Here is a 60,948-nt window from a genome sequence, read left to right on the forward strand (position 1 = left end):
GTCTCCGGTTCAGTTCCTTGACCCTGTCGCAGTAGAACCAGCTGTCTCGCTAGCACCTCGTCAAGTGCTGCCGCAGCGGCATAGCAAGAGAAGCAGCTTGTGCCAAAATACTTGCTACCTGATATGCTCTGCTTTCGAGGTCTGAGGCAGGAGGGGATGTCTCAAAGGCCGCCGTGAGAGCACGGGCAAAGGCCGTCCAGTCCACCCTGCATAGGTCCCACCGTGGTGGAGGAGGTGGGGGTGGCGGGAGGGGAGTGAGAGGCAGGTCAGCAATAAGGGCAAAGTGATCACTTGCAAGGTGGGGGTGGAGTGACCACGATGCCAAGCCTGCTAGTGGTGCTGACACTAGGGAGAGATCAAGGCGACCTCCCGCAATATAGGTGGCCTCTGCCACATCATTTAACAGGGAAACACCACCCATCTTCTCCAGAAGTAAGGAAATGTGCCGTCCTGCTTCATTGGACTGAAGAGGCGATGATAGAAGGGCGTGGTGGGTGTTAAAGTCACCCCCTATATACACGGCTCCCCTGGCAGCCTGGGAGAACAGATCACCCAACTCCAAGGTGCCTCTCTGGCTCCGGTATACATTATATACTGTCAGGGGTGACGTTGCCAGGTGTAGAACCATGCCCTGGACCTCCACATCAGATCCACAGAAAGGAGGAGGGTCATAATCTGTGCATGCGATGTGGTCCTGTATCAGAACGGCACACCCTCGTGTGACACCACGAACATACGGGAGGAGATGGGTGGTGTAACCCGGAAGACAAAAGGTGGAATTATCCGGGAGCAAGGCCTCCTGCAGAAGAATGATGTGAGGACGGTCCCTGGTGGCCGCCTCCTGCTAAAGCGGAAGCTTTTGTCTCGCTCCCAGACAATTCCACTGAAGGAGTCTGAGGGAGTTCTCTACTGGCTGTCCTCTGACAATTGCAGATGGTCGTCCTCCTGCAGCATTGGAGAGGCCGTGTCCATTGTAGTGGGCACAGATGGTGTTGGCGCTTGCTCCAGATGGGGGCTTTGACGTGGCAGGTGCTTGGTGTAAGGCTGGGTTTTCATGCATGTGGGCCTGGTCAGGTTGGATGGGCGAGTTGCTCTGCGGGAACTGGGACGAGTTCTCCCTGCAGAGCGAGCCGGGCGGCGAGGAGAAAGAGGGACACAGAGGCTCACCTTCTTTCTCTCGATGACCTTGTTGACAAAGATATCGGCTGCCTCGGTGAGGGGCTCTATTGGGAGAGGGATGTCTAGGCTCTTCACTATTGCTTGAGCAATAGTTACTGCCAGCTCTGTTGCCAGGGTCCTGAACTCCTCCGTCGTGAAAGTCATCACGGTAGGAGTAGGAGCGGGTGGTTGGCTGGGCGCTGGGATGGGTGGTGATGGCAGGACAGACGTTGGCTGTGGATGTATTTCTGCTATGGTCTTGCCCGCAGCAAGAGCAGGAGACAATGGTGGGAAGTCCGTCTCGAGAGCTGGAGGACTTGGTACTTCTGAGCGGCGCTGCTGTCCTCAGACAAAGGTGCCTGGGGGAGCTGGAGTGGCACTGACGGTCTGTCTCTCGCACACCCAAGTAACCTGCTGCTCCCGACCCTGGTTCACTCGTTGAACCCTCACAGGACAGCTGGGGTGCCAGGCATGGTGTCGCCCCGAGCAGTTGGGGCACTATCAATTGTCGGCTCCTTTACCTTCAGCCGCTTCAGGCACTGCTCGGTGTCGTGCACTCCGCTGCAGACTCCGCAGATGATGGGGCGGTTGCAGTTGGCGCGATGGTGTCCGAAACAGTGACACCTGTAGCAGCGCAGCGGCTCGGGCGTGAAGGCGCGGAGGTAAAACATTCCCCCATTGCCCAGATGGATGGACTCTATGAGTGGTCCTCGCAGAGTCACACAAACCTTCAGCGTCTCCTGCCGTGTTCGTCAGTTCTCGCACCTCACTGCCTCTTCTATGAGGTCGTGTTGTAGAAGGATATCCACTGGCATACGTTGGGGATATCCCATCACAACCGCCTTTGTAGTCTGGGTGCCCTGAGGTAGCTCCACAATCCTGACAATTGGGGCCTCCTCCTCCGCAATCTCCTTCAGGCGTAGATACAATCCCTCTTCGGTGGGGATCAGCACACAGCTTTCGTCGCGGCCAAACCGATTCATGGCTGCGGGCCTGGGCAGGTGTTGTTCCAGAGCCACTGCCGCGTCGTAGCTGGTGCCGTATCCTTCCTGAAGAGGGACGTGAAAAGCCGGAAAAGTAGACCGTGGAGGCGGAGGAGCCGCGACAGAGACCGCGGGGCAAGCAGCAGGAGGTGGCCGTCGGGACCCTGGAGGCTTCAATGCTGGGGTAATGGCGTTTCCCTGTGACGCTCGCTGTGTTTTCCTCATCACTGTAATGAAGCCGTCATCATCATGAGCAGGAGTAGGAGCAGCAGAAGAGGGAGCTGCAACAGGAGGATGCATGTCCAGGAGAGGCTCAGTGGTGCATACACTGTTGCTGGCATTTGTAGTGGCAGGAGAAGTTGTAGCAGGTTTGGTTGCCAGGCGCCGAGGGTCCCTGGAGGGAAAGGCAGCCTTGGGTGCAGCAGCAGAGGAGGCCTTGCTGCTGGAGGTGTTAGGAGGAGAAGGAACCGAAACTCCCTCCTCCATTGCCTCATGAACACGTGCAACCTTGATTGCACGTGCTAAGGTGCAAGGGGGAGATGAGGCAGCAGCTCCTCTTGCACGAGGAATGGTTCCCGTGGGTCTGCGAGAGGGAGATGAGGAAGAGGCCTCGCCAGATGTCGACGAGCTGGAGCTAGCATCTGAAAGGTGCCGCTCCCACTTCGCACCTGGCACAGTAGAAGGGCCCGGAGGCCTCTGCTTAGGAGGCTTGGGAGACAGGGGTGGACAAGAGGCCTGGCCTGACGTCGTCGAGCGAGAGCTTCTGTCAGACAGACGATGCTCTTGCTTCGCGCCTGGCATGGGAGCAGGGCGGGAAGGCCTTTGCTTCGCAGGCAGGGAGCTAGCTGGCCCTGTAGGCCTAGGGGACTGGGTCCCCTTCATGGTCTTAGACAGACAGACACACAAACACCCACTGACACCACTCACACAGTCACACAGCCAGATACACTCACACTCACCCTGGAAAAAAAAAAAAAAAAAAAGGCAGGTCCCTACAGTGACGGGCTACCTATGCTCCCCGCCCTCTAAAGGGCGATAGGAGGCCCCGCCACTGCCCCTTTTGGGTCTTCCCTAATCTAACAGAGCCGCTCTCTGTGCTTCCTATAACCAGCCCCTAATGGGCCCCCTTCATGGAAATGCCCTAACGGCACCCCTTTAGGGTTCAGCTTCGTACCACACAGAGACACACTAACGGCGGCCAGAAAAACACACACACACACACACACACACACACACACACACACACACACTACACAAACACTCTCACAGTCAGGCAGTGGCTGTCTGTCGGGGACAGAGTCAGAACCAAAGCACAGAAAGAGAAAGAAATTCACTCTCTGTCCTGGAGACTAAGTCCAAAAAGAGCCGAAAACAAGGTAAAACTGGCAAAATTCTACATCAGTAAATGAGACTAAGTCCAGTCCAAGAGAGAGATTGGCCAGAGCTCCGAACCAGACAGAGTCTGAGCAAGGAGTGAGAAACACATGAAGATACAGTACGAAAAGGAACAAACAATCAATAGCATGCATAATGAAATGGGTCATACAGTTATTCACTATACTATGAGACGAAATACTGTATATATCTGTTAAGCGCTGAACAAGAAACGATAAATTCAGAATCGACGGTTCCGATACCCAGTACCAATGGATTCGCTGGAGTGGATTCCAGAATCGATTCCTCAAAGTAAGCAAATGCTGTCGGTCATACGAGGCAGAGTAACTCGATGAACGCAATTTCTGATAGCACTGTGGGAGACTGAAAACACGAGTAATTAATTAATGCTGTGCCTTACGTACTTCTTGCCTATTAAAAAATAACTATTATAAACTGGTATTTAAAAAAAAACCTGTTTACAGAAATATAATAATTATCTATAATGGTATTTTTCTTAAACAAATATACATTCCTTATATAATTCTCAGTTAACTATGTCCCGTTTACAGCTGAGAGATAAATAACGCGAGACAGAACGTTTATGATTCTGGAATCGATTCTTACATTACGGCCGATGCAAGGCAGGGACACTTCCGCTGAGGCCAACTCCCATCTGCTGGACTTGTCTACACCGGACTGAGTTGTCACAGCCCACCACTGGCCTCGACTTTACTTACTCTCCGAATCCAGCAACAAGTGACATGAGTCAGAGGCAATGTCCGAAAACTCTCACTTTCAAGCTACTGGCCGAATCGCCAGAGGGGAATCGGTTCTCATGTTTTAGAGTCGATTCTGTGAAATCTATCTCTCCAGAATCACCGGCATTGATTCAGGAATCTGTTCCTGTTCATCCTTAATATCTGTATAGAATTCATCACCAACTGCTTTGTGTCGGTTAAAGAGCTTCATCACAGACAAACTGACCTCTGTCATTCATATATTTTCAAATAATATAATCCTTCCTTTTGCATAACCAAACACATTAATCTCAATTTTTGCTGTTTCATATTCATTCATATTCCCTTAGCAGATACCAGATCTAATCTCACCGTTTCCACGATGCAGTCTATTTGAAGAAGCTGGAATGTGGAAGAAAGCAGACACGCGAATTGTGGTGGTAGGTGACAGGAAAGACATGGAGTTGGTTCTTCTCCACCCACTCCTGCGCAACAGTCTTCATGCTGTGTACTTCGCCATTGCACCGCTGATTTCCAACTTTAAATTCCCTGGGCTCAACGTCGTCAGAAAAAGTTAGGTACAGGGCCTTATGGATGTAGGTTTTGAAGGACCTGAAGCACCACTGCATTTTATTTTGCACGTATAACAAACCATCAGAAGAGGATAAGGTATTTTTCCCGGATATTCTTGCTATTAACAGACGATTTTATTCAGCATAAGAGAACATCTCATGGTAAACAGTTACTAAAGGTTGTATTTTTCTTCATTTTAAAATTGTCGGCCAAAAATCGTCCGGGGATAGCATGAGTAAAGTGAAATAATACATTTAATGGCAGGTGTTGACACCTTCTTTGTTGAAATCCTCATACCCTCTTGCACCATACTTTTCATAACGGCCCAAGTGTCACAGCTTATACTGTCGTAAAATCTGCAGAGAATTACTGGTAAGGAAGAGGACCTAAAGAAAGACATAAGCTGTTGAGAATACTTTTGCAAGAAGAGTAGTAAAGTTCACATTTCTCATTTCGACAATTTTCGGATCCAATTGGGCGTCCATAATGAACTTTACTGAAAGGCAGTATCTCTGGGTATATTTATTTTTGGTCCATATGATAAAAAATCCATTGGAATTGTCGGCAACATTTCATTTTGTTGGTTTTCGTGAAATGTGGTCAAGTTCGTTAGGTCGCAAATAAAATTCGGCTGTTGCATTACAGAATTTGCAAGTCCGAATTTTCTTATAACAGTATTCAGTTGCCTTGCATGTGTCAGTAATATACCATGTATAATAGTGGTCCCGTAAAAATCAAGCGAATCGCTGTGAATGAAAATGCCTCTCATAATCTCAGACGAATCTCTTTGCTACAACTGCTGGAATTGGGTGGTGCAATAAACGTGGTCCGTTATTTTGGTGTGGAGCTGGACTGCATATCCTCACGATATTAAATTATTAGCAAGGACAGGATATATGATATATATATATATATATATATATATATATATATATATATATATATATATATAAATATATATATATTGTTACGGAACAGAGAGAGATAATGAACACTTCAAGTGAGAATACTAAAATCACTACTGTCCCTCAAAGTTCCAGGTTCAAAACAAAAGAATTAGGTAAAATTACAAGTTAAAGTTTAATGCTCAAACTAACAACTAAACATTCAGGACTCATAAGGATAAGGTAATGGCAAAAAACAGGTTAAATATATGGTTAACTGCAATAGCCTCTATTAACACGAAATTAGCAAGAGTAAATTTATCTAAGTCAGCCCTGATAAAATGAGAAAACCGGATAATGCTCAGTTAATGCAAGATATATTATTACAGATACAAATATTATTAACAATGGCTGACATCAAACATTCCACATGAATCACAAAAACCTCACCAGGCCTACGAATTAACACCTTATGCTATACAGTACAAGAAAATAAAATGTAATAAAACTTATACTCAAATTACACAGCAGCTAGATGGTTGGAGACTTCCTGAGCACTCACAAAAATAATTGTACAGGAGAGGACAGAGATGTGAACAAAGTGAGTAGATCTAAGTGGCAATTAATGCAGAGACTGAGCTCATTATATAGGGGCCGGCAGAGCTTGATACAACTTGTAAGAAGGACGCGCAAATGAAGCCATAGGGGACAAAAAGTTGACACTCCTGCTCTGAACAACAGAAAGAACGACTTACTCTACTATAAGGGAGGAGAAGGGGGAAGTGAGGTAGAACACGGAAGCTTGGTCACTATGGAAGCCACGAGGCGAATCATGTTCAAACATGCAGCATACTGTACGTTAGAATTATACAAAGGATGATGAAATCATAGGCTATGTAACACCTCCCCACAAAAAAGAAAAGAAATTTACAAAGGAAATTTCTTATTACTCTAAAACAATCTGTCTAAAGTCTAGATAAGCAATGCAATAACATTTTCTTTCTCCTTGACATGTTGTATGTCTAATGAATACTCCTGAAGAAGTAGACTCCATCTTGTCAATCTCTGATTTTTATCTTTAAACTTACTAAGGAATTTCGGGGGGTTATGATCTGTATAAATGACTATGGGGTCAAAACCAGAACACAAATAAAATCAAAAATGCTGTAAACCCAAAATCAAGGCCAAAAGCTCTTTCTCAATAGTTGAGTAGTTCTTTTGAGGTGGAGTGAACTTCTTACTGTAATAAGATACAGGGTGTTCAATACCCTGATCATCCTCTTGCAGCAAAACAGCCCCAGATCCTGTATCACTTGCGTCAACAGCCATCTTAAAAGACTTAGCAAAATTTGGAGTAGCGAGCACTGGCTGACTTAATAGGATAGCTTTAAGTTTGCTGAAGGAGGACTCACAGTTATCGGTCCAGACAAATTTAACTCCCTTTTTCAGTAGGTCTGTAAGTGGTGATACAAGAACTGAAAAGTTAAGAACAAATTTCCTGTAATAACCTACCTTTCCCAAAAATCTTTGTAGCTCTTTCCTACTTTTAGGTCTGGGAAGATCACTTATGAACCTTCCCTCCTGGTGGTGCAACGTGTCCATCACCAATTACGTACCCAAGGTACTGAACTTTAGCTTGACCAAACTCACACTTTGACAAATTAGCTACAAGATTAGCCTGAACCAAACGCTCAAGAAATTTACTGACATGGCATAGGTGATCTTTCCAGTTGTCACTGAAGATTAATACATCATCAATATAAACAACACACCCTGCCAAACCCTCTGTTACAACATTCATGAGCTTCTGAAAAGTGGCTGGTGTATTCTTCATACCATACGGCTTTACAGAACATGCAAAAGTCTTTCCTAGTGTTACAAAACATGAGATCTCCCTAGTACGTTCAGCCATAGGTACTTGCCAGTATCCCTTTAACAAATCAAACTTACTTATGTACCTAGCCTTTCCGATCTTGTCTATGCAATCTTCCACGCGAGGGAGAGGGTAAGTGTCTGTTTTGGTTATCTGATTAACACGTCTGTAGTCGATGCAAAGCCGCTGTGACCCACCTGGCTTAGGGACTAGAGTGACAGGAGAACTCCACTCGCTCTGACAGGGCTCAATCATCTTGTGGTCCAACAGGTAGCCAAGCTCCTTCTGGATGAGAGGAACTTTCACTGGGTTCACACGGTAAGGAGACAGTTTAATTGGCTTTACGTCTCCAACATCGACATCATGCATCAACACGGTGGTTCTTCCTGGAGTGGCATGGAACACTTGCGGGTACTCCTAGAGTAATGCCGAAAACTCCTGCCTTTCCTCGGGAGCTAGATGAGAAAGCTTAGTCTGGAGATCATTCATGATATCAGGATTCTTCCCCAAACTATCACTCAGGCTCATGCTGCATGGGAGAACTTCACTTGTAGACTAGGTTGGAACAGCTACAGTGCAGACTGGGTTATTTTCGTCCCGCCTGTGATATAACTTTAGCATGTTGATGTGACAAAGTTGCTTGTTCTTTCTACGATCTGGTGTGGCGATGACATAGTTGACATCACTGAGTTTCTTCTCCACGAAATAAGGACCACTAAACTTGGCTGGAAGAGGTTGCCCATGCACCGGTAGCAGAATCAAAACCTGATCTCCTGGCTGAAAGTGGCCTAACCTGGACTTCTTATCATACCAAGTCTTCATCTTCTCCTGACCAGCTCCTAAATTCTCTCTCGCCAGCTGTAAAGCAGTGGACAGCCGTTCTTTGAACTTCATCACATACTCCAGCAGGTTGACGTCATTTTCCTCCGACAGCCAGCATTCCTTGAGTAGCTTAAGGGGTCCTCTTACTTCATGGCCAAACAGTAGTTCAAAGGGTGAGAAGCCCAGTGATTCATTTGGAGATTCTCTTGCGGCAAATACAACGAATGGAAGACCTTTATCCCAGTCTTTTTGATGTTCCAAACAGTATTTCTTGAGCATCGATTTGAGTGTTTGATGATATCTCTCCAATGCTCCTTGGGTCTGGGGATGGTAAGCTGAAGACGTGATCTGGGTGATGCCCAACTCTTTCAGAGACTGCTTGAAAACATTTGACATGAAATTACTTCCCCGGTCTTACTGTACCTCCTTGGGCAGACCAAACTTTGTGAAGAACCATAGCATTTCCTTAACCACGTTCTTTGCTGAGATATTTCTAAGTGGAATGGCTTCAGGATAACGAGTAGCAATATCAATCAGGGTCAACACATAAGAAAATCCTGAAGAAGTCTTAGGAAGAGGGCCCACAATATCCACCAACACACGGGTGAATGGCGTCTCAAAAGGAGGAATGGGAACTAGAGGTGCATCCTTTTCAGTCTGATTATACTTCCCCACAACTTGACAGGTGTGACAAGACTTACAATACCAGGAAACATCTCTGAAGATACCTGGCCAGTAGAAGTGTTTCAAAATGCGTGCCACAGTCTTCCTCACTCCAAGGTGTTCTGCCAAACTGGAATCATGAGCCACTCTAATGATATCCTGCCTACAAACACGAGGGATGACAACTTGATGTACAACCTCCCATTCACAGTCGGCTGATGCTGTTGGGGGTCTCCACTTCCTCATAAGTACTCCTGACTTTATATAATAACAAGTAGAAGCACCAGCTGACTCTTCCTCACTGCAAGCAGAGTTAGCTAGACCTTTCAACTCAGGGTCAACAACCTGCAATTCAACCAACTCTTGACGAGACAAATTATCAACACTACAGGGTACTGCCTCAACTGGTGAGTGGTCCAAATTAGCAAGAAAAGTGTCAGCTAGGATAACATCATCACCATCATTATCCTCTAAGTCATCAGTAACTTTAGACTTAGCCTTAGTGACAGCACATGCAGAGAACACGTCAGGGATATCACAATCCTGGGTCGCAGTCACCGGTTCACTAGACAACTGAGGAGCTGGACACACTTGACTTCCACCAATATTATTTCCAAGTAAGAAAGTTACACCTGACATAGGAAGTGTCTCAACTAACCCAACCATAACGGAACCATTAACAAAACCAGACTCTAAATTCACTCTGCACAGAGGGACAGAAAAGTAATTATGCCCTACACCTTGTAAGATTACAGTTTCATCAGAGGAATTAACATTAGAGCCTAGAACAGTGGTCAGCATAAGGACTTGGCAAGCACCTGTATCACGATATATTTTAACTGATTTCCTGTCATTACTGTCCAGAGGACTGACAAAACCATCAGACAGGAAATTAGCACAGAGAGTGTCACCCATGTTACTGCTCAAAAGAGGAGCTTCATCATGAGAATTTAATTTACCCCTCAAAGCAGGTTCAGTTAACTCGGTTAAAGAATTCTGGGAACTCTCAAGGGTGGACACTAGACCAATTGACTAATATTTAAAGACTCCTTTTTCTTCACATCACTGTCTCCTGAAACATTTCTCCGTAGTATGACCAAGCTTACTACAATATGTACATTTACTTTTCCGAAATTTAGAGGTGAAGCTGGTATTTACTTCCTGAGAAACATCATCTTTATTCTCTTTCCTGTTACCTGTACTCTGAGTTGAGGCAACGTACTTACTCTCAGCTTTCCTTTTTTCTTTAGAATATCTCTTGTGAGTGAGAAAATATTCATCAGCTAAAACTGCAGCAACAGACAAATTATCTATTCTTTTCTCATCAAGATATAGACTTACATCTTTATTAACCCGTACAGCGTCGGCCGATTTGGCTTATATGTACAAGCCCAGCGTCGGGACTATGGAAAAAAATTTCATTGGCTAGATGGGTCAGAAATGCTGAAAAAACGTGAGTTTCATTCATGAAAACGTTCGTTTTCAACTCGAAGATTGTTTTTTCTTCCCATGTCGGGCATTGCCGAAAATTACGTTTTCCCCCCCATAGAGTTTTACAGCCCTTACGTAATTCGGTCGCAGCTAGTCAACAACGATTTTCGTAAGCCTTATCCATTTACTACACATGTCTAAGATACCAAAATACTTACAATAGACTAAACTATTCACAAAATATACATATCTTGATATATTATATATTGTAGGCAGAAAAATGTAACATAAAATGCAGATGAAAGGTATAGAAATTAGAGAAAAGTTACTGTAACAGAAAAGTAAGGTATTTGGAAAAAAGGAATACTAATAAATAGGTAAAAAAAAAAAAAAAACATGAGTTTCACAGATCAAGTCACTCAAATCAACAAGGAAATACTTTTTTTTTTTCGTTTATAAGAATGCTTACTTTTCATTCCCATCCCGTAGACTTCAGAGATTTTACGTATATTTGGTGGGGGAAAATAAAAATGCAGTTATGACAATTCTAGGCTTACGTTTTCGTATTCAATGCTTACATAAACAACCCCTGTTACTGTTGGTAAAGTTATTTCACCTTTCATCAGTTCTACTCGTTTGCCAGTACCACTAGATTCTGATGTTTCACTTTCGTTATTAGGAGGTAAATACTCATCCTCACTATCACTATCCACTAATGATGCATTGCTATCAGTATATACCACACTTTCACTCATCCTAGACTATACAGTATCGTCTAGAGCTTTGTCTTTTTCTTCTTGGGAGAGACCGGAACGACGAGCTTGAGACATCTTGACAGCGTAAAAGCTCAGTTCAGAGTGATGGCCTAGGTAGGCCAAGGAGGGGGTAAGGGAGGCCTGGAGGGGTCAGGTTGTACAGTGAGACAGTGGAATGAAACAATGGTGTTCATAGAAGGTCGCGTTCACATTGTCACAACATATAAAGACTTACTACAAGTGCGCGAATATGAGGTGGTATATATACCACCGCGACGCTCTAGTCACTGGGAGCTCAGGTGGTATATATACCACCGCGACGCTGTACGGGTTAATACACCTTTTGAAGTCCTCCAGCAAAATCATCTGCTTAAATTTACCAAAATCAGAATCTTCATTCTTAGAATTTATCCACTGCTCTAACAGATCTTCTTTGATTTTTGCATACTCAACATGGGATTGCTTATCTTGCTTATAAGTTGTCCTAAATTTTACTCTATAGGCTTCAGGAACAAGCTCTTAGGCCTTAAGAATCAAGCTCTTAACTACATCATAATTATCAGATTGATCCTGAGGCAAAGATGCATAAGTTACTTGAGCTTTACCGGTGAGAACAGTTTGAAGGAGTACTGGCCAATACTTTTTGGGCCAATTAAAACCTGTAGCTACCCTCTCAAACAACTGAAAATACTTTGTTAAATCAGATTCATTTAAAGGAGGGACAAGTTTAACATTCTTAGCCACATCAAAATCATCAGAGCTAGATGATCCAGTTCCACCTTGATTCATGCGATACTCATGGTCTGCCTGAATCCTAGCAAGTTCAATTTGTGCCTGAGCCTGTGCCTGTGCCTCCTGAATACGAGCCTGAGACTCAGCCTCCTTAGCGTTTGCCTGAAACTCAGCCTCCTTAACATGAGCCCGAAACTCGGCCTCCTTAGCACGGGCCTGAAACTCAGCCTTCTTAGCACGAGCCTCCTGCAGGGCTAACTGTAACTTAGCTATTTCAATCTGCCTTTGCTTATCTGGAGGAGTTACATTAAACAAGCTTTCATTAATCATGTCAACAATTTGATCTTTAGAATGATGAGAGCGAACAGCAATTCCCAATTATTGAGGAACAAGCTTAAGTTCATTCTTTGTTCTGTTTTCTACATCACACACTGTTTGCACATTTGACCAAAAATCTTTGGCTTCATCAAGAGTAGTAATAGTAGACATCATGAATAAATCACAGTCACAGAATATCAAACAATATCCTTATGATAATATCCTGAATATCCTGGCGAGGTCGCCAAATTTATGTTACGGAACAGAGAGAGATAATGAACGCTTCGAGTGAGAATACTAAAATCACTACTGTCCCTCAAAGTTCCAGGTTCAAAACAAAAGAGTTACGTAAAATTACAAGTTAAAGTTTAATGCTCAAACTAACAACTAAACATTCAGGACTCATAAGCATAATGTAATGGCAAAAAACAGGTTAAATATATGGTTAACTGCAATAGCCTCTATTAACACGAAATTAGCAAGAGTAAATTTACCTAAGTCAGCTCTGATAAAATGGGAAAACCGGATAATGCTCAGTTAATGCAAGATATATTATTACAGATACAAATATTATTAACAATGGCTGACATCAAACACTCCACATGAATCACAAAAATCTCACCAGGCCTACGAATTGACACCTTATGCTATACAGTACAAGAAAAAAAATGTAATAACACATATACTCAAATTACACAGCAGCTAGATGGTTGAGACTTCCTGAGCACTCACAAAAATAATTGTACAGGGGAGGACACAGATGTGAACAAAATGAGGAGTAGATCTTAGTGGCAATTAATGCAGAGACTGAGCTCATTATATAGGGGCCAGCAGAGCTTGATACAACTTGTAAGAAGGATGCGCAAATGAAGCCATAGGGGACAAAGAGTTGACACTCCTGCTCTGAACAACAGAAAGAACGACTTACTCTACTATAAGGGAGGAGAAGGGGGAATTGAGGTAGAACACGGAAGCTTGGTCACTATGAAAGCCACGAGGCAAATTGTGATCAAACATGCAGCATACTGTATGTTAGAATTATACAAAGGATGATGAAATCATAGGCTATATAACAATATATATATATATATATATATATATATATATATATATATATATATAATGTGTGTATATATATATATATATATATATATATATATATATATATATATATATATATATATATATATATATATATATATATATATATATATATATATATATATATATATATATATATATATATGTATATATATATATATATATATATATATATATATATATATATATATATATATATATATATATATATATATATATATCTTTATATATATATATATATATATATATATCTATATATCTATATCTATATATATATCTATATATATATATATATATATATATATATATATATATATATATATATATATATACTTCACTGAACTCTGGTTTTCAGTGTCATATACAGAGATGTGAAAAAAGGAAACTTAAACGACTCTTGCAGAAACTCAGTGAGCCTGCGATAACAGCTGTCGATCATTTCCAGTATTTTTTTATGGTCGTGTAGTCTTTATGAACAGGGCAGCTGTTCTTTATAAATGTTCTTTAATAAAATTTCTCTTCTTTGTCTTTCCATACACTATCAAATTATTTACCTTAGTCAGAGTAACTGCATTGACAACTACATCTTATAGACCATTCCTCTTAATAATGTTAATCCCCCTAGATGTCAGTCGTAGGTGAATTCAAAATCCTGGAGTGGTTTTCTGATAATATATTGAGTACTGCCTTATAATCTCCACACACCCGTATGAACACCACCCTTTTCCGTCCCAAGGCCGTTGCTAACAGCTTGATTCTCACCAGCTAGGGCTGTGGTGCAGCTTTAAACTTAGGGTTTAGCATAATTTGAATCTGGCCAAACCTTAGCAAGTGATCAATGGTGCCCTACTTAGATCACACTTACACTACACTTACATGCTATACATACATATTACATATTAATACAGATGGTTACAACAATTTTCCTCCGCATTAAAAAGCATGTCTCCTGACACAGCGGTGGAGGCATTAAGTCATAATGTGGCAAGAAAGTAATTGGATAAGTTATACAGTTGACTGGGGACTACAGGGGAGTATAATAATAAAAAGAATCTTATAGTATAATATACGAAGTTGAATACAACAAAGAAGAAATATATTTACAGTACATGGTCACGTTGGAAAGGCAAGGAAGGTGATAATTATTAATAAACGCAAAAGCAGAATGCAAATAATATACTATCGTGGTTAGTGGTGGTGAATGTGTAGTAGAAGGTAAGGAAAAAGGCTGTGGAGAAAGCTGAGTGACTTCAAGAGAATCGATTGGGAAGATGACAGAGTATCCGGTGTCGATATATCTGGATTTAGAGTACGAGTAGTAGGGTCAATATGGGTGTTAGTGGTTGTGGTAGGAGTAATAGGAGTAGTTGTAGTAGGAGCAGGTAGAGAATTTACGGTTTGTTTATAAGTTCTGCCTCTACAAAGATACGTTACACTATCATCACACACAGTATCATCGGTTTCACTATCAGATTCAATAGGGGAAAGATCTATCCTTATAAAATGGGACATTAATAGAATAGGAAGCAAATAAATGAAAATAAATGAACAAATGGATGAATAAAAGAAAGAATGAATAAATGAAAATATTTCTAATATATGAAGAAATTATTTACATACAGTGACTATGAGTGAATATGAATGCATTATTTACAGCTGAGTATGAATATAACTGGGAGAAAAAAGAATGACGCAGGAGTGAGTGAACGAGAAATTCTGAATGAATGAAAAATGAGGGGCGAAAAATGCAATGAACGGATAGGAGTAAATGATTAAATTATCACAATCTATAGAGACAGCTCGCCGTCTCTGTAGAAAGGAATCGATTAATGTGATGGGATAAAAAAAAAATGTATGAAAATGCGGATAGAAAAATACTTGTAGTAAGATGTGTTCCCTGCGTTAGGTTAGGTAGCAGTTAGCAGCGGCCTGGGGACAGATAAGGGTGGTGTTCATACGGCTGTGTGGAGAATATAAGGTGGTACTCAATATATTACCAGAAAACCACTACAGGATTTTGAATTCACCTACGACTGATGTCAAGGGGGATTAACATTATTAACATTTGGTGGAAAACGAGTGGGATAATAGTGATTTCACGTCTTCTGTGGGCAATCTCGGCTGTATTGTCCACTTTCCCACGCTGCAGTTTTTCCCACGACGACACACAGTCTATCTCTGCTCCAGCCTCCAGCCCTTTTTGCAGTCTTGGTGTGGTTCTTCCCTGGTTACAGGATCATCCTTGCAGATTTGGTGTGGTTTTGGGACTTTCCTCCACACCAACACCACACATACCATCACACCACAACAGCCACGCAAGCCCTCACTATACTCTGTCCAAGTGTCATAAAAAGACTTTGTAGTTACTTGTAGAGAAGTTATATATATTAGACTTGTGGACGAGCGGTTGTTATACTTGAGTTGTTTGTACATTGATAATCTTGGTTCCAATTTGTCATGCAATGACAGGAGAAATAAAGATGAGTATGGGACTATTTTTCTTTGTCTTAGAAATATTAACAAGTCTCTCGCACACGAGTGAGTGTTAGTAGAGTCCCTGTCTCTCTCTCTCTCTCTCTCTCTCTCTCTCTCTCTCTCTTCCAAGTTGCTAAGCCTTTCTCCCCACTACCTGCCGATTATATGGCCTCTCTTCTTCTGAGCTCTCTTTCCTAAATTCTGGTGAAACAGGGGTCGTGTCACGTGTGTTCACTGTGGTTGGACAGTTCTAGAAGCCTGTGTGTGAGTATGTGTGTATGTGTGTGTATGGTCACTAGGCTTTGTTCTCCTGGTGTTTCGCTGACAACTAACTGCATCATCTCCTGACTTGCTACTTTCTAATCTGTCATCAGCTTTTCCTCAGTGTAACTTGCAAGATCATTTCCCATTCCCAGGCTCGCACAGAGCTGTCTATCTGTCTATTTATCTGTCTATCTATTATGATTTGTAAATATAATATGGACTCATAACATTGCTCGGTCCACGCAGCTGAAGGTCCTCCGACAGCAATTATCATTGACACATGCTAATCTATTAGTACATAATATTGATTATAATATTGTATACATATAATATTCATAGTAAAGAGTAATTATCTAGTAATATTACATTTTAAACAAGTTGTATACATATTTGAATAAATGCATTAAAAGTAAACTATTTAACTGTAATACAGTATGTACTTGGGTTATTGTAGTGAAATGCATACATACAAGAAAAAAAAAAAAGTTTAAAATTAAGATTATGGTAAGAGTTATTGATATTTCATTTAATGATAATGGTACTGGTATGCCATACATGGGTCATTCTTCTTTGTATTATATATATATATATATATATATATATATATATTATATATATATATATATATATATATATATATATATATATATATATATATATATATATATATATATGTACACTTCATTCAGGGGGGTTAACATGGATATTAACTCTCCCCCCCACTAAATACTGACTCCAAATTAGCAATTCTTGCATGCATTCTGTGCATTGCGAACAGCAGTACTGCAAATACAATGCAGAAGATTATAAAGACAGTAGGTGCTGGGCTATACACATAATATGGGTTGAACATACTCAAACTCAAATCTTCCCAGGGCTTCATTGTTTCATTGATCAGTTGCATAGTTTCAAACTTAGGTGAAGTCAGCTTAATACTTGTGCTCATGTTTAAGTCCATATCAGGCAGTGGGTGGAAATGTTTGTGTGTATGATTGAGAATGGCGTAGTGATTGATGGTGGATAAAGTAGACACAGGCTGGTATAAATACCGCACGGTAGTCTGGTGCTATGTATAATCCTGAGGCTGAAGTATAAGATGGCGGTATATCTGGACAGACTATGTAAACTGATGTGTTATGAGTGAAATAAAAAAACTGTGAGTGTCTAATGCGTTGATGGTGTACAAGTTTATCTGGAGCAAAAGTGAAGTTGCAATGATTATGAATATTGTCATTTCTGATGATAGCCATTTCACAAGGGACTGTATCAGTAGGCTGAAACGTAAAAATGTATGCAGGACAAAGATGAACAACATGTAAGGATGTGCGGCACTTTCGTTCACTCGTTGATTCACTTGCGAAAGTGACAGTGTCCCGTCTCTTGGAGACCATGATGAGTTCGGTGTCTGTGTTGATGTTGATGATGACCAAAGTGTTGTTATTTTTATAGGGGAAGGGATGTATTTGGTATACTGTGAACAGGTCTTCAGTTATGAATGGTACATGAACTACTACTGATGTTGGTGTTAGTGTTGCTTCTAAATATGGATAATATTGCATGAATTCTCTACTGCGGAACAACGGCTTCAATTTATGTTTATGTATGCCTTGACTAATTATCTGACGTAGCTCATGAACTGGGAGTAAGTCAATTGTGATCTTGCCATCACCAGCATTCGAAATTCCTTGCATAAGTGCCCTGAAACGATCTCTAGTGTTCTCTAATTGTAGTAGAATCGTGTCAATATGTTCTTTGATGATGGAGAAGTGTTGGAAAAGTGTAATGTTTCCTTCCATTTCATTTATTTTATCTACACTCGAGAGCTATGTTTTCTACCTTTTTCAGATTTTTCACAATTGTCTTCATTGCTGAGTTCTGTCCTGTGATGAATTTATCTTGGTATGTTAGTACCTGAGCTATCTTATTAAATTTGTTGTTTATTTCTTTAAGGTCATCCTCTGTAGCCAATCCAAAGATGTTCCCAAAAACTGCGCCACCCAGGTCGAACAAACCGCACTTTTGGCGAGTACGTGTGATATTGTTCCTGTCGCTCAGTACCTCCGTTCCATAAGACGAGAGATCTTGGATCATGATGAGCATAGTTGACTTTGCCTGTTCTAGTTTCCATTTCGCTAACTTTACCATTTCATTCACTTCCTTTGTGTTATGTGCTTGTGAAACATAATTTCCTATCATGAAGTCCAGAGTTTGCATCGGCGTCGCAAGTCTGTCTAGATAAGTAGGTAATTCATACAAGTAATCTAGACTTATTTCAGTTCTCATGACGTCCTTAACGATTGTAGTCGTGGCCGTTGGAGCTATGAGGCATCCTTGTCGTACTATCTGTTGGGGGTCTAAGTGCGCATATCCTCTTGCTATGTATAGGAGAATCCATAGCATAAGTTCCTTCATCGTAACCTACCGAAAAAAAAATCTATTAATTTCCTAATATGGTCATGCTGTGGTCGATGATAGTGATGATGTGTGTTACGGTTTATTGTTATTTCATTTATAAAAGGAGTTTAAATCGATATTTAATTCTCGTAAATGATGTACTGTAGATTTGATTGGAACAGTTGCACCTATGTTCGATTGTTTGGTATATGACCTTAAATTCTTTTTGTAATCATTGTTGTTTTCTTGCTTGGTTTCTTGAGGTACGTTCGCCTGTTCGGTTGTATCCGAGGCTGAATATTTATTGGATAATTCCCTTGAAACTCGTTTTAAATGGTCAATATGAACTTGTTTCTCCTCGCCACTTGAAAGTGACTTAATTAAAACTTTGTTTGCTTTTATGTTAATTACTCTTTATGGGCCCTCAAATTTTGGGGATAATTTATTGTCTCTCGTATGAATGATACCGTAAACAATGTTTCCTAAGCTGATAGGTGAATCTCTTGCCTTCTTGTTAAATGCCTCCGTCATTTCTTCCTTGGACTTCGTTAATTGTTTTTTGACTCTTTTGTGAATGTCCTGGAATTCACGTAAACGGAGTTTAGAGTAATCATCGTAATTGCATATGGGATTACTGTCACCTTCTAGGAGCTCATATGGTAATTTTTTATTTGTTCCATATATAATGAAATGTGGTGTGTCACCTATGGATTTATTTATAGATCCATTAATTGAGGCTTCTACTCTGGGAATCCAATCATCCCAGCTTGCATAATTTTCACTGAGAATGTGTCGTAGCACATCTAATACTTTTTTATTTTGTCTGTCTACCAACCCATTCGATGCTGGATGATAGGCTAAAACGTTAACCTTTTTGATGTTGTATTGTTTACACATTTCTTGTAAGATCTCAGAATTAAATTCTCCTCCATTATCACTTATTAGTACCTTTGGGGTAGTAAAGCGACTTATTACATTATCTGTTTTTGCCTTTGCTACTGTCTCATCTTTAATTGGAGCTAAAATGACATAACGGGAAAAATGATCCGTTGCTATGAATAAGTATAGGTTATTATTGTATGATAATGGCATCTTGAGTAAATCAACAGCGACAACGTCCCATGGCTGATGTGGTACAGGGTAATTACCCATCGGTGCAGGTGTGATTGGGTATCCTTTGTGTTTCGCACATGATTCGCATTTGTCTATATGATTGTTTATATCTTTTCGTAATCAAGGCCAGTAATATAACAGCTTGGCTTGGTTGAATGTCTTATCCTTTCCAGGATGTCCTGCATGTGGGCTGTCGTGTATCGTTCGTAATACTTGGGGTATCATGTCATCAGGTACTACCAACTGATTAGTATTTCTTTGGCGTTTTGGTTGTTTAGAGTTAATCTTGTATAATGTATTATTGACCATTGTGAATTGTTCGAGTGGGACATGCAGTTTGGGTAATTGTATGTCATCTCCACTTTCTAACTTGTATATAACTTTAGACCATATTGGGTCAAGTCTTTGTGCCTTTGCGATATCCTCGTGGTTTGGGATATTTCCTTTGAGATCTAACGCCGCGACCTGAATTGTGTTCGGGTTCCTAGATAATGTGTCAGCTACTATGTTCATTTTACCTTGTATATAATGAACTTGTACATTGTAGTTTTTAAGTGTACATTTCCATCTTGCTCTCCTCCCAGAAAGGAGTTTTTCTTTAAACATACCCACCAGTGGTTTATGGTCGGTGAATAAGTGAATTTCGTAACCATATACCAAATCTCGAAACTTTTGTAATGCAAAAACCACTGCAACTGCCTCTAAGTCTGTAGTGCAATAATTTCTCCCTGCACCTCTTGTTTGTCTGCTGGCAAATGCAATTGGTTGATTTTTTCCTCTTTTATCTTCCTGCATCAGTACAGCCCCTAATCCTTTAACTGATGTGTCTGTACACATAAGAAATGATTTTGTGTAATCTGGATATGCTAAACAAGGTGCATTTGTTAGTTTAATTTTTAGGTTGTTAAATGCCCTTTTTTGTTCTTCTTCCCATTGGAATACAGCATCCTTTTTGAGTAGTTGGAATAGAGGAAAGGCTATATGAGAGAACTGTGGTACGAATGACCTATAGTACCCAGCCAGACCTAAAACTTGTCTACCAACCCATTCGATGTCGTCAGTCGTAGTGGGTTCAGGAAAATCTCTCACTGCCTGTATTTTGTCATCAGTGGTGTGAATACCATCAGAACTTAATTTGTGGCCTAAGAAATTTATTTCCTTAAAGCAAAATTTGCATTTGAAAAGTTTAATTTTTAAACCAGCGTCACTAAGCTTTTGTAAGAGCAAGTTTAATTTCCTGAGATGATCCTTAATATTCTTCGTTGCGATTATAATATCGTCAAGATAAACAAATATTCCTTGTCCTAAAATTCCGGACAATACGTAATTCATAAGACACTGGAATGTGCCTGGAGCTGTCCTCAGTCCCATCGGCATTCTTGTATATTGATAATGGCCTCTGTTTGTTGAAAAGGCAGTGTATTTACGTGACTCCTTCAATACCGGAATCTGATAATGGCCGTTTAGGAGATCGATGGTCGAGAATTTATTATTCCCAGGACCAATATTCTGTAGAACGTTGCTTAGCAATGGCATGGGAAATCTGTCTGGGATTGTGTGATTATTTAGTTTACGGTAATCTACTACCGCACGCATTTCTCCATTTCGTTTGGGCACGAAGAATAATGGGGCATTCCACGGGGAGACTGAAGGCTCAATAATTCCAAGTTTTAACATTTCATGGACATACTGATTTGCAAGTGTACGTTGGGAGTGTGGTATGCGGTAAGCTGGTACGAAAATTGGTGGTGTTTCTGGGTGCACATTAATCATGTGATTAATCAAGTTAGTACACCCTAACTGTTCTCCGGGCAATGCTACGGTGTCCCTGTGTGTTTCCAGCAAGGTTAACAAATCATTTTCTTCATCAAATTCACCTGAGTGAATTAAATTCTCTTTTATTCTTTCTCTATCCGTAGATTTTATCTCACTTGTCATTCCAGCTATAACTATTTCCTTCACAGGGGCAGGACATTTTTCAATATTAACTATGCAAGTCCCCTTTTTCAACTGAACTTCCCCATTCATGTGATTAATTATGAATATCTGAGTTTGCCCTTCGTCGTTCGTATGACATAATGCGTTTTCTACTGACAATCCCTTTACTTTACATAATTTTTCTAAGACAAGAACAGTACTATTCCGTAATTTGCTCTTTATGGTAACTTTCATGTAGGAATTAGGTGGTATAACTAAATCATTAGTGAGATGGGCTGGAGAAATTGATAAATCATTACTGTTATCTGGGTCACTAATTCTGGAGGATGGGGTTGGTGGTGGGAGTGGATCTATACACTCATCTGTTTGTGTATGTTTGTTTAAGCCTTTAATATTACCAATTCTTTTTGGCTCTCTTTTACCAATCGGTGAGGTCTCTGAAGGTATTTCCTCTATAAATTCATTGTCAAAGTCTATTCCATTCATTTGTGGGAGTATGGTTATGTTCTCAGCTCTCATGGATCTTAAGCCCAGTAACATATGAGCTTTAATTGCTAAGTTTTCAACGATATAGAAAAATGCAGAGAATGGTCTTGTAGTCTCTGTGAAACTGATATTTAATCTTAACATACCTTTCACTGTAATTTGTTGTCCATCTACCGTGTATAAATCTAAATCAGCTTCATCCAGAAAAGTTACTTTCTTTTTATTTTTAGGAATTCTATTTATTTCTTCATGTGTTATTAAGTTCACTGGAGAGCCTGTATCTAAAAATAAGGAAACGTTTTGATCCTCACATACAGCTGGTATCAAGATACACTCATTTCCCAACATGCCTCCTATGTGAATTTTAGACTTGTTTTTCTTTACGTTTGTTCGTTTTTTGTCATGACTTGGTCTTCCCCCGATTTGAACATAGAAACAATTTTTTCTACTGTTTTGCAATCACTGGTCCAGTGCCCTTGGTATCTATGATGCCTACAGTAAGGACCAAATCCTTGTGTCTTTTGTTTGTCCTCTTTTGCTTTGATAAAGCATTCATACCTTGTGTGTCCTGGTTTTGCACAATAATGACATAGAATGGACCAATCCCTTGACTGTGACCTACGATGTGATTTCCCATAAGTAGTGTTATTTATGGCGCGAGACCTGCTCGGGCTGCGCGAAAACTTATGAAACTGCCTGTAGCACGGCGTCTGTGATTGAGGCCTTGTCATGTTTGGTTGTTTGGTCTGCCTGCTTTCGGGTCGCGATCGATTTTGTCCTCTGTTTGGGGTCGGTGTAGATGTTTTCACAGCTGATACTGTCTCAGGTACCCTCATTCTACCAGAATGTGCATGTGTGTCGACCATACCTGCTTTACTACACTGCATCTCTACCTCGTTCATTAAGTCTAGCAAGCACATTCCTGGGGTGTACGCGATCGTCTTGGCGATGTTAAGGGTCCTGTCAGGTAATTTACACAAGGCAGCTACGTAACCAATGATGTCCACGACGAGGTCTGGGGACATCTTTCCATCATCTGTTATCCAATTTCAGTTTTCCAAAGTAACTAACAATGTTCTTTTGATTGTGGAGACATCAGCTGTTATTTCACTGAGCACATGGTTTGTAGTGTGCTCCCTTACAAGATCTACAATTTTATGTAATTCTGGAATTATACCTGGCAAGAAGTTCATACCTCCAGAAAATTTCTTCAAAAATTCAGTTTTAAATTCATCATATGTCCTAGCCTTATGGAGCTTATCTGAGCACAGTAAATTGCTTGCTGAACATCTTTTCTGGCTTATGCAAGATGAAAAAATAGCAATTTTCTCTTGTTCATCTAGTATGTGGTGCTTGATGCACATTTGTTCACACTGACTGACTAATGAAATGACATCAATGCGATCTTTGTCTGTGCCAGAGAATTTTGGGGCAGTTTTATCCTCGTGATACACAAACACTTGAGGTGTGGTTGTTAGATCAGCGGTATTTGTTTCTTGATTCATTTTCACTGTTTGCTATGTTAATTCAACTTGGACGTGTTTATCGTTGTGTGAGGGAATGGTGGAATATGTACGACCAGACCGGTGAACCCTGTTAAGTATATTGGCATACGTGTGCAAGTCAGCAACAAAGTCCGCACTTGCTACGTTAGAGGGGGTTTCCCACTCATCATCTGAACCTGCCGTATTTGTTTCTTGGTCTTTAGTTTGTGGTGAGGTTTGTACAAGGGGTGGGTTGCCTTGGTGCTCTCTTAATTGTGAGTCTGTTGTTGTGGCAAATTGTGTGTCATCTGGTGTGTTGCCTTGGTGCTCTCTTAATTGTGAGTCTGTTGTTGTGGCAAATTGTGTTTCATCTGGTATTAACGTGGGTGGTGGCGAAAATATTCCTGGCATTAAGATATGGTGTTCTGAAATACGCCTTTTGTTTATTTATGTCCTAACAAAATAGATGAGTAAATAAGTTGAAATTAATGATAGATAGTGAGTGTATAAGTGTATATATGGAAATAAGTAAAAAAAAGTTGAATATAGCTAATTTTAGCACTGAGAAGAAACGAGTAAGTATAATTTTACCCACTTGATACAGATCGTAGAGGTGTGTCGATACAAAAGTCGATCTCGGAAGAAAAATGCAGGTTTGATTGAAGATCTCTTGATAATTCTAGTGCTGCATTGATGGACGATATTACTCAGGAAATTCCATGGCCTGGTGCTTGTGGTGGTTAACAGCTGTCCCAGGCAAACCTCAGCATAGAACGTCGAATTTCCAACTCAACTGTGGAAATAAATGAGTATGAGTAGGAGCTCTGTGAATAATGAGTAATGAGTAGTGGGTGAGAAGTGCCTGGTGTCAGTCACATGTTGCCTGGCGTGGCAGACTCGCGTTGTGATGTCATCTCAGCACATGGTGACGTCGGCTTCCCACACTGGTAGCTGTGGTGAATACTGAGTAGCGATGCTTAAGCTGGGTGAAGAAAGGTGAGTAAGTCGCGTTATAAATGTGGCTCTGGTGTTTTGCTGCGTGTCTTGACCTCTGCGTCAGCGAGGGAGGTTGGGTGGAAGAGAGTGATAAGGGTTAGTTAGCTTGTTGCTTTAATATTTCCTTTTCTTTACTTGCTTTGTTTTTTTATTCTTCTTGCTGCTGCTTGAAGTTACGTGAAGATTATAGAGTTGTTTTGTAGACTTGTAGGCTATTTGCATTGTAGGCTGGATATTGTAGGAATTCACTGTAGAATTGAAGTTAATCTTGTAGAGTGTCGCCTGCTATTGTAGAAATTCACTGTTGATTCGAAGACGAGGTGCGTTCTTTTCGCTGCTGCCAAATGTCATAAAAATACTTTGTAGTTACTTGTAGAGAAGTTATATGTAATAGCCTTGTGGACGAGTGGTTGTTATACTCGAGTTGTTTGTACGTTGATAATCTTGGTTCCCATTTGTCATGCAATGACAGGAGAGATAACGAAGAGTATGGGACTATTTTTATTTGTCTTAGAAATATTAACAAGTCTCTCGCACACGAGTGAGTGTAAGAAGAGTCCCTGTCTCCCTGTCTCTCTCTCTCTCTCTCTCTTCCAAGTTGCTAAGCCTTTCTCCCCACTACCTGCCGATTCTATGGCCTCTCTTCTTCTGAGCTCTCTTTCTTAAATTCTGGTGAAACAGGGGTCGTGTCACGTGTGTTCACTGTGGTTAGAAAGTTCTAGAAGCCTGTGTGTGAGTATGTGTGTATGTGTGTGTATGGTCACTAGGCTTTGTTCTCCTGGTGTTTCGCTGACAACTAACTGCATCATCTCCTGACTTGCTACTTTCTAATCTGTCGTCAGCTTTTCCTCAGTGTAACTTGCAAGATCATTTCCCATTCCCAGGCTCGCATAGAGCTGTCTATCTGTCTATTTATCTATCTATCAATTATGATTTGCAAATATAATATGGACTCATAACACAAGTTGGTTTAAAGGTAAATCCTCCACCGCTGGGATTTGACGTCAAAATCGCTCCACCCTCAGTCCACTATGGTTGGCTGGTGGGGTGACACACACACACACACACACACACACACACACTTCAGACTGAATCAGATCGTGTCGTGCCCTGCTCAGTCATCTCACTCTCTTCTTTACACTCTGTACAATATCCACGATAAACAATATAACAATATCCACGATAAACAATATAATATTTTTTATCCTCTCTCTCTCTCGAGCGAAAAAAGGAAACATAAGAGGGGTATTGATAAAGGATTTGATGTAGAGATAAGCTTCATAATACTTAAGGAAGAGGGAACTTAAAATGAAAGGCAGCCAAGAGGCTCACACTGCTCTCACGTCCCAGGGGATATTCAAGGAGGGCTGAAGGGAATCACAGGTCGCAAGATCCATCTGTCCATACTTGCCACTCCTAAACCACTTTTTTCTTTCCGTTGCTCTCTCTCTCTCTCTCTCTCTCTCTCTCATGAGTGGAAAAAGAAACCATAAGAGGGGTATTGATAAATGATTTGATGTAGAGATAAGTTTCATGATACATAAAGATGAGGAAAGTTAAAATGAAAGGCAGCCAAGAGTGTGTGTGTCCTGAGGAGGGAGGCTAATTCTCAAGGGACAATAAACAGTATTCTGGTATGTGTGTGTGTGTGTGTGTGTGTGTGTGTGTGTGTGTGTGTGTGCGTGTGGTTGTGCGTGTGGTTTTGTGTGTGTGTGTGTGTGGTTGTGTGTGTGTTTGTGTGTGTGTGTGTGTGTGTGTGTGTGTGTGTGTGTGTGTGTGTGGTTGTGCGTGTGGTTGTGTGTGTGTGTGTGTGTGTGTGTGTGTGTGTGTGTGTGTGTATTTACCTATATTTTACCTAATTGTATCTTTACAGGAATGAGTCAAGCTCGTACTGTCCCGTGTCTTAAACCATATTTATCGTACATATCCTTAAATTTGTGAATTGTTTTGGCACACACTATTTCATTCGGTAGTGCATTCCATTGATCAATTGCTCTGTTTGGGAAACTGAATTTCCTTACGTCTTTATCACCTCTCTTCTTATGCAGTTTTTTGCAGTGTCCTCTTGCTGATGCTTCTCTATATGTTAATTAATCATTTATGTCTATTTTCTCCTTCCCTGATATGCACTTATATAGCATTATCATGTCACCTCTTTTCCTTCTCTCCTGTAGTGTTGGTAGATTCAGTTTATTTAGTCTTTCTTTGTAGCTTAGGTCCCTTAAGCTTGGTATCCATCTTGTAGTGGCCCTTTGAACTTTTTCTATCTTGTCTATGTGTTTTTTGAGATGAGGACTCCAGACTACTGATGCATATTCCAGGGTTGGTCTAGTGAATGATGTTATTATCCTTCTTAGCATGTCTTCATTTATGTATGTGAATGCTATTCTCATATTTGCAAGCAGTGTATACATGTTCTGTACCTTCTCGCTGATGTGGTCAGCCGTAGATGGTTTGTTATTGATAATCACACCTAGATCCTTCTCTCTTTCTGATGTGTGTAGGGTTTTATTTCCTAACTTATAATCCCAATCAGGTCTTCTTCCACATTTACCAAACTTGATTACATGACACTTGTCCACATTGAATTCCATTTGCCATGTACTACTCCATTCATGAAGTTTATTTAATTCTTCTTGTAGCTCTTTACAAGAGTCTGTGTTAGTAATTCTCCTTTGTATTTTTGCATCACGTGCAAACATATTCAGATAGCTCTCATTTCTAGTGTTACTGTTTATATCATTTATATACACTACAAACATGATTGGTGCCAGCACTGAACACTGTGGTACTCCACTAGTCACTTCTTTCCATGATGAGTAGTTTCCTCTTAGTACTGTTCTCATTTCTCTTTTTATGAGAAAATCTTGGATCCAACAAAACAGTTTGCCTCGAATTCCTCCTTGATGGTACAGTTTCTATAAAAGTCTTTGGTGTGGTACTGTCAAAAGCTTTATTGAAATCTAAATAGTTAGTGTCCACCCATCCTTCTCTTTCGTGTATTATGTTTGTTACTCTGTCATAGTAGCTCAACAGATTAGTAACACATGATTTTCCTTTTCTGAAACCAAACTGTCTTTATGTTATCATACTGTGTTTTTCTAGATGATTTACCCAAGCTTTTCTTATAAGCTTTTCTAATACCTTGCTTACAACACTGGTAAGTGATACTGGTCGGTAGTTGAGTGGATTTTGTCTATTTCCTTTCTTGAATAAGAGGACAATATTTGCTTTCTTCCAAATACCAGGTAGTTTACCTTGACTCAATGATTTCTTGAAAATTAAAAATAATGGTTTACTTAACTCCTTTGCACATTCTCGTAGTACCCAACATGAAATTTCATCAGGACCACTTGCTTTTCTGCTGTCTAATTTACTTAACTCCTCCTGTATTACTTTTTCTGCTATTTGTATTTCTGGTAGTATGTTTGGAGATGCATGTTCCACATAGTCCCTTTCAACATTTTATTCTTTTGTAAAAACTAATTGGAAAATCTTATTTACTACTTCACAAATATCTTTCTCTTGCGTATAAGTGATTCCCTCGTCCGTAATGGATTGTATTATATCTTTTACTTTGGTTTTGCTTCTGATGTAGCTGTAAAACAGCTTTGGTTGATCACTACTTTTATTTATTATATCCTCCTCAAACTGTTTTTGGGCTTCCCTCCTTATTCTTGTATAATCGTTTCTTGCCTGTTTTGTAATTATTATATGCCCTTTCACTATTGTGTCTTCTGTATCTATTCCACACCAAATCTCTTCTTTCTTTTGATTTTTTACATTCTGTATTAAACCATTTCTGTATTTTCTTATCTGCTTCTTTGTGCTGTGGGATGTACTTCTGGACTCCTATTTCATCAAATTCACAGAATTTTTAAATATACAGCATTTAAATCTTGTCCTTTAAGCTCATTTTCACATTCAACTTCTAAGAAATACTTCTTTAGGTCTTGATAATTTCCCTTTTTGTAAATTTCATTGCTATTAACTATGTCATATGCTATCCTGAAGTTGTAATTTAGTACTGCATGATCGCTTTTGCCGAGTGGAGGGTGATATATTAAACTGTCAATATCATTTTCTTGCCTAGTAAATATTAGATCTAGCACTGAAGGTACATCGAGTCCTCTTTTTCTAGTGGTTTCCCTCACATGTTGCGTTAGGAAAAACTCTTGCACGAGATCCAGGAGCTTTTGGTCCCAACAGCTTTCTTGGCTAATTATATCTAGAGTATTCCAATTTATATTTGTATTAATATCTCCGGTTAGTATAATTCTTTCCGATTTCTCTTCCATTTTATATAGTAATGTTCTTAAACTCTGAATTGTACTCTCTGCCAGGTCCTCACATTCGTCTCTTTCCCATGTGTTTGATCTGGGTGGCATGTACAAATTGGCTACAATTACTTTTCCTTCAGAAGTGTTGATCTCTAATGTAATCAGTTCTACTTGTGATGGTATATCTAGTTTTATTTCGTTGACTTTTAGATTTTTCTTAGTTAATATTATAATTCCTCCTCCTTTTTTTAATTTCTGTCTCTTCTCCATATATTGTATTCCTCTAAGTTTAGTATGTCATTGGATATCCTTGGTGTTAATTTTGTTTCAGTTAGGTATATTGTTTGTGGTTCATTTTCTCTGACATAATCATTCATCTCTAGTAATTTAGATACCATTCCATCCACATTTGAGTACATCAACTTTATGATCTTGTTTATATACTTGTCATGACATGGTTTTACTACCTTCCTCCTTTTTATTCCATCCTGTTTATGTACACCTTTCGTACCTGCAATCCTATTACTTTGTAAAAAAATTTGCTCTTCTCCTCTTCTGATCATCCCTCATTTTTTTGTTTTTTGCTTCCTCCCTCTTCTCCTTCAGTAATTCCAGTTTCTCTTGTGTTAGGCATCTTTTTATCCATACATTTTTTAACTCTTTTTCCATAAGATTCTTTGCATTTTTTAGTATCTCCTCCACAGTGTTTACACTCTGGAAACTCACCTTTAGAGGTCTTGTCTTGCTTTTCTCGTATTTCCCTAACCTTTTGTGTTCCTCTATGTCTTGACTGCAGATTTCCTCTGATACTTCTTTCAGTAAGCTCATTACATTTGCCATCTCCTTTTTGTCTCTTGTGATCTTGTTTTTTACTTCTTCCTCTTCTATACTAGTGATTACTATAGATTTGTTTATATCTACTGAATCTCTGACTAACTTTGGATTGTTTTGGATTATTCTTTTCACTTCCTGTTTAATGTTTTTTTCCTCCACCTTTGTTTCTAAGTCTTTCTTTACTTTCACCATTTCAGCATACGTGGTTTCCACATCATTTTTGTAGCTTTGGACAGCTTCATTCTTCTGTGTTATCTTCTCCTCATTATCACTGCTTTGGTCTAGCAGACTGCTTACTTGCCTAATTGTCTCTGTATCATTTTTGAACTCTTCCATAACACTCTCGTGATTGACTACTGTACTTGCCATTTCACTAATTTTCTTCCTAAGTGTACTCAATTCCACTGTTAGTTCACTGATGGTTGTGTCTTTCTTGTTGGCCTCCCTTCCTAGTTTTTCTATTTCTTCCTTTTACAAGTGCATCTGCTTCTTTATTTCATCAATTTCATTTTTGAAAGCCATTTCTAGTTTGTTTACACGTTCAACCAGTCTATTGTGAGTCTCCACTTCAACCAGTTCTTGGTAGAAATCATCATCTTGCTTTCTACCTTTATCCCTTTTCTTTTCCAAATTTGATTTACTAAAGTATGTGTCCATTTTGCAATACTAAAAGCACAGAGTACATGTATTTACATACCCCCTGCAGTTATAGTCTAAACAAACCTCAGCTGACTGAGCGCATTCTTTCGCCTCTTGGTTCTATTTTCTGTTTGAACAAGTCTTGTTTAAACTTCTTATTTTTTTTCTTTTAATAATGAAAAATTATTATTATCTTTATATTAGCTTGACTAATATAAAGATACTAATTTAGGTGATGCCACTGGCCGTGCTGGTTCGGAGCGCCGACGTCGCACATCTGCTATCTGTGACTCCAACTGTGTGTGTATGTGTGTGTGTGTACATGCCCCTCTTTCTCTATCATACTCCAGGACATGTACACTTTGTTCCACGTCAGTAAAGTCATTACCGATATATGCAATCCATCCACTTCCACTGTTCTATCACCCTATTTTTATTTTCCCTCAGCTTTTTGCCCTTTTCATTGTCTCTTAAACGTAGCGTACCAGCCCACAGTGCCTCATTCCTTTCGTCCCGTCCTCTTCCAACACTTCTCTCTCTCTCTCTCTCTCTCTCTCTCTCTCTCTCTGTATATAAATAAATAAATATATATATATATATATATATATATATATATGAATGTACCGGGTATGTATGTATGTATGTTTTTGCTTACATTTTGTTGTGGTGTGTTGAGAGAGAGAGAGAGAGAGAGAGAGAGAGAGAGAGAGAGAGAGAGAGAGAGAGAGAGAGAGCAACGGAGGGAAGAAAGTGATTTATGAGTGGCAAGTATGGACAGGTGGATCTTGCGACCTGTGATTCCCTTCGGCCTTCCTTGAAAATCCCCTGGGACGTGAGAGCAGTGTGAGCCTCTTGGCTGCCTATCATTTTAAGTTCCCTCTTCCGTATATATTATGAAACTTATCTCTACATCAAATCCTTTATCAACACCCGTCTTATGTTTCCTTTTTTCACTCGAGAGAGATAGAGAGAGAGAGAAAGAGAGAGAGAGAAAAATTTACTATATTGTTTATCATGGATAATGTACAGAATGTAAAGAAGAGGGTGAGAGGATTGAGTCAGGGCAAGACACGATCTGATTCAGTCTTAAGTGTGTGTGTGTGTGTGTGTGTGTGTGTGTGTGTGTGTGTGTGTGTGTGTGTGTGTGTGTGTGTGTGTGCCACCCCAGCAGCCAATCACAGTGGACTGCAGGTGGAGCGATTTTGACGTCAAATCCCAGAGGTGGAGCATTTTCCTTCAAACCATCGTGGACAGAGTATACCTGCCTTCACCTACCAGTCCTATGTGACCTGTTATATTATCATGCTGTACAGGGTTAGTTTTAGCCTCCACAAGCTCTAACCAAAACCCCACTGCGGGAAGTGGTCCCAGACGGCTGCCCAACGCCGTTACATCATCGTCCCCCCACTTACAACATAGACCCGACATCATCCAGGGAGCGTGGCCACTCACAACGAGCTACATCACAGCCTCCTGCTCCTATCAGCTTCTCGCTCTGCCCAGTGCTTGCCTGCCGCCCAGTTACGTCACCACTACCTCTGCCCAATCCATGCTGTTAAGGGGAGGAGACAATACTGGACCAAGAGGCTCACTCGACCCTATTCCACCGCTGCCACAAAATGTTAATGTTAATCCTCCTTGATGTCAGTTGTAGGTGAATTCAAAATCCTGAGGTGGTTTTCTGATAATATATTGAGTACTGCCTTATAATCTCCACACAGCGGTATGAACACCACCCTTATTCGTCCCCAGGCCGTTGCTAACTGCTCGATTCTCACTGGCTAGGGCTGTGGTGCAGCCTTAAACTCAGGGTTAAGCAAAATTTGAATCAGGCCAGACCTTAGTAGGCTTAGATCACACTCACAATACACTTACAAGCTATACTTACATACTACATATTATTACAGATGGTTACAACACTCCAACTGTTCACAATTTTATTGCAGAATGCATATTAAACTGAAATTTCCAATTTGTTTGTATAATTGATCCTTGCTGTTATTGTGTGCGCCATATTCCTTCATTCAAGCCTAGGGATACCATCATTTTGGTGGGAACTCACCACCATCACTGTTTTCTTTTTTTTTATGTCTGACTCTGGGCATAGGACACTATTATCTCTTAGAGTGGAGTTACACCAGCAAATCAGAGACCCAACCACACACATCAGATCATTCCACTGCCATAGTGGTGATCCTGACCTACCACTGCTATTACCAATGGTTCCACTGAGAATACAGCATTCCACCCGAGTTTGCACAAACCACAGTAATAAAGTCTCACCCAGTGGCCAACACCTTCACTGCCAACTAGTTGCACACTCTGTTTGTGTGTGTCTAGTGGCTGGTACAGCCACTTAGGATACCAAATCAGTCGTCAACACTATGTTAGTAGACGATCAGTGATCTAATGGAATTTTCCAGTATTATATGTTATTAGTGGCATGATCTCTGACCCCTCACTTTCAGTTCCAGGAGTGAGTGTAAGGGGGTCAGAGGTCCAGCTGTGGGTATTGTTAAGTGAGACACTGAGAATTTCGTCACTGTCAGAGATATGATTATCAGTAGCACTGAAGATAATATAGGAATCAGACAATATCCGTCAATTAGTGAACTGTATTATATTTTGCTTTCCTGGCATTAAATGAGACAATGTTATTTTGTCCTTATTCACTGATCTTAGATAAGTCTTGATTTATGGAGATTGCTGTACTGAGTTGAGAGTTAGTACTATTACATTTTTGTGAATGGGTGTTAAAGTGTGTTGACCTTTGAAACGTTGAGCCATCTGCATATGAGTTAATGGGATTATTGGTGATAGATAAGCGATCATTAATATGATTTAGGAATAGGGTTGGAGCCAGAACTGATCGTTGTGGTATGCCAGGATTAACTGAGTGGAATCTGAAAAACAGACCATTTACTTTTATGTCGGTAGTTGAGATATGAAGAAATAAGTGGAACAAAAGATGACAGGCCATATCAAAGGAGTTTGGATAGCAGGGAAATTTTACTTTCTGTCAAAAGCTTTAAAATATCAAGGGCTACTGTATGAGTTTCTTCAATGATGTTCAATTGACTAACGGATGGAATGTCTCAAGAAACTGAGTATATCAACAGTAGACCTTTCGTGGGGAAAACCATACTATCCCTCACTAATTAAGCTGTTGAATTCAAGATGTGTAAAAATGCTTTTTTTAATTGCAGTCTCAAATATTTTACCAATAGCAGCTGTGATAGCTATTGGTCTGTAATCAGAGAGGTCAAATGAACTTCTTTTCTTTGGAACTGGGCGGATATTGGTTTATTTCCAAGAATAAGAGGCATGAAAAAGTACCAAAGAATAGTCCGAATAATTTAAGTAAAACATGAGCAATTTCTACGGAACACTTTTTCAAAATGATTGTTGGAATGCCATCTGGACCTGGTAGCTTTGTTGGTTGGTAGATTCTCTAGGATGGATTATTTTTACGTATCTGGTCTGTATCTTAGGTGTAGCGATTTCGAGAGAGTCAAGTTCTAGTACAGGGAGGTTCTGACAGACTTCCATTAAGGTTCGATTTTTGGCAAAAGTGCTTGCAAGGATGTTCGATTTTCCACGCAGGTCATTTGTAGCGTTACCATCTGAAGATTTTAGTGCGGGAATATGTGATGAGTTGCTAAAGTTACTGAAAAAACTAAGAGCTGAAGAAAAAAACTCTACTGTTATTACGATTAATTAATAGTCTGGATGCTTGGTTGTGAAGAAGTTGTAACATCTTATCTTACGTTTGTCATAACTTTCTATAAATACCTCTCCTTGTTACATCAACCAACGCACCGTTGGTCATAGGCCAACCAATGTTGTCTCTGGGCATATACAGATTAAATCCCCTTACTCCCTGTGCCGTCTGGCCACGGTACTGTTGTCATAGGGAGTACATCCACATTCACTTATGAGCTTCTTTTAGGTTAAGGCACCGCCATGGGCAAATGTCCAGTGACAAATTTACACCAGCTGTGGTACTGAGAAGTATTGCATGAGTTATTTTTCTGTGAATGTAATACTCTTTGAAGTACACAACTAAAGCGTGAGACGGACATACAGTGAAAAATATACTATTTAACCGTAGCAGCCACTAATTATACATTATACTCAAAATATACCAACATATTTTCTTTTTCAGGTATGAGTGAGCCAAGAGAGCTGCAACAGTTGATGGTGTACCGCCGCTGTATGTACTGCAACGCTGGACAAGCGGGAATTCAGTTTCTGTTCAGAAGAAATTTAACTTCATTGAGGAAAAGCACATTTCTTCGGAATGACATCCCCTCGTTCGAATGTATGTTTTCACACATCATGCAAAAAATCACATACGAGACAATATGAGAATAAGAACCAGAATGAATGATGGAAGGTGTTTGAAACAATGAAGGAATCAAAAACTATACAGTAGTGTAAAAATTAATGCATGTATATGATCGAGAGACAAGTTAGATTATCTCTAAATATTACTCACGCTTAAAAAATACGATGAAAACAGTTTAAAATCATGGTGTAATACATCTCAAAGTGAGTTCAACACCAGATATGTATTAAGGGACAGATTTAACAATTCGTAACTTATCATCATTACCAGTTTTAAGACGCTGATTACCAACTTCGTAACCTCTCACCATTTCCAGCATTATCGTCATTATCATTACATTTCCCACTGCTAAACAGGGTCAACAGTGTATCATTTATCATCATCACCATAACCATTACAACTACAGTTCTTGGCAACTTATTACATCATCACCACTTCCCACTGATATAAACGGTATATATATATATATATATATATATATATATATATATATATATATATATATATATATATATATATATATATATATATATATATATACTGTATATCTATGTATATAGATAGATAGATAGATACATAGATAGATATACATATATACTGTATACATATACATAAATAGATTGAGATAGATAGATAGACCTTTATATATATATATATATATATATATATATATATATATATATATATATATATATATATATATATATATATACTTTCACAGATCAGTTCCCTAATATGAACGGTCATGGGATGAAGATAGTGACCGCTCGCTACTTTCCCTACGTGGACTACACCCCGGACACTGATGAACCATACAGCACTGCCACCTTTAAAGACTCCATGGATGCCAGACTCATCAAGGAATTCTCCGAGAAGTTGAATTTCACGTAACTAACTCTTCTGTGTACTCGGCAGGAATGTTGACCGTGCTGGTTGTCTACCTGTCCTTTCTCAAGGGACGTTAGTATTCTGTCTCGTACAGCACTGCATTGCTAAATGGTGATTGGATTGTACTGATGTCCTTTTCTTTAAACTGTTTGCTTACTGATACACTGTCTGTTCCTATGGTCAACTTTCTGGCCTGAGGTTTCATAAAGGATATAAGAGCTCAGATAGAGAAGGCACAGTTCTTCGTAAATTTTCTAGATGTTACATCAACATCTGGACGTCGTCTACTTTGCTTTATACTTCAGTTCCTTGGTGAAATTCCTCTGCTCTTGATCAATATAGGTAGCTATTCCACAGTTAAAGCCCCTTCTTTTCTACTGAATTGTGTGTTTCAGTCTTCCTCATATAGAAGCTAGATAGAAATATTAAAAACGAATATTCATTCCCAGTGTTAAAAGAAGTTATGGACTGACTTCTCATTCTTTCCTGTTGATCACGTGCCAGTCAAGCAGATCATGTGTCAAACAACCAAGAGCTTGAGGATATTCATATATCCAGGCAAGTTTACGTTACTGCTGTGTCTTCGAGGCATCAGGGAGAAAACCGGTGCTAGGTAAATGCTGTCTCGGGAATCATGTTTCCCATCTTTACAATGCCTAGGAACACGAAAGCAGGCAAAGATTTTAATTTATCTCTCTCTATTGGCAGACCCCTCAATCCCGTAAGGGGCAGCCACAGACAAATTGCCTCCATGCCGCCCAGTCCCCCGCCATTTCACTGCCCTGCTGCCAACTCACACCCTCTCCCCCTCTCTCATAAAACTCTCCACTCCATCCCTCCATCTCATCCTTGGCCTCCCCTTCCCTCTCCCCCCTCCACCTCACTCACACTATCCTCGTCAGACTCTCACTATTCATCCTCTCCACATGTCCAAATCACCTCATTGTGTTTCTCCTAACACTTCCTATCACATCCACATCCACGCCACAACAGTCCTTCACATCCTCATTTGTCAGTCTGTCTCACCATGTGACTCAACATGCTCCTCTCAAATAACTCATTTCCACTGCACTCATTCTTGACGCCTGTCCCTCCAGCAAGGTCCAAGCTTCACTTCCACACGTTAGAGTTGGCATCACAGTACTATCAAGTAGTAACTTTTTAACTTCCATGCTTACTTCCCTGTTTCTTATCGCTGCTTTCAAGGAACCAGTAACCTTTCTTCCTTGTTGTACCCTTTCAAGCACTTCACCTTCCAAACTTCCATCCTTACTCATCATCCCCCCCATGTACTGAAACGCACTCACATATTCCATTTCCTCCTCACCCAACCTCATTGTACAATCGCTGACTTACTCCTTTGGAAGACCATAACTTTACTCTTCCCTGCATTCACCTTTTAACATATCTGTAAAAGAAAAGTTTTTTTTTTTTTTTTAATGCAAGGAAGAAGATACAAAAGGCCAGGATTCTGCAAACCATTCATTCCAAGAAAAAAAATTAATAAAAACAGTACAACAGAGAGGCAAATTCAAGATCCGTTCATGTCGAGATGCCTGGACGCCCCGCGTGTGAAAGATTGGAGATCATAAGAAATAGGAAAAACAGACAGGAGACAGTTCCAGAGTTGGCCTGTTCCATAAATGAAGGACTGGGAGTAACGGTTAAGTCTTGCATTAGAGAGTATGACAGAAAAAGGATGAGAGTTAGTTGCTCGATGGGTGCTACGCGCCCTCGTGGAGGTGGAGGGATGCAAGCCAAGAGTTCAGAGGAGCAGTGACCAGTAACAAAAAAAAAAAAAAAAGTCTGACGTTTCTCCTTAGACTTTAATGCTATTATGTAAACTGGAGTGGAATCCAATGATATCCCAGTGTGTGACTTCTTATCATCATCATCATCATCATCATCATTATCCGGACCTCCTTTCCCACCCTAAGGCAGAGTGAGGAATAGTAATGTCCAGAGAGCCCAAATTTGCCCAAACCAATGGGCCACGCTTCCATTCACTCATCACTCAAGCCCCCTGAATCATGGCTCTATCAGATATGCCAAAAACATTCAGCACGCCCTGTAGCTTCACATAAACGTATCCGATTGAGTCAATGCGGACACTGCCACGTTAAAAATACCTGGAAATAATTTATGAGTTGACCTACACCTTTGTGTATCTGGTTTTAATATTACGGAACTTTGAGTGGGGTACAGTACGTGGAGAGGGAATTGACCCAAGCGAACTGCCGCTTATTTCTTCTAATCAGCTATTGTGATACGGATGATTTCTGTCCTAAAAAATATAAAACTGAGCCCTTTTGCCATATGTTATGTACTCGTAAAATATTTCTGAAAAATAACGATACCAGGATCTTGACTGTAACTGTAGAGGACTGAACTTTGTCCACGATTATTGTATGTCTCGAATTATGGAAGATATTAACCCCTAATGCGCGGCCATCGACAGCCGACCTCCCCTGGGTGGCGGCGTTCGATCACGGTCTGAGTACCTGTAGGAAAATATTATCCAAAAATCAGAGATTAACCCTAGAACATTATACTTGATATGGCAGATAGTACTTACATTCAGCTTTCTCCAGAGACAGGTGTTGAGCCTTCTTGGACTACCCAAGGACTTGTGGAGACTTGCAAAGTTGGGTAACCAAATCTTCACTTTCACACCTCCAGCAACCCAGTTTCTCCTCTACCACAGCCTCATTCTGTCACAGTAAACTTTATACTACAACGTACAGGTAGTTTGGAATCCGTATTTGTACAATAAACACTGAAAATAAGGCTAAAATCAACAAAGCGTATGGCCGACATGCAGCGCGGCGGCGGTCTTCCCATCACTCAACAAACATTTCCATTTTCACAGCTAAAAACACGTATACTACATTATTTTCAATCATATTACACCCCAAAAGAACACCGCAGCGTGATTTTTATTCTGCCTTACGCCCGTCACTTTATTCTCGTTCCTGTCGGCCGCTCGCACTGACTTGGAAGAGCTAGAACTCGCCATAATGTCACTTTGAAAGCCTGTGGTAAACTGACGCTAAACAGGGGCAAACCGTGCGAAAAAAAGCTAGTGTTACAACTGGGGAAACAAGCGTTTCCTATTAGCATAAACTGCTTGTGAGAGGAGAGCGCAGATTTACAGTTCTGAGCAGTCAGAGAGCTGCCATGTATCACAGCCAGGCTGGCTGGGGCGTGGTGGGGGGGGAGGGGGAAAAAACGCGATACTTGGGAACAACGGAGGTCAGTATTACAAAGGTAAAGTATGCTAATTGTAGCTAAAGAGTGGTGATACTGATAGACAATACCAGCTGGAACATCCTTGCCCACGTTTATTCAAAATTAACTTGAATCGCAAATGCGACACTCTGCCGTTATGTCCTTTTCAGCGAGCGTCGCAAACGCGACACCCCGCGTTTTAGGGGTTAATGTAGTGACGAAGAGAAACAGACAAGGAATGTAGAAAACACTTCTAACCCGCTGTAGCATATTTATGTTCATCTCACACATTTGGCTCAGTGTTGTTAGTTTTTCACCAAAGTAGAAACAATAACCCCTTCAGCATCTCCAGATACCACTTTTGACTGGTCTAAAAGTTTTTAAAAGTTGTCTGCTTTGGAGATAAAATTTGCTGTTTCTTATGGATTTTCAATGCACTGAAATCAAATATGATAAAAAAAGCAGCTGATTTGCTAGTATTTCGAAAATAGTTTTATATATTCCATATATGTACATAACACTGACAATACACTGTTACTCATAAACTTCACACCAATGTATTTCCATCTGCTTGTGGCGGCTACATGAATATATCTGACATACCACGTATATAAAACTCTTATTATTTGTCCGTACATAGTTCAATCAATACTCAGCTTCTGTGAATATGGGCTTGTTTCATGTGTTCATGAAATGGAGCATCCCTAGCAACAGACCGCAAGCGTTGGTGGGCTCCATTTGCCCTGATACCACTTCTCCATTGCTGCACTGTCTTGGTGAAATCGTTCGCCATGCTCACCGCACACTGCTCCACGTTTGTGCAAAGAAATCTAAATGAGAGTGCAAATAAATAAGTCTTGAGTGACTTTTGCAGCCAAGCTTATTGTATGTCGAAAGGAGGTTTTCCACCAACTCCCTGTAGTTGTCTGCCTTGTTGTTGCCAAGAAATGTTGTTGTTACTAGCTTGAAGGCTTCCCAAGCATCCTTTGCCACACACTGCGCTCTCAAATGTATCATTTCGATGAAGTTATGGAATCTGAGGAGAACAAAAACACATTTATTTATTTTTGTTTGACTTAACCCTGGGAATTTCACACAGCGATACTTGAAGGCTTCTTTGATTTTGTCCACGGCTTTGACAAGGTGGTGAATGCTGAACATTCTTCCTCTCTGGCTCCAGTGACTATCGAATGAGCAACCAGTCTCTCTCGGTGCAGGGAGACCATCTTGCACGTCTATCCTATTCACAGAGCAAACAGCAGTACTTTGTATATCCATTCCTCAGACCAAGCAAAATGGCAATAATTCTTCAGGTCACCGCAAAGCTGCCACTGATATCGGTCGTCGTTTATGGACCTCAACAGTTGTTTCATGTTGTCATAACTTTCCATTGCATGGACTGCATGAACAACTGAAATGGATGGCAAAACATTATCATTGTGCAGCAAAATACCATTAGCACTGGTCTTTGATGAATAAGTGGTAAGTCACTACTCAGCTGGATTATGGACGATGTTAAGTGTTGCCATCAGGCCATCGATGTTGTTGCAGGCTACAAGATCATCCTCCATGAAGAAATGCTGGACAAGATTCTTTTGACGGTCAGGAACATGGAATTCCTAACATCATATGCTAGGAGTATCCACTGCTGTAGTCTGCAGCCCAACAACTTTATCTTGCTCTTGTGCATTTCCAAATCCCTCACAAGATCATTCAGTTCAACTTCTGTTATGAGGTGCGATTCAGTGGAAGAGGGTGGGGCAAAATCTGAGTCAAGTGACGTTGTTGGTGCAGAGGAAGATGTTTTGAGGTTCCCCTCCTCGTGTGATCCAAATAAGAAGGATTCTGGTGCTTCAGGAACAGGCACCAATCCTCGTGGGGTACTAGGCGAATTGCCGCCAGAATGTTTGGATATTTTTCAGTCCACTTTATCTGCTCTGACAGACCGTTCCCGAATGGGGGGCACCATACTGAAGTAGCAGTTGCTTTAATGATGTGTTGGTTTTCGACAAATCAGCAAACGGCATAAATTTCCTTTGCTTAATTAAACACTGGCGAAGATTTGTTGCACAAGTGTTCCAGCAAATAACTGGAGCCTGGCACTTGTCTTGATCTCCAGTTTTACAACCACATTACAGGTGGTAGTTTTTCCTAACCACAGCAGTAATACTGAGCTTTTGACTCAAATGTAATTTCGCCACAAATATATCAGAACTTACTTGCCTTATTAAATCAAGTACGAGGCATCACTGCTCATCTGGCTAAACAGAGATATGTCCCTTTCCAAAATCAAACAGTAATTTACAACGAGGGAGTTGACTTTACCACCAGTCGAACAAGGCAGTAGTCCGAAGATGGACGGAAGGCCAATGATAGGGAAAGCTAGAGCTCCCATTTCATCAGCCCACGGAACTGATCATCCGCCTTTACTGATTTTCTTTCAGTCTTTCAATAACTCAGAGAATAGACCAGTATAATCTCTTATACAGTTTACTCCAACTGTCGACACCAAACAACTTGAACAATACACACCACACTTCTTTCTTATGTAAAAAAAAAAAAAATGGCATCTCAGCACCCAGCCTTAGAGTCCCCTAGGGTGGCGGGAGGGAATAAGTTCTCCCACCATCCTCCCCTCTCCCAGTGACGGCCAAGAGAGTTGCTTGGAACCACAGCCTAACTCACTTCTTAATTTTCTTTAACATTCACTGCCTTTCCTCTAATTTCTTATCTGTTGAACACCAACTCTCTTCCTTTAAACCTCACCTCCTCTTCCTTAATGAGACCCAGCTGTCTGAGGCGGCTGGTAGCAAACCCTTCTCTATATCCTCCTGCTTTCTCTATCTATATCTATACCTTGGCTGCTTCCCCCCAAAATAAGGGGGATTAGCCGAGTCAGGACGACACACACACACACACACACACACACACACACACACACACACACACACACACACACACACACACATATCTACTTGTATCTTAGTCCCAAGGGTAGAAGGGACAGTCTCACTGCACCACACTGCACGAGGGTCAACTGTGCAGTGCGATCAGCTACATCCAATGCAGGGCCCAACAGCAGCTGGTTCTCCCTGCCACATCATAATGGACCCATCCCCTTATCCACACCTGTCCTGATCAGCTGATCAGACCAAATGTGGGAGAATATCCCCTCGGGGCCACATCACCATTTATTCATTCACAATTTTTCTCCAGTCATCCCTAGCATGCGCAGCCACTCTTCCTTTCACTACAAGCATCACACTCTCATCCACTGCTCTCTTCACATTGTCTATCCATCCTATTTGTGGTCTTCCTCTCAGCCTTACATCTCTCACATCCGACTCCGTTATCTTTTTCACCAATTGCTCTTCATCCATTCCCTCCATATGCCCAAACCATCGCAACACTTTCTGTTCAACTCGTTCTCTATACTCACTTCAAAGCCAAAAAGTGGCTGTTGTTCATATGTACCCAACAACATATCTTTCATGTTCCTAAACTTGAATCTTCTGACTTCTCTCCCCTCTGACTTCAGCTATTCTGTCATAATCTAACTAATATGTCTGTGCTGTTTACTTATCTGCTAATTCTGTTGGCTATAAAAATTCTTTGACTATCTTACTTCAAAGATGGAACACATCCTCACAATTTCTCCTTCTCTTAAATCTCTATTCTAGGTCATTTCAGTGTTCACCACCACCTTTGACTCTCTTCTTTCACTGGTCCACCTCCTGAACAAGTCTACATCTTCTCTGTCCTTTATGAACTAAAGCAGCTTGCTCAATATCCCACCTGCATCCCTGACTGCCTTGGAGCGAGTTCCAACATACATGACCATGATCAATACCCCACCTGCATCCCTGACTGCCTTGGAGAGAGGTTCAGCGTACATGACCATTTCATTACCACTAATCCATCTTGTTGTGGTGTAAATACTTTCTCTGTTACGTACCTCCAACCATGACCTCGTCATCTTAACCTGTCCTATCACTCCAATAACGCCATGATTTTCCCTGAAATGATTAACGCTTCTATGGCCGTGATCCATCTCTGTATGACTTGCACATTATGGAGGTTATTCTCTTGGGCATGGAAGCATACATTCCTCTCTTATCCTGTGTCTATTGAAAAAAAAAAATGGTTTAATCGCATTTGTTCTACTGCTCTCTACAACAAGGAGAGATCCTTCAAACGTTACTGGAGCCAACCCTCCCCTGAATTTCATCTCTTTTATGTTTCTGTCCAGAATCGTGCAAAGTCTGTCCTATGCTCTGCAAAAAATAATTTCATTCTTACTAAATGCTATGAACTCTCTATCTCAAATTCTTCCCGCTCCTTCTGGCATCTTATCAATATCCTTTCTAACAAATTTACTTCATCATCCTTCCCTCCTTTTTTTCAATCTTAAGACTCTGTCACTGTTTCTTCTACTGATAAAACTGATTTCTTCGTTCAGACTTTGCATTCCAATTACACTTTAGGTGATTCTGGTGCTGTTGTTCCATCACTTCCCTTCTTCTGACTTCCTCATGGCTGACATTAAAATTTCTTCAAGTATGTGTTTTCTACCTTAAGTTGCTTCAATGCTAAAAAGGCATATGGATTTGAAGGTGTCCCTCCAGTTGCCCTCAAGAGCTGTGCTTCTGTGCAACACCCTGCCTAGGTAAACTCTTTTGCCTCTGTCTGTCAACTTGTACCTTTCCTTCTTGCTGGACGTTTGCTCTCATTCAGCCTGTTCCAAAGAAGGGTGACTATTTCCAACCCTCTAACTATCGTCCAACGGCTTTAACATCTTGTATTTCTATAAGACTGGTTTGACGAGCTGTTGGAATGTTGAAATCTGTTTGGAATAAAAATAGGTTTTCGGTACATACTAAAGTAAAAATTTACAAGTCCATGGTTAGACCAATTTTAATTTGCCGGCATGATTCATGGTACAGTACAATTGCAACAGATAAGAAAGTATTAGGATTTTAGAATAAAATACTGAGAAGGATTTTTGGAGTACAGTGGCAAGACAGAATTACAAATGAAAGAGTAAGGGATAGCAAGAGAGTGGAACCAGTTGATGAATATGTGAGACTGTCTCGCTGGAAGTGGCTGGGGCACATATATAGAAAAGAAGGCAGATTAATACAGGATGTGCCAGAGTGGACTGCTAGAGGAAGAAGAGGTAGAGGTAGGCCAAGGGAAACCTGGTTGAGGACAATGAAAAGAGAAGTAGGAAAGGAGTGTTGGTGGGGCCTGAAGGAGATGGCAAGAGACAGATATTGGTGAAGAGAGTTCATCGAGGCCCTATGCATCCCGGGAGATGCCCCAGGAAATGACTGATTGATTGATATATTTTTAAAGTTGTTGAATCTATTCATTACAAAATAATTTTAAGGCTTGTTTCCAGTCACAATCTTATTTACGATTGTCAGTATGGGTTCTGCCAGGGATGCTCCGCTGGTGATCTTCTCACTTTCCTTTCAGACTCCTGGTCATCTTCTTCTCGGGACTTTGGCGAAAGCTTTGCCATTGCACTTGACATCTCAAAGGCTTTTGATTGAGTTTGATATAAATCATTAATATCCAAGTTGCCCTCTTATGTTTTTGTCCTTCTGTCTGAGCCTTCATCTCTTGCTTCCTTTCTCGTCGTTCTAAAGCTGCTGTTCTAGATGGCCGCTGTTCTTCTCCTAGAGCTATCAATAGTAGTGTTCCTCAGGGCTCAGTCCTATCACCAACTCTCTTCTTTCTATTTATCAATGACCTTCTAAGCTGAATATTTAACTTTCTCAACTCATATGTTTGTACTTCACCTTTCCATCCCCTTCCCACAGAGTCCATCTATGCAGTTGCTTCAACAGACAAGGGATGAGAAGATGGCTTGGATCTGATTGGAGTAAAATTAATCTTATTATTTTTAATGCATCAGAAACGCAGTTCTTACATCTTTCGATTCATTAAAATCTGCTACAGGAATATCCTCGAAATTTAAAAATGTCCAACTCAATCTTCCATCGTGTTTGGTCATACTTCTCTTGGAATTTCATTCTCTTGGAATTTATCTTGGAAAGATCATTTTATCTCTCATGTATAATCTGCTTCCAAGAGATAAGGTATACTAAGCCAAATCCGTACCTACTTTACCGCTTCACAGTTGTTGACTTTGTACTTGGGCTTTATTTGCCCCTGTGTGGAGTAAAACTCATGTGTCCTCCCCACGTTCAGTAGTTCTCAACAAGGCTGAGTCGAAGGCTGTTCGTGTTATTAGCTCTCCTTCTCTTACTGGCTCCCTTCAACCTGCATCTCTTTGTTGTACTATTGCATCTTTATCTCTTTTCAGTCGCTACTTCAATGGTCACTATTCTTCTGAACCGTCTGTTTGCATCCCTCCACCACTAAGACATTTCCATAACACCCATCTAGCAGTAAACTCTCCTCTTTCTGTCCAGCTCTTTAATGCCAAAGTTAACCGTTGCTCCTGGTCCTTCATGTACGTGACAGTTCAACTCTGGAAGTATCTATATCCGTATTTGCTACTACCGCATGACATTCAGTCAAGGCATCTCGAAATTAAAGGATCTTGAGTATGGCCCTCTGTTACCTTGTTTTAAATTTTTTCTTGGAGGGAACAGTTTACGGACTTCTAGCATATGGTTTCTTTTTCCTTACACACACACACACACACACACACACACACACACACATATATATATATATATATATATATATATATATATATATATATATATATATATATGTGTGTGTGTGTGTGTGTGTGTGTGTGTGTGTGTGTGTGTGTGTGTGTGTGTGTGTGTGTGTGTGTGTGTGTGTGTGTGTGTGTGTGTTTTTGTGTGTAAGGAAAAAGAAACCATATGCTAGAAGTCCGTAAACTGTTCCCTCCAAGAAAAAATTTAAAACAAGGTAACAGAGGGCCATACTCAAGATCCTTTAATTTCGAGATGCCTTGACTGAATGTCATGCGGTAGTAGCAAATACGGATATAGATACTTCCAGAGTTGAACTGTCGCATACATGAAGAACCAGGAGCAACGGTTAACTCTGGCATTAGAGAGCTGGACAGAAAGAGGAGAGTTTACTGCTAGATGGGTGTTATGGAATCTTTTTCCTTACACACACACACACACACACACACACACACACACACACATATATATATATATATATATATATATATATATATATATATATATATATATATATATAAAGAATAACACCATTTGATCCGCAGAGTTTGTGTAGGACAAAATTTTCTGTGATGTAACCTGCATAATGATTGATGTCTTAGAATGAAATGATGGAATTAATGACACAATAACAATTTCAGGTGGCATCACGCATTATTTTGGCAAAACAGCCAAAGCTGTCCAAACTCAGTAAAACTTTTATATATACATTCAGCCAAATTCTTGCCCGTGTATGGATCATTTCTTGTTTGAAATAAGAACCAAGTCCAATTCTTACTGAAGTACCTTATGCTATTCAAGTCAATGATTGTAAATGCTGAGCAAATAGAATATCTTAAGAAGTACTGTAGAGCCGATCAGACATTATAAGCATTATTTTCGTTCTCAGTGACCCCAAAGTAGTAAAGTCTATGTTTGTCTCGGAAGAATTTTCCATTTTGAATAAAAACTCATTTCCACCCTGTTCCCACCATCTCCATACCACATTCCTTAACCCACCCAGTCTCGACCAATTTTCCACCACTGACTCCCCCCAATCCCGACCAATTTTGGATTTTTTTTTTTTTCAAAACTTCGCTTTTGGTGAGAAACAACGAAAATTCATAGAGAAATCACTCACTTGAAGTTTAAAATACTCGATACAGGTAGCAGTACCCCTTACCTTACTGGGTTTTCTATCAGGCTGGCTCCAAAAAGAACGAGTTCTATGGGAGGGTAACTATTCCACACCACTCATTAATGGTATTTATTTATTTATTTGGAACGAATTTATATGTAGTACGAGAGTATATTGGTTTTCAGACAGTAATATATGCAAAATAAGCATTGTTTCACTCACCAAACACATCAACATACCTGACCTTTTTTGGCGACATTACGTGATCATCATTTCTGACTGTTTCTTCCTCTAATGCTACATAAACTTTGTCCTCCACATTGTCATCGATTAGGGAATCACTCTGGCCCTAAATTTTGTACCGTGGCATGACATGTCATTACTGGCCAGGTCACTGGTAACAGGTGATTTGCCAAGACAATGGCATGTGGGGGGGAGGTAATGCAGGGTAAGATATTGTCCCTACCTGGCATCTTGTAGAGGAATGTGTCACCTGTATATGTATCAAAAATCACCCGCGAAAATTGAAAATTGTGCAAATTAGGGACCTTGCAATTGATGCTAGTTTATATATATCAATGGGACTAACAGTGACAAAATGTGTGGACGTATATATACGTCAACGGGACGCAGTGGGTTAACTCAGAAGAGACTATTCGAAGTCAAAGGAGGGATTAGATATAAATCATTACCACTTTCTTACTGGAGTGATGAAAATGGCATCATAACCTGTGGTAACAGTCTAAGAATGATTTAATTTTTAGACTGGTACCACAGGTTGTGATGCCATTTTCTTCACAGCAGTAGTGAAAGTATTGCTAATCCATATCTAACCCCTCCCTTGATTTCTGAGCTAAGAAAGGTAGTATGGAGATAGCAAGAACAAACTGTACATAAATTTTTATTCAAAACTGAGGAAATAATTTTAAATTTTCTTCAACCCTTTCATTTGTCATACTGTTTCTTGGGTAAACGGTATTAAATCAGTAATTTCATTCAGTTACGTTGTTCGTGAGGAAATAGACCGTTTGTGGGGTAACCTGAAAAATGGGGTGCATGATGGAATGATGGGTCGACTTCAGAGACACGAGGTAGATTTCTGCACCGTTGTGTCCCCTTTACGAGAGCGGCTGACCATGTTGGATTACCTGAGGACTTACCCATCCGACCTCATGACTGTGGTGTCACTGAAGCCACCTCCTCTACCACAACACCTCGCCCTTGTCAGACCATTCACAGGTAACTATCACTAAAGTTCTAACCGTCCTTTGCCCATCACTCATATGTTCGTCAAACTGTCACTGTTTCGCCATGCTGGCAAAACCACCTCTCTGACCTTATATAAAACTGCACTCTCACTTAACCCAACACATCTTCCACAGCACGTGAGCATTTATATGACCATCGGTGGAGTTCTGGGTGTAGTGGAGGGAAGTGCAATGAGTGTGTGTGGTGTGGTGGTGGGTGGGTGGGAGGGGTGGCAGGTGCAAAAGGGAAAGGGAGACAGAAGCAGTGACAGAAGAAAGGACAAAACAATGTTTTAATATGGAAATGGGTAAGTGGAGAGACTTTCTGCTTGTCAAGAAAGTATATCAGCCAACTTTGTGTACAGGAGGTTACCATGGAATTTTACCTTGTTTTAACACCAGGTAGTGATGCATGCCTTTGTATAAAGTCCTTAATTAAGATAGTTTTTAAAAAATCTGCAGGGATAAGACAATTTTGAAGAAGCTCGAATTTATCATCAGAGGCAAAATGAAATATGGAATAGAGAGATAAAACATGAATTACATTTTTCTACAATTAATAATGTAAATGCTGTTGCAAGATATTCTTGCACTTAATTACTCTAGACCCGATTGTGTCTACAGTAGATTGTGTTATCAGAGAAATAAGAATTTACCAAAAGTTTTGTACAAAAACCTTTTTTTTTTGTTTTTTTTTTTCTAGTGGAACAATAGCTGACAACGTTAATCTTCAGCATAATTTATGGCCAATTAGCATCTTTCCTTTCACACGTAAATTTTTTATGCCACTATGTACTTGTGATTCTTGTTATTTTATGCCATTAGCCGAGTACAGTTGTGTACAATTTGCAAAATTACGTTGTTAATAATTGATACGATGTTTTTAAAAGTGTTGTATCAAACTCTAACAATGATTACGAACGTGAGAGCGATGTGAGTGAATGATATTTACTCTCAGGTATGTTTGGCAATAGGTGGCATGGCCCAACCCAACTGTCACGCTAAGCAGAAGCTAATAATTTTACTATGTGAAGTAGAGTTTAAATTCTTTCTGCATGTGATACATTCATTCAATCAATTTTATCAACTAAAAATTCACCCATAATGGCATAGGAACCTCTTGGAATCCCGAGTTCTCCAAGGGACTGCTAGGCTCTAAATGTGAACGAATCAGTTACGATATCACATTAAAATAGATTTTCAGTCATAAAACTTTTTTTTTACATCACTTCTGTCAGTTAAATATCGGAGATTCCTCCCATAATTTTATGTCTGAGGGAAATTGTGATAACATGGCACTCACTCGCTCATCACGCGCTCACAAAGCGCACTTTACTGGTATGGTGTATATCAACCCTTCTAATATGGATAGCTACTGGAGTCCCTTCTTTTGCAAGGAGTGTTGGTTCTAGCGTTGCCATGTTTACCCACTCCTGCAACTACACTCGTTCAGAAATTTAGGATTTCCATTGTGTATATGTTATTTGTTGCTCCATCAGCCTCAGAAACCAAACATTTGAGGAAAGAAATCTTGATTATATTGATATGAATTATTATTATTATTATTATTATTATTATTATTATCACTAATATGCAAGAAATCTCCCAAACTGTCAGCCATGGTGTGGTTGGGCATCCTGGTGAGTCTGCTGGTGTGGGCAGTGGTGTTATGGATGCTGCAGAGGCTGTGGGTGCAGTTGGCAGGAGGTAAAACTGTACAGTTCATCATCACATTCCTATATGGCTGGGCCATCCTCTTGGAAGAACCGCCTAAGGATCCATCCGTTAATGTCTCTGGACAGGTAATCACTTAAATATTAAAAAATGCATAGTATATCATCCTCATCAGCTACCCTTGGACATTTCTGACATTTCGAGTATAGTATACTTTTATTTAGAGATCTTTTACAGTATACGAACTATATGGAGCTTGTTTTCATGTACTCGTACTTCACTGTAAAAGGCTTTCCCCTCATGTAAAATAGTTTTGAGTTAATATATATAAGTTAATCTTGTTTCATCATACTGAACGGATGAACAAGGGGTCTATAGTATTTTATAATTGATGCTTAATACACTTGCAAAGCAGTATGTACAGTACACGGATTTGTTATAATGACTGATTTATATTTGACCATGTTGTAGATGTTGGTTGGCTGGTGGCTGGTGTTCTGCCTCATCATAACAACGGGGTTCAAGTCTGCCCTGATCGCTCACCTCACCGTCCAGGACAAGGATAAGCCGGTGGAGACATTTCAAGACATGCTAAATATCCCAGGCTGGAAATGGGGTGTTGAAGTGTGGATGATGACGGGGGCTCCTTGCCACTACTTTTTAACGCACACTGACCCTACTGTCAAAGCCGTATATGAAGGATTTGAGGCAAGTGAACTAAATCTGATTCAAGCATACAGACTGTAGTAGACTATAAATAAAGTTATGCATATCAATGCATTCTCTGCAGTAAGAAACATGGTAGTGGACAGTTCTTTTGAAACTCAACGATGCCATCTTAAACCCACGCAAACTTTGAATATTAGTGAAAAGTGTCGGAATGATCCATAATTACACAAGTAATAAACCTCTTCAGACAGAGGACGTAGGAGTTTTAGTCTACAAATCTCCAAACTGTTTTCATCATCTTAACACATTCAGGTAAAGTAATTCTTATCCATTGTATTCTTGTATTAGTAAGGTTAGATGTTACCCCACGGCATTACACATCATCGCATACTGATCCCATTGAGGAAGCAGTACCGGTATCTGAAACATTTCAGGTCAGTAAACCGAACTTATCAAAAACTTACAGATCAAACTGATTAGGAAAATGTCATTGAAGATACTGAGTTTAAAAGATACTGAAAATAGTTTTTGATAGCAAAAGTAGGTTTCATTTAATTTTTTTTTTTTCGCAGTGCCGTTGATTAACGGTAAATCAGAGATATTTTATTATTATTATTATCATTATTATTATTATTATTATTATTAATAAACATGCAAACCATATGAAAATGTAAAACATTCAACACCAAATCATCACACCCTTCTTCAGCCAGTGTTTGTCCATCAGTACCACAGTCGTACACAGGTGTAAGTTGTATGGAATATATTCAAAGAAGCAGTCAACAACCTCACAGCATGCTGATCATGGCAGGGTGCAGTCACCGCCGCTGCTAGACGTTTAACTGAATTACAGTACATATATATATATATATATATATATATATATATATATATATATATATATATATATATATAGTTTAGGATACCAGAGTTGGTGGGCAAGGCATTGTACTGGGAGGGTACTAAGTGTACCCCCCTCCGCCTATCAGTTCACAGTCACGAAGCTCATAGGTCCCTACCCGGGGATTCCCTACTTTATTAAGATTTGAAAATTCCCAGTTCTGTCCAGTACTGGGGACACTGGGCTCCAGTGGGTTTAAGAAACTGACTGATTTGCCAGTCATTATATATACATATCTATCTATCTATCTGTGTATCTATCTATCTATATATATCTATCTATCTATCTATCTATATATATATATATATATATATAATATATTGTTACATCCTCATCCAACACTACCACAGGTTCCAGCAGCGGTAGTACAGTACAGGAAGGACGTTGCCCAGTGAGTTGTTCTTCCAATGGTCAGCCTTTAGGGGCACAGTACACAGAATCAGCTCAGGCGTCGTAAATAAACACTGGCTTCCTAAGTCCACTGTCTTTATTTTCCAAATAATTACACTGAATGCTTGCAAACTTCACTTCACTATTCTCACAAGCACTGGAGCTATACAGACTTTACTGACAGCAATCACACTTAATGCTTAACAACACTTCACTGTTTTTTTTTTTCATAGGTTGTTTAATATTTACATGGATGGTGTTGTAAGGGAGATGAATGCATGAGTTTTAGGTGGAGGTCTGAGTCTGGTTAATGTTGATGGTGGAGAGTGGAATCTGAAGCAGCTGCTGTTTGCAAATGATACTGCACTGGTGGCTGATTCAGAGGAGAGATTGAGACAGTTGGTAGAGGAGTTTGGAAGGGTGTGTGAAAGGAGTAAATTGAAAGTAAATGAGAATAAGAGTAAAGTGATGAAGTGTACGAGGTTGGTATATGGTAGGGGGATGGATATAGTTATGAATGGCGAGTTGCTTGAGGAGGTAGAATGTTTTAAATATCTAGGGTCACATGTTGCTGTGGATGGAAGAATAGATGCAGAAGTGAAGTTTAGAATAAATGAAGTAGGAAAGGTGCTGGGAGGAATGAAAAAAGTGTTTAGATGTCGTTCGCTTAGAATGGATGTAAAGAGAAGGCTGTATGAGAGTGTTGTGGTACCGACTGCATTATATGGAGCTGAAACATGGAATATGGGTGTAGCAGAGAGGAAAAGTTTGAATGTAATGGAGATGAGGTGCCTGAGGAATATGTGTGGAGTGACGCGTATGGATCGGGTGCGGAATGATGAAGTGCGAAGGAGAACTGGAGTTGTTTGGGAGATGGCTGGTAGAGTTGAGCTGAGGGTGTTGTGATGGTTTGGGCATAAGGAGAGAATGGATAATGAGCGACTGGTGAAAAAGATAACTAAATCTGATGTGAGAGGTGTAAGGCTGAGAGGAAGACCACGAATAGGATGGATGGACTGTGTAAAGAAAGCACTTGATGCGAGAGGGATGTCTGTTGAGCAAGGAAGTGTGGTTGTGCGTGACAGAAATAAATGGAGAGAAATTGTGAATGAATAAATGATGACGCAGCCCTGAGGGGATATTCTCCCGCATTTGGTCTGATCAGCTATTTCAGGTCAGGTGCGGGTAAGGGGATGAGTCTGTTATGATGTGGCAGGGGTAAACCGGCTCTGCTGTCGGGCCCTGCTGAGGATGTCACTGATTGCATTGCGCAGTTGACCCTTGTGCAGTGTGGTGCGGTGAGGATCTGTCCGTTTTCCCCTTTGAGGCTAAGATGCGAATGAATGTGTTTGAATGGATGAGTAAATGGGGTGTGTGTCGTCCTGTCTCGGCTACCTCCCTTTCCTTGGAGGAAGCAGCCTAGGTATATAGATAGAGATTTTCACAGGTACTGATGATGTACAAACTTCAGTAACATTTCACTGTTTGCCGGTGTTTTCACACGTACCGGTAATATACACACTTCTCGGACACTGCACTACACTCAAACTGAACTGAAAACCGACTGCCTTTGCTCTAGAATCCTCCCCATCCCTTTATAAGCTTGCATTTTTCTAGAAAATTCCAGCACACACTCGACGAGGCAACACTTAAAACAGTTACCAACTAGGAGAGATCAAAACATGTCAGAGCTATCCCACACTGCACAACACTCTAAATTCTTTAGAATACAAACTTAAACTAAATAACATAGCTTAATAAACTATCACAAAAATAAAACATTACTGAGAAAAAGAGCACAACAGTTAATGCATAACTTACGAAACAATTATGCTCACAAACAGCAGGCTAGCTAGCAACTCTGACTCGGGAAACTTCTCGACCAAGGCTGGCTTCTTAACCCCTTAACCCTTTAACCGCGGGCATTGTTTTACCGGACTGCCCCCCCCCCCCGCGGGGGTTCCAGCCAAAATGTAAACAAACTTTAAACCTTTATAACTCTGCACAGAATAAATCTAGAGCGAAAAATAAGGTACCATTAGAAAGTACTAACCTTCGGCTTTGCAGTGATGTAGGTTTCATGATTTCGTTGACTATCACTGGATGAGCAGTGCCATTAGAAGTAAGCGATCTAAAATCACTATTTTTCGCTCACACACCATTACCAAATGCCAACCTCATTCTGATAATAATACTATAAACATATATGACACTGCACATACGATAAACACCCACTCTGTGTTCACTGAGGCAGGTAAAAGGCACTGTAATTGCCTGCACTTCACTGCCACATCAGTGGCGTTGTCACACACTAGACAGATACTGATGCGTGTTTGGTCAGGGGTGGGGTGGGGGGCCCGGGGGGTGGGAGGAGGGAGGTGGGGGTCGGCTGGAGTGAAAGAACTTAATAGCTACTCTCCCTTGAAACAATTGGCGCGTGGAAAAAACGCGCGGTATTCAAAATATTCACAAACATTCCAGAATGACACCTGCGGTTTGGTCCAGTTTTTGCAATGTCATTCTGAGGTGACACCCGCGGTTAAAGGGTTAAACGCAGATCGTCGCGTTTGCGATGCTCGCCAAAAAGGACATAACGGCGGAGCGTCGCATATATGATTCGAGTTAATTTTGAATAAACGTGGGCAAGGATGTTCCAGCTGGTATTGTCTATCAGTACCACCACTCTTTAGCTACAATTAGCATACTTTACCTTTGTACTACTGACCTCCGTTGTTGCCAAATATCGCATTTTTCCTCCCTCCCCCTCCACCACGGCCCGGCTAGCCTGGTTGTGATACATGGCAGCGCTCTGACTGCTCAGAACTAAAAATCTGCACTCTCCTCTCACAAGCAGTTTATGCTAATAGGAAACGCTTGTTTCCCCAGTTGTAACACTAGCTTTTTTTCGGACGGTTTGCCCCTGTTTAGCATCAGTTTACCGCAGGCTTTCAAAGTGACATTATGGCGAGTTCTAGCTCTTCCGAGTCAGTGCAAGCGGCTGACAGGAACGAGAATAAAGTGACGGGCGTAAGGCAGAATAAAAAGCGCGCCGCGGTGATCTTTTGGGAAGTAATGTGACTGAAAATAATGTAGTATACATGTTTTTAGCTGTGAAAATGGAAATGTTTGTTGAGTGATGGGAAGACCGCCGCCGCGCTGCATGTCGGCCGTACGCTTCATTGATTTTAGCCTTATTTTCAGTGCTTATTGTACAAATACGGATTCCAAACTACCTTTACGTTGTAGTATAAAGTTTACTGTGACAGAATGAGGCTGTGGTAGAGGAGAAACTGGGTTGCTGGAGGTGTGAAAGTGAAGATTTGGTTACCCAACTTTGCAAGTCTCCACAAGTCCTTGGGTAGTCCACAAAGGCTCAACACCTATCTCTGGAGAAAGCTGGATGTAAGTACTATCTGCCATACCAAATACAATGTACTAGGTTAATCTCTGATTTTTGGCTAATATTTTCCTACAGGTACTCAGACCACGATACAACCCAGCTTCTCGGGGGGGGTCGACTGCTCATGGTCGCGTTTAAAGGGTTAACACTACCCCCTCCCTAGTCCTTTGCCGTCCTGATAAAACAGCACAATATATAAAAACATAAACCTTAATCCTAATGAAACATCTAACTATGCACGAAATAATCCCTCATCTTATCAGGTCTTCTTCTATGATGCTTCTGACGATGTCCTTGTTCCTCCACATGGTTCACTCCTCCTGGAAGATCATGGTCCTCTTCCTGATTCACTTCTTCATTGAGAAAGGACTATCCTTTTGCACTTCAACTCCGTGGTCCTCCTCAACACCCTTGGCTGGGGGAGACCACGATTCCTTGGAGACGTCCCAGCTGTATTGTCCTGGCCCATGGTACTGCCGCAGACGACTCATGTGTACCACCTTTGGGCGAGAATTCCTGCCATCACGAATCCGATATTCTGAATAGGCAATCCAGCACAGTGTAAGGCCCATCCCACAGGCTCTGCAGCTTCGGAGACTGTCCTTTCTTTTGCTGAGGATTGTATAACTAAATTTGGTCACCATCCTTGAAGCTCACCTCATTTGCCTTGACATCATACTTGCATTTCATCACTTCTGAAAATCTGAGGGCTCCATGCACTTGATGATGTACCTCAGCCAGCCTTTCCTGAAGGTGCTTCGCATAGCCGGTGGTATCTGTAGGCAGCTTTTCACCATGTGGTCTTCCCACTAACAATTCAATAGGTAAGCATAACTCGTGGCCCAACATAAGTTTTGCAGAAGTGTAGTTGGTAGACTCATGGGACGCAGACTGATATGCCACTAGCAACGCAGGTAATATCTGGTCCCATTCTGTTTGTTCCTCTATGCAGTACTTGGCCAGTTCTTGTCCCAGAGTCCACTTGAATTTCTCCACCATCCCATCTGACTGCGGCCTTAGTGGGGTCGTCCTGGTCTTTTTGATCCCCAGTAACGTGCAACGCTCATGGAACACAGCAGACTCAAAATTTCTACCCTGGTCTGAATGTAGCTCTTGTGGCATCCCAAAATGACAAAAAAACTGGTCAACCCACACCTGAGCAACAGTCACAGCCTCTTTATCAGGGATGACATAGGCTTCTAGCCACAAAGTGAAGTAGTCCATGGCGACACATATATACCGGTTTCCTCTGTCAGTGAGTGGTAGAGGTTCAGCAACGTCCATCGTGACTCTTTCCATTGGTGCACTCCCCTGGTACAGCTGAAGAGGGGCACAACCACGTTTCTTGGGTCCCTTCTTGGCACAACACACATCACAGGCACGACACCACTCTTCAACATCCCGACGCATGCTAATTCAGTAGAACCTCTGTTGCAGCCAGCTAAGAGTTTTCTTCACTCCCAGGTGCCCACTAGTGATCTGGTTATGGGACTCATCCATGATCTCGGACCTCTTCTTCTTCGGAACCACCAGTTGCCAATGCATGCCGAGGGCATCGGCTGTCACCCACTGACGCTCCAGTAGTCCGTTGTTCTACCGAAGAAGGTCCCACTGACTCCAGTAGCTCTTGGTCACAGGGCTTAACCTGGAAACTTTTTCCCATGATGGTCGCACTGCACTCTGCTGCAGCCACTCTAGCACCAGTTGTAAATCTGCACCCTCTACAGCTTTTCTTCATCTGACGCTGGCCCTGTCAGTACAGTATGGCAGCATTTCTTACCCAGACCCCATTTCTACTACACTCCTTGCTGTCTGTTCTTCCGTCTTCTCGCTCTATTCATCAAGGTTATCCTGCATTTCTTCAGTGGTGGAGCTTCTTGGGAAAAACTGGCTGGTTGTTACCTCTTATCACCAGCCTTCACTAATTTACCCTCATCCTTTTCAATTGGACACTCATAACTGAAGTGTCTCACCTCACCACATGTCCAACACCTACTTTTTGCAATCTGAGATTTCCTTGGGCTGTTCCATTCTTGCTCCTTCTTACATTTGTAACAATCCACCTTCTTGTGTCCCAGCTTCCCACAGAACCAGCAACCTCCTCTGATCTTCTCCTGTTCTCTCTTCCACTTCTTGCAATCCACTTTCCGATGTCCTGGTTTTTCACAGTACCAGCACCTTCTTTCAAAATTTTCCACTTCCCATACCTGTGCCTTTCTTGCCTTGAATCCTGCACTACGACCTGCCTGAAAGGTGGACGTACTGGACATGATGTAGGACTCAAATTCTAGAGCCCTAGCTAGTGCTTCTTGCATGCTTCTTGGTTGTGCCTGCTTCACATGCACTTTCAACTCTGCACTATCAGAGCATCGATGAACTGGTCCCTCAGAAGAATAGCCAACAGGTTAGGTGCAGTTCCAGGGTATGCCTGATATGATACTCTCCAGGTCAAGAACAAGCTGCTGTAGGGATTCTCCTCGAACACGTACATGGCTCTGGAATCTTGCTCTGTAAACTTCAGTCAAGTACATGGTTCCATATCTGCTCTCCAGCACTTTTACTACAAAGTGGTAACTGTTCCTCTCCATCATTGACATCTGGCCCAGAATTTCCACTGTGGCACCCTTAAGGTTAGTATCAAGTTGCACTGCCCTCTGCCTATCATCCCAACCATTCTGATTCGCAAGTAACTGGAACTGTGCATGGTAAGCTTCCCAAGATACTCTACCATCTAATTCCTGAGGTTTCTTTTTAATTGGACCCCCATTATAGCCATGCACTTCACTGGTTTGGAGCCAAAAAACTGGGGCTTCATAATTAAGACCAGGACTTAAAACCCCCTGGGGGTAGGGGGGGTTTTCAAGAATACTCCCCCAGTATCCCTGCTTGTCGTAAAAGGCGACTAAAAGGGTTGGCGGAGGGTTAGTGCCCCTCCCCAGAAAACAACTAACTAAAAAGACAAAAAAGAAGCCTCGGACAAGGACAGACCAAAAGATGACGACCAAGGACTGGACAAAGGACATGGTTATCGGAACTTGGAATGTAAGGGGAGCGAATGATGAGATGAAAGAGAGAGAGATTGTCCAGGTGCTTGAGGGGGCGAAAGTTGATGTATGCAGAATAGCTGAAACGAAATGGAGAGGTGGGAGTGTGAGAGAATGGGAGTATGGATGGGGTATATGTGCAGGAGTAGGTGAGAATGACAGGGCAAAAGAAGGAGTATGTATACTTGTGAGTAAAAGATGGAAGAAGAGCATAAGAGAGTATGGATCAGTTGGGTCAAGGATTGTGTGGGTAAGATTGAAAGTTGGAATACAAATGTGAGAGATTGTGTGTGTGTGTGTGTGTGTGTGTGTGTGTGTGTGTGTGTGTGTGTGTGTATGCGCCAATGGAAGATCGTGCAAACAGAGTGAGAGAAGAGTTCTGGACAAATGTAGAAGTTTGCATGGAAAAGTTTGGAAGGAATGAAAGAGCGTTTTTGATCGGTGATATGAATGGTAAAGTAGGGAATGTGAAGGCAGATGGAATAGTTGGCGAGTGGGGTGTGCCTGCTGAGATAGATGAGAATGGCAGTGCATTAGTGGACATTTGTGCTGGGAGGGGGTTGGTGATAGCCAATACCCTCTTCAGGCACAATATGATCCACAGGTATACATGGCGAGTGATAAGAAGGGTGGGTGGTGAACTGAATGAAAGGAAGGCAATGATTGATTATGTGTGTGTGTGTGTGTGTGGATGAAAAGATGCGAAAATGTGTAATGGATGCAAGAGCTCATAGAGGTTGGGGGAGTGGACTTTCTGACCACTACTTGGTGGTGGCCAGAATCAAGGTCCAATTAGGATGGAGAAATAGAAGAAGGGAGGGTCGGGAAGAAGGAGTATTTGTAACGAGAGTGGAAAGGTTACAAGAGGATAAGAGAAAAGCAGAGTATAAGAGAGAAGTGGAGGAACCATTGGGAAAATATGAATTGGAGCAGATGGGGGACGTGGAAGGTGTGTGCGGGATATTTACAGAAGAAATATGTGCAGCATGTGATGTGGTGTGTGAGATGAAGAGAAGACAGAGGGATGTGCAAGGAACAGCGTGGTGGAATGAAGAGGTAAGACAGGCTGTGGCACAAAAGATTAAACCATACAATGAATGGATGAGAAATAAGGGAGTGGAAGAAGTTGAGAGACGGAAGAGAGAGTTCTATGTAGAAAGAAAGAGAGAGGTGAAAATATTAGTAAGAGAGAGTAAGAAGAAAGCAAACGAGGAATTTGGAAGGAACTTCAGTGTAAAGTGGAGGGACTGTAAGAAAATGTTCTGGAAAGAGGTGAAAAGAGTAAGACAGGGTGGAAGTGAAGTTAGCAGGAGAGTGAAAGATAAAAATGGTAGATTACTAGTGGAGATGGGAGAAAAAGTGAGCAGATGGAGAAAACATTTTAAGGGACTGTTGAACATAGAGGATGGAAGTAATGCGAGTATAAGTGGCTGGGGAATGGCTGGGAGGAGGAGGGAGGTGAGAAAACAGGAAGAAATCAGTTGATAGAAGTTGTGGAAGCAATGAAGAAAGTTAAACTGGAGAAAGCCCCAGGAATTGATAGTGTGGTGAAATGCTGAAGTATGGGGGAGAGATAGTAGTAGAATGGATGTGGAAAATGTGCAGATTAGCCTGGGAGGAAGATAGAGTTCCGGAGGATTGGAAGTCAGGTATAATTACTCACTTGTACAAAGGAAAACGGGAAAAAGAAGTGTGAGGTAATCATAGGAGCATCAGTCTTCTTAGTATAATAGGAAAAGTGTATGGTAGGATACTTATTGACAGAGTTAGAGAAAGAACAGAGGAATTAGTTGAAGAAAAACAGGGAGGCTTTAGGAAGGGAAGAGGTTTTGTAGATCAGATATTCATTCTTAGATCTTTAGTGGAAAAGTTTCTAGAGAAGGGAAAGAAGTTGTATGCGGCTTTCATGGATTTGGAGAAAGCATATGACAGGGTGGATAGACATGGATTGTGGAAAGTGTTAAGAATATATGGAGTAGATGGGAAGTTGTTGAATGCTGTGAAGAGTATGTATGATGGTGCTAAGGCTGCATTGCGTGTGGATGGTGAACTGAGTGAATTTTTCTCTTTGAAGGTTGGGTTGAAACAGTGATGTGTCATGTCTCCATGGTTGTTCAATCTGTTCATGGATGGGGTAATAAAAGAGGTACAAGGTAGGGTAGAGGATGTTGGAGTGGCCCTGGTGAGAAAGGGTAGTGTTTGGAAACTCCCTGTACTGTTGTTTGCAGATGATACTGTGTTGTTGAGTGAAGACGAAGGGGAGCTGCAGGGCTTGGTGGATGAGTTTGGGAGAGTGTGTAAGAAACGGAATCTAAGGTGAATGTAGGGAAGAGTAAAGCTATGGTCTTTGAGACAGGTGAAGTCAGTGAATGTACAGCGAGGTTGGATGGTGAGGAATTGGAAAATGTGAGTTCGTTTAAGTACTTGGGCAGTGTGATGAGTAAGGATGGAGGTTTGGAGGGTGAAGTGCTTGAAAGGGTACAGCAGGGAAGAAAGGTTGCTGGTTCCTTGAGAGCAATGATAAGAAGCAGGGAAGTGAGTATGGAAGTGCAAAGTTACTACATGACAGTATTGTGATACCAACTCTAACGTATGGAGGTGAAGCTTGGACGTTGCTGGAAGGACACAAGTCAAGAGTGAGAGCAGTGGAAATGAGTTATTTAAGAGGAGCCTGTGGAGTCACATGGAGAGACAGGCTGACAAATGAGAATATAAAGGAGCTTTGTGGTGTGGATGTGGATGTGATAGGAAGCGGTAGGAGGAATACACTGAGGTGGTTTGGCCATGTCGAAAGGATGGAGGGTGAAAGACTGATGAAGAGAGTGTATGTGAGTGAGGTGGAGGGGGGAAGAGGGAGGGGGAGGCCGAGGATGAGATGGAGGGATGGGGTGGAGAGGTATATGAGAGAAGGGGATGTGAGTTGGAAGCGGGGCAGTGAAATGGCATCGGACAGGGCGACGTGAAGGCGATTTGTTTGTGGCCACCCCGAACGGTATTGAGGCTTCTGGCGATAAATAGATAGATAGATAGACTTAAA

The 60,948-nt window shown here is 41.0% G+C and overlaps 1 protein-coding gene across 1 annotated transcript; it reads left to right on the forward strand.

The window, feature by feature from the left end:
• The first annotated feature begins 47,653 nt into the window (after positions 1 to 47,653).
• Positions 47,654 to 50,258, forward strand: LOC145397085 (uncharacterized). The gene is made up of 3 exons (XM_080270291.1): positions 47,654 to 47,825; positions 49,451 to 49,635; positions 49,979 to 50,258. Exons 1-3 carry the CDS (start codon positions 47,654 to 47,656, stop codon positions 50,252 to 50,254), a joined length of 633 nt encoding a protein of 210 aa, XP_080126417.1. The 3' UTR covers positions 50,255 to 50,258.
• Positions 50,259 to 60,948: the final 10,690 nt, after the last annotated feature.

The sequence above is a fragment of the Coenobita brevimanus genome, chromosome 40, assembly GCF_032717465.1.
Source record: "Coenobita brevimanus isolate Jiangsu-jjx chromosome 40, ASM3271746v2, whole genome shotgun sequence".
NCBI classification, from domain to species: domain Eukaryota; kingdom Metazoa; phylum Arthropoda; class Malacostraca; order Decapoda; family Coenobitidae; genus Coenobita; species Coenobita brevimanus.

Excerpts from the sequence above, each read along its gene's own strand:
- LOC145397085 (XM_080270291.1), top strand. The coding sequence starts at position 47,654 with ATGGGTCGACTTCAGAGACACGAGGTAGATTTCTGCACCGTTGTGTCC. Across the intron at positions 47,826-49,450 it reads CCTTGTCAGACCATTCACAG|CCATGGTGTGGTTGGGCATC; the intron begins GTAACTATCACT and ends CCAAACTGTCAG. Across the intron at positions 49,636-49,978 it reads CCGTTAATGTCTCTGGACAG|ATGTTGGTTGGCTGGTGGCT; the intron begins GTAATCACTTAA and ends ACCATGTTGTAG.